Below are 72,089 nucleotides of genomic sequence, written 5' to 3'. Positions count from 1 at the left end.
GCGAAAAAAAAGGATCAGTAAATACCCCTGGACCACTCAGTCTATGTCCTGGCAATCACAAGCACCACACCAGGCACTCTCCTTCAAATAATTCATAACATCTATCTTAAAAGTTATCGATTTATTTATTTAATTATTTATTTTTGCTACAAATACTTCCACTGAAAATCTACTCCAGTCCTTCTGCTCTCAAATAGTAAGAAATCTTCATAATAATCAGAAAAAAATTGTTCTGTTCTTGGGTTTGTTATTCTGTTACTCTTTTATAAAAGTATTACCATACCCTTTTTGTTATTTGACCAATATTATCATCTAGCAGGCACTAGTTCCTACCAGGCACTCCAATACCCTTGGCATGTATTCCAGCAAAGTAATGTTAATTCATTTCCATAGGAAACATTTCTTGTCCATCTGAGCATCCAAAGGTTTTCAGTGGCTTTTCTAGATCCATCTAATATTTCTGGAATATGGGTGATAAGTCTTGAAGCAGTGAGAGAGAGACCAGAGTCCCCAGAATTATGACAAAGGCATCACGGAATGCTGGATTTATCATTAGCATGGGAAAGAGAATTCTGATATTAAAAGGCTGAGAGATGTTCAGAACTAGACAGGTGTGCATACAAGTGGGATACAACAGAGATTGTCTGAAGATGGCAATTAGAAAAAAAAATAAATGGATAAGTTAAGCTATTGTATGACAAGTTTTCAAAAGCTTATCTTCTACATATAGACTTCTTAGCTATCTAAAAAAAAATCCTATGTAAAAAAATAAACATATAATTTTACAGGAGGAATTTGAGGCTGTTAGGATTAGCAAAAGGGCAGAAGTAGTGCAGTGACAGCTATCACTAGAAGCTAACTAAAAGTCCACAGAAAAGCTTGAAAGGATCTGCAACAAAGGACCTCTCTATAATATGCAGGAGCAGGAACAAAAGAGTTTCATGGAGGTGACTGAGGTGGGAAAAAAGAACTAGCAGAGCATGTAGCACAACTGGAGGCAGAGGAGATCAGAACAAAGATAGAGGAAAATGCACAGCACTACGGGATTTGGGGTGACTGAGACATTTTAATTTTGACTAAAATCCTTTGGGAAAAAAAAAAAATCAAGCCATAATCTGTTAGTGATTATATGTGTGGCCTTGGCTGATGGTCCACGGCAGGAGTTACCTGATATATGGTTTTAGTGTGAAAAGTGACATTTTTAGTACGTGTTATCGGCAGTGATCCATCACGGCATAATATGCAAGATTATCCACTGGAACCCAGGCTTTTTGCTTCAGGTGGTTTTATTTATAGCATGTGCAGGTGCAGCTGAGGCAGTGAATCTAGGCTAGCATACGAGGAGTGGAGCAGATGAAGCACCTTCCTTCTGGAGTGTGTGTGGGGACAGAGGGGAGCTGCCAGTTGAGCAGCTCATGTTGAAAGCTGTTGTGGGCTTTAAGGAGCCTCTTAACTCCCAGGCACAGTCTGGCTGTTTGCTCTGGCTTTGGGGAGAATAATAAGGGACGAGGTTTCAAGGGAGGATGGTGTTGTTTGGACAGCATTTATTTTGCTCTTTCTGATCGCTGTTTGAGAAGGGATAGCTTTTAACTCTTAATTGTGTACTTTGCTTTTATCAGAGCACAGACCCGTCCTGTCCTTTCTCACTCACCCCTTTCCTCCTGCAGTCCTCGCTTTACTGCTTTCTTCCTTCTCGCTTTCCTTTCATCTTCCATCCAGACAGTAAACAGTCTGGAGCTGAATCCAGAGAGTAGAAAAGCCTCTGGTTCCCTCCCCACCCAATAAGAATCCCAATAAAACTTTAAAGTGACATCCAGACCTTTGCTGTGTGGTAGAGGGTCTGTCTCTGCAGTAGAAGAAAGTGGCACATCATGATTTGTCAAGGAGGACTTTCCTCAAGCAATCTTCCACAAAAAAAAAAAAAAAAAAAAAAAAAAAAAGGAAGAGGTGGAGCCTGTGCAGTGATGAAGATGCTAAGGACAAAGGGCCTTGTTGTATCTTGGTGCACCAGGTATTTATGTCAGTAATTCTCATTAGGTTTAATGTGAATAACAGTCACAAATCCCCTGCGGGCTGAGAAGAGAACAGATTCCGTAATGTTTCCACGAGGGATACTTTGAAACCCTCATAAAACATTCATATTTGATAGAAAGGAAAACCTGCTTTAATAAAACATGTGACTCTACTACACAATGCAGCCATTGGTATGTTATCTATTTGGGTATCATGTATAAGGTACTTGCATACATGCATTGCCAGGATATATCATAAGGCAAAGATCACTTTGCTTCAAAAAATAAACAAAGTGGTTTGTTTATTAACAGGTCATTTTACTGTAGCCTTAAAATGGAGTATTTTAACTAAGCAAGCCAGGATGAACCCAAGTTTTCTTTTTTCTTTTTTTCTTTCCTTAAGATCCTACTTCTGAATGTGGCTTGAAAGACAGACATATGCACCAGAAAACTGCTGAATTTGAAGTGACTTCTTTAGGGTTCATTTTCCTGTATTAACAGAAGGTCATAAGAAGGCTGGGGTCCATTGTGCTGGGCACCAAGTAAAAGGAGCCAGCATCCAGAGGGGCAGCCTGTTGAAGAAAAGGGGGCGTCACTAGACACGAAAACATTTCACCTGTCTGCTTCAGGAGGGCAAAATGCCCTGCAGGCTCCGTGCTTTAGGTGCCATCCCTATGGGGAAGCCTTGAATACACCATGGCATGCAAAACAGAGTGAGATGCCTATATTAAGGTAGCTGAATCCCATCTTCAAAATGTCTGCTGCTTCCAGAATACAACCAGGGACATTTTGCTCGTGACAACACACCCTTAATATCCTTTTACTACAGGATGCCACAGCACGTTCATAAAACAAGGCACACAGCCACCAAAAATACTCAGGGTTGCACATACACAGGTACTGAAATAGATGCGCACAATTCAGAGGAGAGCAAGAAAAGCAAGGTCTGCTCCATAAAAGCCTTCCTACATCCTGGTGCAATTATCTTCATGTCATAATAAAATTCTAAGACAAAGTAATTAGAATCTATAGTTGATGAAATATTACATATCATAGATTATTTTCAATTCATTTTTATACATTTTAGGGGAGAAAAAATGATAAAAGCTGTCCAATGTTCAGTTCAGCCATACCTATATGTGGTCCCCAGTGTTTTATATATATATTTTAATGGTTGCTGGCATTTCAACCATTGCGACACTAAGAGTAGTGCACACTTAAAGCTCACATATCATGAGCAAAATCTGCCACACTTCTTGAGGAAATGTTAAAATGTTCAACATCCGTGTTCTCAACAAGTAAATAACACATTATAGGGCTACATTATGACCAGATTATATCTATTAGTTACTGCTGTGCACCATGTAAATCTCCAGATTCCCTTGGGAAATGAGAAAATCATTTCAGACTTCAATAACTAACAATCAGTTATTGCTCTGGGCAATAATAAAGCTGAATGCAATTACCTAAAGTGAAGTTAGCAGTGTAACAAATGAAATACAGATTTCTTTCTCTCCTAAAATAAATGTAGCATCTCCTCATCACACACTACTGCATGGTATAATAGGGTCTTCTAAGCAGTGTATTGTCTGAACAGCCTATTTTAGATTTGAAATATATGTGATTAAAACTTATAAAAGTTACTTTTTATGACATCACTTGCATGATTAGTGCTGGAAAAAGACTAACGGCTATGAAACTGCAAAAGTAAAGCACTCATTCTAGGAAAATAGATTTCAAAACAAGATTCTCTGCTCCCAGTAGTGCTTCTCTTCACACAGTAAAGACAATTTACCCCAAAAGGGAAAAATTCTGTTCATGAAATGCCTTTGATCAAATTTTTCTCAAAATGGGTTAGAGTTGTAACTGCAGCATTTCAGTCTTCAGACTTATCCTTCCTCCTGTCACATTAATTTATTATTTATTCTGCTAACATGAAAACGTGCAGTCTGTTAAGGAGGCAAAAATATTTTATTTTAAGCTGATTTAGAGAATAAAGTGCTTGAGAACTGAAGTCCCTAGAAGCCAGAACTTTTCTTAACTCAGAACTGGATTGTATAAAATCAAGCAGATACATAAATGTTTGCAGAATGAGGATTTTTGCATATAGCTCTGGAATAAATGATATTTTCAGTAAGAATGAAAAAACTAAATGCTGGATGAAAAAAAAAATAAAAACACACAAAAATGTTCATAACTAAGAATAATATTTTTCAGCTATGATACCTTTTGCCTTGTTATGTAGAGTAAGTATTAATTCTCCATACTGAATTATTGCTAATTAATTATTTGCATGTACTTCCTCTTTGTCACTACAGAATTCAATTATCCTGAAACAGATTTCCCAGTAGAAAGTTAATCCTAATTTCTGATATTTTATGAAACCAATTTTTATTTATAAATACAGGTTGGGCTTGAACCAAGAATGTTCCAGAATAAAAGCAGTTATTTCCAATTTCTTAAGACACGTTTTACACATAACATTGAAGAAAGAGCTTTTCACCTTGTTACTGGGCAGTTTTTCATACCTTATCCTAAAGTGATGTTGACATTTTTAACAGCTCCTTGGAAGCTAATGATCCCCCTTTCAAACCGTGTCCAGTACTTTGTTGTTACTGTGTAGCTCATTAGTGTTACAAGAAGCTCATTTTCAGAAATTTTCAGGCAAAGAGTTGTATATTTACACGGTGCATAGTTCAACATATTAGTATTAGCAGTATTAGTAATAATGTATTTACAAAATGTGACAAAGCAATTGCATTCAGATCTCTGTGCCCTTCATTTTGGGTAAGTGTTTTCCCTGAATAAAGGTGTTGAGTCAGTGAATGCTCTAAACGTGAAAATGAAAATGTGATGCATTTTAGCCATACTAACCAAGAGAGTATCCTTTCTAGGTGATTTTAGCTTCTATTATGATATAAATTTCATTAAAAAAAAATAGAATCCACACAGCCATTAAGGCAGGGCAGTATCAAGAAGAGGCACAACATGCAGTAGCTGAGATAAAACATTAGAGCACCAAGGTGCATCATTTCAATTCAGTATTTCCTCAGTTAAATAGAACATGCTTGGCAATTTTTTGTAAGGTTTGAGGAGTCTCAGCTTGCTACCATTCCCTTCTATTCCCCTCCTGTAAAACAAGGAGGAGAATGAGGTTGCTCTCCACAAATGCCATCCACCATTAAGAGCTTGAGATTTAGGGGCAGGCATCCAGACTCTGGTTGTGATGACATTTAGATACAGATTTCACTGAGGAGAATGAACCTCACAAAGCCTTATCGCAGTCAAGGGGAATTAAGGAACTAATTATCTTATGTATTTGGGCTCATGGCTAGCCAGGAAGTACGAGTTATGTCTGTACTTAAGTGGTTTGAAGTGCTGAGAGAGAAAGTGACCACATTAGCCTTGAATTCAGACTGGGTAAAAAATCCCATCTGCTTTTTCTAGCAGGTGACACCAGGATCTTTCTAGGAAGGATCTGTCTGCCTCATGTTTCCAAAGGGAAAAGGTGTGTGGGGAGGCTGCCCCATCAGACACTTGGCACCACCACCTTCCCTCCAGGCAGCAAAGAAGGACCAGCAGCAAACACAGCCCCGAGAGCAGCCTGGAGGATGCTCCTGCACCTTGAAAGCCCCTAGCCATGAGGCAAACAGCCACTTAGGCTGTCCAGCTAAAAGACCCTCTTTCTAAGGTTTGTTGCTAAGCTAAGGAGGCATTCCATTTGTGTTTGTGGGAAGAAATGGTAAAGCGTGACTTTCCTTTTGGAGCGCACATTAAAGACACAAAGAAAATAGGTGGTGATCCAAAAAAGTAGTTATTACTGAAGGTAGATCGACTTCGACTGAAGTTTTGTAGGGACTGATAGCAGGCTACTCATGCTTTAAGAGTTTTGCCAATGCTCCAGATAGAATAATAATGGAATAAATTAATGTTGATTAAAAATGAGGAGGTCAAAAAGGTTGGCAGGTAGTAAATAACATTGAGGTTGGAATTAATATACAGACTGATAAGAATCACCTTTTTTTTTTTTTTTTTTTATTGAAGCCAAACAAATAATTACAATTGATTCCTACAAAAGTGCCCTTATCCTGAAAAAGAAATTTTTGAAGCTATTATGGCCACTAATTCCAAACAATTCAATGCACTTCGCCAAAACAAAGCACATAACTCAGTTGTTGGATATAAAATCATGTAATAGAGTAATAGTCAGGGTTAAATGACATGCCTTAATTCTGAATTTGTTGTTGATGGGACCATTTTTGGAACAATTCACACACTTCTATCATGCATATTTTAAGAAAGGACTCTGCAAAATCTCATAGACTGCAGCAGATAGCCCTAGAAATTATGTGGGAAAAAAAAATCCTAAAAGTAAGAAATCTCTAGTAGGTGCTGTTGTACAGGTGTCTATGATGAACTACACTTTCTCTGAAACTCATGTGATCTGTCACAGTGAGTGGCAGAGACAGAGACAGGGCTACAGCATTGGTCTGTGGACATCCAGGAGATAGGGCCGAATGCAGGTGTACTCCAAAATTTCTGACCTAGGTCCTAAGTGGCATCCAGATACCCAACGTTTCTTTAATGTGAAAAACTGTTTGCAGTTAGACAAAGGATTCACCCACTTTAACGTCCTTTCTCTGGTGGGGACTGTTACCAAATTCGTAGGAATGGAGTGTAAGAATAGGGCGAGTACAGAGCAGTCCCCAGCAAATGTCCTCGGCTTTTGTCAGTCTGCAGTTTAGGGACCTTCTGACTCACAGGTTGTAGCTATATTTTTTATGTCTTAATAGCCTTTGATAGATTCCTCTTTCCTGAGTGTTTTATGAGCACAAACCAAAGGAAGCTTTGGCAATGGATCCCACTATTTAATTGTGTTCTGTTCAGAAGGGAAGGTCTTTCTATTTGTTTTAAACCTGCTGCCATTATTTTATTTGGCGCCCTCTTATTTTTGATTTTTTGGGAAACAGCAAATAATTGCTCCTTATTTACGCTCTCTCTGCAAGTAATGACTTTGTGTGCCTCTCTCGTGTTTTCTGTTTTCCAGGATGCAGGGTTTTATTTAACCTATTTAATCTTCTCTTGTACAGTAGCCAAATCTGATCATCCCTGTTAACCCACCTCTGTAATGTTTGCTGGTTCTACATATTTTTGCTGAGACAGGGTAATGAGACACAGTATTCAAGATGCAAACACTCTGTCGTTACATACTGTGGTATAATGATGACTTCTGTTTTGCTCTCTGTTCCTTTCTAAGCTAATCTGGCTCAGTCTATTTTGGTATTTTGACCTCTGCCAAGCACCAAACTGATATTTTCAGAGAACTGTTTACAATGACTCTAGGATTTCTCTCTTGGCTGGTAATACCTCACTAAGGCAATGCCTCTAACAGTACAGTGAGCCCTGCCAGAGGCTGATCCTAGGCACTTGCATTTCATCACCTGTGCTACTAAATAGCTACAACAGTCTCCAGTGCAGTACTGGCCTATGCCAGCTAGCTCTCTGCCAAACTATTGCGAAGCGTGGTTCAGGTTTCTTGAAGCACAAGTCATCATCTGCCAGGAATGGTCACTAACAGGTAGTCTGAATGGAGCCACGCTACTTGAGAAGGTTCAAAGAACAATAATATAATGGGCACGTGCCACGACTGCAGTGTGAAAGAACAGTCCTGGGTAGATATAGAATTAACCTAACCTTAACCTTATTAATTAGTGTTTTTTGTTGTTGTTGTTGTTGTTTTTGTTTTTGTGTGTGTGTGTGTGTTTGTTTGTTTGTTTTTAAGAGAAGTAACCTCCCTTTTATGCCATAGTAACTTAGCTGTTCTGACCTTCCAGTTACAATATTTTGATCAGTCACCTCTATCAACATTTTCAGTTGAGTCTTTCAAAGAACTCTAATAGATGCAAAAGGTATGCCCTCAGCTACAAAAATTATGATGTATCTTCCTCTGTGTGTGACATCCATCCAGTTCCATTTGTTATTGTACCTTCAACCATTTTCCCTGGTAGAGAATTCAGATGTGCTGGTCTTTAGTTTCCCAGCTCTTCTCACCTGGTCTTTGTGGCTCAGTTCCCCATCTGTAAAACTGTAGTGCCACTAGCCTGCGATCTTATAGGTCTGCAGTGAAGATTAATTAATTTCTGTTTCCAGATCACTCAAATATGAGTGATATGAATAACTATAAGGCAAATAAACTATTCAGAAAAGAGTTTGTCTCCTAAGTAGTAACTAAAAAAGGCCAAACAATGTAAAGCAACAAATAAAATACTGAACCACCCATTAATTGTAGTGTGCTAAGTAGAGACATAGAATGTAGAGGTGAAAGGGATGATTATCACCCCCAAGTTTGTTCTTTAGCTTCTCCAAAGCTTTGAGGTGTGGTGGTGGTGAGGAGGCTATTCAGTAAAACAGTGAAGAATTCAGTATCATGCTTAGAAAAAGTATGTGTTATTTCTATTTTCACTTTGTCTAGCTTGAATTTGCTAGCTTTGTCTCACTTTGTCTAGCTGTGTACGTACAAAATTGTTGTATTAGAGGGAGAGGGGGGGCCAGAGAGTCCAAACTCCATTGACAGAAGAATATACGGTCTCTATTGTATAGAAAATCTGTTAATATAGCAGAATATATAAAAAAAGTTTATTTTCATTCTAGGTTCCCAAACAAATCATAGATTACCTCTGTCTTGCAATAGAGCCTGTTCAAAGACCTTTGAAGTTTCCAACTGACTCAATAGGCTTTGGATCTGGCCCTGATGTAGTAAAACCTTTGTTGAATGTTTATAGATAACCACTTAGTCAGTGCTGGCTTAAGAAAAGAAAAAGGAAATAAATTAAATGCATCTACCAGTGACATAAGCCTCATGAAGAATTAACTAGGATAAGCACTTATTCTAGTTGGTGCACTGTCGATCTGAACAATACAGACAAAAATAATAATTAAAACATAGCTTCATGCTGAGATGAAACTTTCAAGAGTCTCTACTGTGTTAAGCTTATGATTTTTCTGTTTTTCTATTTACAAGCATAATTACGTCCCAGAGGCAACAGGAGCTAGTGCTTGTCAGTCCCCATTTCCCCCTCCGATAGGAGATTAATTTCTTTACACAGAAATCCAAAAGTTGATGCCAGAGCAATAATAATAATGTAAACAAGTCTCTTATTCTTTTAATCTGGAATGCATAATTTAATGGCATGGCTGTATAAATAATGAAAATACCACATCTACTTTAGACAATTAAGGGTAAACTGAAGGTAACATTTAATGTAGTATTGATTGACTGGATCAACAAAATGACGGCAGACATCTGTATGGATGATAGCAGTTAGGAAAATGCTACCAAGTATATCAATACAGATTAAGCAGGGGAGGGATGGAGTAGACTTGATGGCTCAGAGGACTGGTAATGGAATATGGAGCCTTTCACCTCCAGCACACTGATTCAAGCCGGCCTAGGTCAATCTGTGACTGAAAGTCATTACCATCAGATGGCTCTTCAGTGAAATGAGTTTGTCCTAATGGCAGGCTGTCTGTGTCACAAAATGCACCATCTATCATGACTGACACTGTGTTGAGATTTCCAGCTGGAAGGCTGGAATGAGAGAGGATGGACTCGGCAGTCCCTTCACCTGGGGAGCAGGGATGAGGACCGTTTTCAGGGCTTGCTCTGCTATGGGCTATGTTGCAGATGCTTTAAGAATGTATAATTTTAGGAACCATGGTGCTAAATACTAACCAAGCAAAGAGCACGAAGAAAGTACCTGTGCTAAAGAGATTGCGACTGAAATGTAAGAAAAGACATGAACAAGCAGACAGAAATGGTAAATATGGGATAATTAATTAGGCAGTACCGGTTAGTGTGATAGGAGCAGCTCAGCACACCAACGGCATCAAGCTGCAGTATATTTTCTGCCGTACTTGTGGTTTTGGATGGATCTGAGAGTACTGTTGTTACATGGGAGAAAGCACAACAGGATTTGATAAACAAAATGAATAAAAGCGCAGTGGAATCCAGTATCCTGGGTTAGTCAGTTGTGAGAAGCAAGATATTAAAGCTAAGTGAGGACCAAGACAGGTTGAGAATAAAGGCCTTCAGAATGAAGGCAAAGTGCTTACAGAGACCACGTACAGATAGGAACACTGGAGAGATGCAAGGGGTGGAGTGACATGGACAAAGGAATGAGATAAGGGGATTATTTCTTTCAGCAGCAATTCTGCTTGGATACAAGCAGAGCAAGACTGTATCTGTCAAAGCTGCCCAAAATGACATTGTTGTGAAGTGACAGGAGCATAAAAAGAGTTTTAGGTATGTGGTTGGATGGGCAATACTTTTTATGTACCTTTTATGAGTTCTGGATAAAGGTATTACCTGAAAGATTTAACATTAGCCTGAATATTAACACCAATTAAATAGTTTTGTTGGCAAAATTTGGGTTGAAGTCCTGAGTGGGAGATGGGACAGAACTTTTATTGATAATGATCACAAAATGAATGGACCAAAAAGAATTAATAACATGCTTTTATATCTTTGAGCTTGACCTGGTGGCTAGACATACATGGGGAGATACCAGGTCAGAGTAGACAAAGTTCTTGCATTTTGGGGAGTTAATATTCTGTGTGCTAGTCTACTTTGTGCTGTCAGCTTAGAACAAAGATGTTGAGCATTGTTTTTCAGCCTTTGATCTGCTTAGCCCTGGAAGCTCATGGAATGCTTCTAGGAGCTCTACAAAAGATAAAAAGGAAAAGCAAGCCTATGCTAACAACTTAATTTAACTTAATTCAACTTCTATTCAAAAAATTTTCACAAATCATAAAGTTGAAAACTACTGCATAGAAAGAGAACAAAAAGGAACAGATTTTTGTTAAATTGTCAGAGTAACCTGAAGGAAAAGACAGTCACTGAAAACAACAGCCCATATATTTTCTTTGAAAATTCCTGAGATGAAATGAAACCATGTAGCTTTAAGAAACAGGTTTGGACTTTTAGAGTTATTTGCTAAAGGGATTTGGCAACAAATTGATGGGTGTGGTAACATCAATAGAAGGTAGCACTTATTCCTCCCTGATTGATATGCATTTCAGTTGTAGTTACATATTCAGTAGTTCTATTTCTTGTGTTTTTTATGCCTGTAAGAGACAGATTACATATATTCAGAAACATATTCAGGACAGTGAAATTAAAAATGACGAAAGTTTTTCAGTGCTTGTAGAGATCCTTTTCATGAAATTGTAATTCCTTATGCTTAACTCTTTAAGGATTCTATGTCAAGGTTGCTGGTCATACACAGCTGTGTTGTTTAGGAGAATAACTTGATAGTGAAATGAATACCACGATCAGGAGAAATTATGTGGAACTGAACTAGCACTGAATGCATTTTGCTATGAGGTCTCACAAGGACAAACTCCTCAGCAGTTGTTCAGATAATACAAAACCATGTAACTAGCTATGCTGATTCCGGTATTCCTTCATGTTTATTTATTTTTTGGTTGTGATTACCTAGTCAAAAACCATGCGTAACAGCTATTTGAGTGTGATTGCTGTTTTGCACATGCTACTATATCCAAATATCTGTGAGCATAATCATTAATTGAGTTTAACTGAACCATACTAAAACAATAATGGAAACAAAATATGTAAGTATTTTACATGTATGTGATTCTTGCTAAGAGCTTAAAGAAATACAGTATCATTACAAATTCTGAACACAGAGAAGTTAGAAAGATCAGAGATTGTGCCCACTGTGGGTGCAACACACTCTGTCCCACATGGGGCAGGTACCCTAAGAAGAAAACATAACATGGCCAGTGAGCTGCCTTGTTCCAAGAGCTACATAGTGTTAGCATGAGGCTTCTTGGCAGAAAAGGTACAAAAACGCCTTGTGTCTCATCAGCTGAAGTCAGGGTTGGCTGTATTTCTAAGAAAGCTGTTTTGTTTCAGCCATCCATTAAGCTTGCTACAGAAATGACTGGAGAAAATCCTGCGGTTTGGTACGCGTGCCAGACAGAAACTCTGATGAATCAACTTTTCTTCAGGCTGGTTCTCCGCTCTGTATTCATGTCATCTAGAAAGACGGGAAAAGTTCATCTGGGTAGGGCTTTCACTTCCCAAGTTTCAGAGGTAAACAAATGCAAATATTTCGTTTTGTGTATCTCTACTTCCAGGGGAGTGTTACCCCCGAATATCAAGTGCCATTTTGCAGGGAGCGAGGCGCGCGCTTGCCATACTAATCAGCAAGCCGCTCGAAGGCAGGGGCTGATCGCTCGCACCCAAGTAAATGAATTACGTGGTGCCAGGGGCATCGTCTCGGGATGGTGAAAGGTTACTTGGCAGGGAAGGCAACTTGCCATACGGGTGCTTTTAGGGTCTTAAATGTACGTCCCTATGGGGGCGGGCGGGATCGTGGTGCGTGTGGCCAACATGCTTTGAATTCCGCCTGCTTGGCAGACTCACAGGTGGGTGGTGGGGACTGAACAGGGGATGTGAGGCAGGGCACAGCGCCCGCCCGACCTCCCACCACCCTTCCAGGGCTGCCGGGGCCGTGCAACCCGCAGGTGCCAAGGGCTGGGCCCGGCCCCCCCTCCGCCCCGGCCCCACGTAGGCCGCTGCCCGGCGCTGCGGGCGGGCTGGAGCGGGAGGCGGAGCGGCGGGGGCGCCGGGGCGGGGGGCGGCGGCGAGGCCCGGCGGCACAGGACGCCGCCCCGCCGCCGGAGGAGGGAGCAGGCAGCAGGCAGGAGGCGGAGCTCCGCCGCTCGGCCCCAGGTACCGCGCCGCGTCCCGGGGTGGGCGGCGGGCCGCGGGGCTAGGCCCGGCCGCAGTCACTAGGCCCACGGTTGCCATGGCAACCGCTCCCCCCCTATCTCCCCCGCCCCCCTCCTCGGGGCGCCGGGGGCGCCATTGGCCTGCGGGCAGGGCGCGCCCGCGCCGGCGGCGCTCTCGGCCGGCCCCGCTGCCCGCCGCGGGGCCCCGCCGCCATTGGCCGGGAGGAAGCGCTCGCCTCCGCTATTGGCCGGCGCGGCGCCCGGGTGCCGCCCACGGGACGTGGGCTGAGGGGGGCGGGAGGGGGCAGCGGCTGTGGCCGCCGCGGCCATTTTGGGTGTGGGCAGAAAGGGCTTTCCCCTTTCCCCCGCCTCCCGCTGCCCTGAGGCAATCCTTGGCAGCCCCCTTGCTCCCCTGTGCCCACAGGCAGCCTGTGCCAGGCTGGGTTGCCGGCCAAGGCTGCTTTTGTGGGAAACACATCCCCTGCTGGGGGGCTCTGTGGTCAGGGAGGGGTGTGAGGCATGCGCTGGCCCTGCCAAGGGGCTGCTGAGGGTGGTGGGGCTGACAGGAGGCTTGTAATGGGTCCATGTGAGGCCACCATGGGCTGCAGGATGCGCCCTCAAGAGCACTAAGTCTCATGTGGCACCCACAGAGGCAGCTTGGTTGGGTTCACATGTAGAACACTGACCCCATGTACAGCCCTGTCCCATGTAAAAACCCCATCCCATGTAAAAATCCCATCCCATGTAAAGACCTGCCCGTGGGGTTTCCAGGTGGCTGGGAGTGGGACAACTAGCAGCAGCGTGTTCAGGCTGGTCCCCCACAGACCATGAGTTGGGACCATGGCACACGGAGCCATATGTGGTCAGCAGGCTGCATCAGCCGCCTCTGCACAGGCACTAAATGAGATACAACCCGGATTTGTTGCCTTTGCAGTGTTTACCTTGTGGGTGTTGACCTCTGGGGATGTTGGGCTCCCTTGTGTTTTCCGTGAGTGCATTGATCGTGCTTAGGTTCAGAAGATCCTGGACAGAAATACAGGAACCGCAATGTTTCTAAGTGCAAAGTCAGTAGGTTTTTTTTTGCCAGCATTTTCATATGGTTCTAAAATTGCTGCATGTCTCAACAGCCTACGTAGTGGTGACGATCGAGTATAGTGCCAGAACACCCCTCTAAGAGCGCTTATGGTGTAACTGGGCTGTAGGTATGGCACATGCATTCCCACACGCTAGTTCAATGACATCCTAAGGGGCTCAAGTTCTTTGCTGTTAAGGATCCGGCTCATTCCTAAAATAGAGAGCTATTTACTGATCAGGATGCGAGGATACCTATTAATAAAGACTGGTTCTTCCAGCCTTCGCTACTGATAAGTGACTTCCGTAGTGGGAAACTGTAAAAGGGATGCAGAAGATCTACAGTTATGGCAAAATTTGAATTATTCCTTAAGTATTGCTATTTGGCATGTTTTGCCTTGCTGAATCACTTCACCTCTTGGTACAAAATGGGCTAGGGACAAACTTGGTTGTTCAGAAAATAGCTTGTCTGTTCACAAAGGAAAATCTTGGCAGATGCTTTTGTTGGCATGATTATCTTTGATTGTGAATTAGTACAACTTACCCCTCTAGGACTTGTTTTGTGTGTTTATAGAAGCCCTGAAGATGGAAGTGTACTTCAGGTCAGTACTCTAAGTATGAGCATAGAGAAAACAATGAAGGGTTTACTTTGAAATAAATTAATCACCAGTGTAAAGAGTTGACAATTGTTCACTTTTTTTTTTTTTTCTGCTATTCTTGCTTCAACATATAAATCCTTTTTATAATTTATTGTATAACTCTGTATTTATAATCTGCTAGCTCAATCTGTTTTAGTAGGGATGTTGACTAGGTGACCTCAAGAACTCTGTTCCAACATCAATGATTCTGTTATTCTGTTTATTGATTTAATAAAGAAGAGTTTGCAGTGATATTCTACAGTTGATTTTTTAGTCTAAAATTTTGTAGTATTTTTTTTCTATAGAAAAAAATCAGTTATTTCAACATAGATATGGGGGCTTTTCAAATACCTAGGTTTGAACAGATTATATCCGATCACTAAAATGGAGATTCCTGTTATAATTGGCAAAACTTCTCGTGTAATTAACTTTAAATCTTGTGTCTATATATACACACATATATGTCTATGTATGTGTTTCTATTAAGTTCTGTAAAAACAGGATTATCCCTTCTGCTTCTGATGCAAACAGCTGAGCTCCTGAATTCAATTACTGCATCATATTTAATGTATAGGATTTTTCCACATCTTTCCTTAAAACAGACTTCAGTAAAATATAATATGCAACAATTATTATTTTTTTTCTTTAAAAAATCATGCATAAAGTCAGTGCTTTTATTTGTTTTTCTTTTAAATTTTCATAAACTTGAATTACACAGAATCAGTTTACGGACATTGGAAGATTCCATATGCACTTTTACCTGTTCCTTGACTTTTTCATACCTCTTGCCATCACATTGCAGCTTTTTTTTAAGAAAAGGAAGCCAATTTGTGTGAGTTTTATGGCAGGTATGGGAAAATCCTCTAACCCACTATTGATCACAAAGAGTGAATGAATACCTGGCCATGTAAGCTAATATATTAACCTGCTATGCTGGCCAGTGTATAGCCAGGATCTACTTTGTTCAGATATTTCAGCCATATCTTGCAGCTGAGTCTTAAAGGACTATAGAAACTTGGTGCACTTTATGGCAATACCTCCAGGAAACAACCAGTTTTCATAGGGACTATACAGAAAACAAGACAACTTGTGGTTTTTGTTTGTTTGTTTTGTAGTGCAATGAAGACATTTGCCCTGGATTTGTCTGTGTAAATTGTTCCTTGATACCATGAATTAATTTTTGTTTCTTAAATATTTTTTAAAATCTTTCAGAAGAAACCAGGTGAATATCATCAACATTACTTACAATTCTGATTAATTATAGAATTTCCTTGAGATATTTCTCATAGCTAGGAAGTTCTTGGTTTTGTTTTCCTTTGGGATGTTTCCATATTAATCTGAATTTTCATTAGGCAAGACAAGCTGTGAATTACAGAAGAGGAGAGGTTAGAATACTTCGGAAAGTCTTTACATATCCCTAACGTAGCTAAAAGTCTTTACATATCCCTAACGTAGGCTAATGTTACAAAATGGGGTTACAAGTTAAAAAAACTAAAATGGGTTAACGTCACCTTGGAGAGCCAAGGCACTCCGTTAAGTGCTTATTCTTCTTAAGTAAATTGTTATGTTTGTTATGAAATACATAAAGAGAAGGAAACATAGACATCTCCTTCAATCCTCTGACCCTCTTCCAATACTACCATTATAATACAGTTATTCCTGGGAAGCAGAACTGCAAAAGTTCATATTTCTGATTCCGCTTTATAGTTTTCTGTTGTTTTTTGTAGATTTTTTTCATTTGCTTACAGGTCTACTTTTTCTTGGGGAAAAAATGTAAAGAGCGTGGCGGAATACATACAAGCTGATCATTTTTTAAAATGAAAGATGAAGTGCTTTTCAGTGCAATGGCTATCCTCATTTCAAATGAAGTCTGCAATGATTAAATATTAAAATGATCGATGGTTTAAATTAATATAAAAACTTTTCAGGAGATTATTACAAAGATTAACATTTTTAATGTTTTAATACTTCCATAGTTTATCAATCACAGGCACAGTGAAACTGTTTTTAGTTAGCAAGCTGATGATCTCATACATCATTGCAATATTATGCACAACATAAACATCACGATGTTGTTGGTAGAAGAGATGAAGAATCACAATTTATGTTACAACTCTTTAATAATCAGTTTTGGTCTTGAAGTATTTTTCGACGCTTGGAATAATCAGGTAAGATTTTTTCCACTCTGGAAAGAAGATAAAAAGGAAAAACGGCTCCAGAAAAATTGCAGTGTTTGCCATTTATAGAGGAACTCTGTTTCGTGGAACAACAAAAGTAGATGGCCACTGGTACTGCCACAGAAGAAGAAAAAGCACTTGCATATGCTTTTCCAAGAAGGACTTGCATTAATGCAGCTTTAACATCCCAAAATTGTCTGCAACACCTATGATTCCCAATACATTTTTACTTTTTATTAGACTTATATTTGAAGGTCATGGGAAAATGTCATGGCACCCCAGGCACTTTTGTATCACAGGCTCTGTGTAGTTACCCCTATAATTCAGTGCATTAAGTAAACACTCACTCCAGAAATTCTTGACATGGACAGTGCTAATTCCTTTGTTTTCAATGTCTTCTACTATTATTTATTTTATTTTATTTTATTTTATTTTATTTTATTTTATTTTATTTTATTTTATTTTATTTTATTTTATTTTATTTTACTTTATTTTACAGCAAGGCTAAAAAACAGCTGTAATGTTTTAAAATTTGATTTTGCCTCTCTAACCAGATATTACAATGATACAATGGAGCTTATACAATAGTTTATTGTGTCCCAGGACTTTTTCGAATGTTAATGTGATAATTTATATACCAACAAAATATTGTTTATTCATGTGCTGTGATTGTTCTTGGCGTCATCCTTCATCCAATATGTTTACCATCAAAAACAAGACAGAATTAGAAAGACACAGTGTGATGAATTAGTGAATGTGAGCACAAGAGCACGTGTAAGGAGGGTCAGGAGATGTCGTCAGGAGAGGAATGGTAAAATAAAAAATCCAGAAATAGCTGTTGAGCTGGTGAAGTGAATAAACAGGGAAGGACTGTTCTGACAGCAGAAGCTTACAGTGGAGGAGGCACTTGTGCAAGAAAGGGCAAGTATGAGAGAGGAAAAGAGCAAAGGTTAGCATTAGGTTAATGTTGAGAATAGTATTGGTAAGTTAAAATCCAGAGGGCATGCTGATGCACACCATTTTGTGCACAGGACCAGTTTGTGTTCAGCTACTAATGCTGTTATTTCTATTCTTAAGTAAGACAACAAAATAAAAGCTTAGGTTACATGGCCCGTAGCTGGTTGCCTCTAGCCAGAAAGCCACGTTTATCCTCATGTGTTTCCACTGAAATAAAATAAATAATGAAACAGAATAACCTTTTATGTTATGAACTGTTTTTTGTAGTGGGGAAACAGATTGGTTTGGAAGCATAGCAGCTTTCAAAGTTTCGACTGTTTTCTTTCTGGCTGCACTGTGTGATGTAAATGAAGAAAAGGTTAAGTTTACCCATGGTAATTCATGCTCACATTTACATTATCAATCAGCCTTTGTAGCTTTTTGTGCTTTTGGCTATTGTGTTTTCATTGTAATCTGTGCATATGAAGTTTTCAATTCTACAAACTCTTGCTCTCAGTTTTTTTCACGACTGGCCCTGACAGATGTGCTTGGGAAGCCCTCGATGCGGTGGTTGAAGATGCTGCCAGCTGGTCGCCTTCTCCCCATTCCTCCAGCTCCAGTTGCAGCCCGTAGGGAAGAGTCAGCCCTACCTGCATCTTACTTCCCTCACCTTAACCTGAATCTATTTTTGAATAGCTTGACCTGTTGCATGGGCTGTGAACAGGGCTCCTGGAGCAGAATACACCCCACTTCACTGCCTTTTCTTACAGGCAGGTCACCCCCAGCACAGAGCTGGTGGCAGCAGCATCTTAATCAGAGACTCCCCTGTAGTTTCAGGTGAACACATTTTTAACTTTGTTTTTCAGCTAACCCATGTTTTTCACCTGTTGCTCAACCAAATCAGCACAGGGGACATTTCAGTGCTTGGCTTTACCATATCATCACCTCTTCTTCAACTCTCACCTCCTGGTTTTGTCTGCCTTTAAAAGTGATCATGCCCAAAAGCTCTTCTTAGAGAGCATAAATCCTTCGGTCACGTAGTGAGTATGCCACAGAAATTGTCCAGTAGGCAGTTTTGGTGTTGAACTCATTGTGTGTGGAGCTGATTAAGCTGCCTGCAATTAAGATTACATCACTTTCCTGCAAGACCAGTTTTGTATTACTTATGTCCCTGCCAAAAGGAAACAGTTAACCTGAAGCAATGGATTATTTGTTTTGTTTTTGTGTCTTGGCTGTCAAACTGACAGTACCCTATTCGTATAGCTAACATTTAAATTTGATTAGGTCCTTGATTTACTGTTACTAGATTAAAATTAATTTAAAAATTAGGACTGTACAGTAACAATAAAATGGGTAAAGAGCTGGGTAGCTGCCAGCACTCAGAAGCAATGGCTGGAGGCCACTGTCAGCGGATGAGAGCTTGTGGGGGCTCTCAGCAGAGTTAGTTTCGGGTGTGATGCTTTTCATTGTTTCAGCCAGTTGTCTGGGAGTAAACGTAAAAGGAATGGTGTGACAAACTGGGGTGGTTCAGTGACTGCTGGGCTGATGAAGAAGCCTGGCTTCTTCGTGGTAGCATGGCTGGGATCACCACAGCGTGAGTCTCTTTGTTAGACTGCGATCTGTCTGCAAATGTATTTAGGAAGTAGGAGTGCTGCATATGCAGAACGAATGATCTTATCTGGGTGGAAAGCTGGGGCCATGAGAAACTTCAGGTCTGTAAGGAAGCTCCTGCAGCCAAAGGTGCCTCTGGTGCAGGGCAGAGGCAAAAGGGGCTGGTGCGGCCTAGGATAGGGTGGGGTGGAGGTGGAGAGGCGGTTCAAATCCCTGTGGTAAGACCAGTCCTGGATTGTTGTTTCTAATTGGAATTTCTCAGAAAAGTGTATCCTGAAAAAAATACCAAAAATGGTGAAAACACAGGCTTACTGCTGCTAATGGCAGTGGTGCTTTGGTGGTGGTGCCTGCCTTTGGCACTATGCCTGTGCGAAAGTGGGTTTAAGATTACCATGATATTTCTGACCACACGTCTACCTTACCTCACTCATGCTGGGCTTCAGCAAGATGTTAGACACCCGTCCCTCCTATGTATGTAGTATTAGGTGTCCTAGGTGATCCTGAGAGGCACCCCTGTGATTTTGTCATTTCTTTCCTTTCCACACGATGCAGAAAGCATTGTTTCTTTTTTGATATTTGAGTGCATCATGGAAAGCTTTCTATAATGTGTTTTTTTCAACCTTGGACTTAGGCATGAATAAATATAAGTATGATTTTAGAGGAACCACAAGAAATTTCAGCAGCTGGTAATTTGGGATTTTTTAATCTGTGTTCATAAAATGGTCAAAGCAAGAATGGATGCTTCTTTCTTTAGATTTTTCTGACATATACGATTTAATTTGTGAATGTATCTTTCTGTAATTTGGATTAAAAAGGTTAACAGAGCATTCTTAGATTGCTTTTTAACTTTTTATTCTGAAAGATAGGATAATTTGCAGGTCTGGGTTCTTTCAGAAGCTTTCTGGGTATACAAAGCAGTGGACTAACAAGCTAAGTAGGAAGAGGGTATTCTGGAAAAATGATTATTATAGAGACAAAACCTATTTAAAAAAGCTTCAAACTATTTTCATTTTAAGTACACCAGTGGGGTTAAATAATATTAGTAACTTCTGTTAAAGTAACAGATCATAGTAATTTAAAACAAAAGGTCCCAGTGCACTTGCTAATATCCTTTATGGCTTCAGTAAAATACATCTGAAATGATTTACGAAGCGAAGCTTCTGGATGAATTCTTCCAGTTCTACATGAGAAGAGAGCCTGTTTATCTTCATGTGTGTTTATATATACCCATGGAAATTATGATCTAAATGTGGGTACAGTACTAAAACATAGCCATATATGCAGAGTAGGGAATCCAAAGTACTTGCATTCTGTCATTTACTGCACACAAGTGATGTATATTGTATAGGCTCTGTTCAATTCTGTATCCTGACCATAGAAGGACTCTATAGAATCTGTGCTGTACCTCAAGGAGACCATCAAGGGGAGAGAATGGTATTTGGAAGAAAAAGCTCAGGGAAATGGCTCTCTGACCAAACTTGTCTGGTTTTGAGCATCCTGACCTGCACTGTCAGTTCTGGGAAGAGCGAAGACCTGGAAAGATGGTTGCACTATATTAGACTATATAATAGGCTTTCATTAACTTGCCTTATAAGAAAAAAAAATAGTATCGAAACAACCAGGATGGCCATAAAGCTTACAGGGAGGCTGTAGGAAGGACCTAGGCAGATGTGCCTGAATGATTGCACCAGGCACCTTCAAAAGTTCACATGACCTACCATTATTCCATTTTCTACCATCTGCTGATTTTTCTTTTTGCTGCCTTTTTTTTTTTTTTTTTTTCCAGCTGCACTCCACGCTTGTCCTCTTTGCCTTGAAACAGGGCAACTAAAGAGTTTCACACATTTTCTGATGTCTATCAGAGTTCATTTTTTTCATTTGACTGTTTCCACATATGAAGGTTTTATCCTGCTTTTGATACACTCCTTTAATTCATTTTTTTTTCCTTCAAGATTCGTATTTTGATAGATATCACTGATTTTATGCTCACTTTTTTGCCCAAATAGAATATAAACCTCTTCAAGAGATGGTATCGTGTACACTATTACTTTGTTCTTTGTCTTAAAAATCATTGTGTTTAATGGGCTGTCTAGGTAGGTTTCAGGAGAGCCAAGTCTTGAGCAATTTAGATGTAATCTGCAGAGAGTGTGCTTGGGCTATTGTTTCGAACTACTTTGGAACCTACTGAACCGATGTTATTTAAGCTGTATTAAACTCTGCACCCAATTATGGCCTAATCCTTCAAAGCCAGTAGAGTAGGACTTGGTTTTGAAAATGCTGCTGCTAACATCGATGGGTCTGTTCACTAAGCCGGACTATTAAGCTCATTATTAAGTGCTGTAGGGCTGAACTTTACATTTGCTATGTTAGTGCTAAATCCTGTAGATTCGGGTTTTCTGGCGGTGTTCACCTCAGACAATTTTAAAGAAAAATTGCAAAAATGATGTGGTGCAGTTAGGCTAAGGAAATGCATGGCAGCTTCCTCTTCTGGTCTTTGTGGGGAAGGTTATCAGGTTATTCTGTCTTTAATCAGTTATTGAAAAACAAAAGAAAATGTAGATGCCAAACCCACTGAACTCAAACTCTTTACACTTAGTGGTTCTTTTACATAGTGACTAGAATATGTATGTGTGTGTGTGTGTGTGTGTGTGTGTATTAAGCTTTTAGTTGCTTTCCTGAATCCCTGAAATATCATGGGAGACAACAAAAGGGGCATACAACTGTTTTTCTTCATTTATAGATGAGGCTATTTAATACTTATCGAGCTGCAGTAGTTTCAGAGGAAAAAACAAAAACCAACCAACAACAAAAAAACACATTTATTCTGAACATTAAGTCCTTTTGAATACTGGGTTTTGCAATGGAGCTAATAATTCAGTTTTGCTGAAGTGTTACAATTAGGTCTACGTGAGCTGAAGTGTTATTTGCTGCTACCATTTGTAGCCTGCTTTCAACAGTTGCGTGCTTGCTCAAGGTAAGAAGTGAGACAATTGTTAGACTAAAAGCGTGGTGGCCAGTTTTAGCAATTATTACGGCTTGAAGTCATATGTGATGGGACATTGTATTACACTGCAGCGAGATATGGACTAGAAGGACACACTTGTCTGCCTCTCAGCTTTTTGCCTGTGTGGCTGATTTGTGGCTATTCTCTTTTCTTCTTCTGGTTTCGATTTATTAGGCTGATCGGCAGGTTGGGGTGGACTATTTGGTGAGAGCTGTATTTCACCATGAATGATAGACAAAGTTCAATGAAAATGAAGTCGAAGTAGTTGGAATATCAGTAATAGAAGTAATGGGAAAAAAATAAGCTGAAACTTAGCCTAATGCACTTTAAAATGTAACTTTTGAAAAATGGGATGAGAGGCAAGGAAGAACTCCATCAGTTTCAAAATGTCTTTTGATGTATTTCTTCGAATAATTCTAATTTTTAAATAATTCACCCAGAAATTATGTATTTCTAATGGTATAACACAAGCAAAAAAAAAAAAAAAAAGAAAAGGCACAATGGAAACAAAATAATATATTAATATGCATTTATTTATTGTGAATAACTTCAAAAAGTCACTGAAGGTTGTGTCCCGTTTTGCAACATTGAAAATGTCAAAAATCAGACATTCGGTCCTCTGGGTGGTTGTGACCTCCAGTTTAAGGTGAACGTGCTGAAGGGAAGTATAATTACTCCCTAAATATTTCTTCTAATTTAAGGAGGAAATAGGAATTTCATTTCCATCAAAGATGAGCCTAAGCTTAAGATCTTCAAATGAGGAATTAGAAAGTGTGTATAATTAAAGCACCCAGCAAGCTATGACTTGTGGCAAATCCAGGAAAGCAGTAACATCTGGAAAAAATCGGGTTTTTGTCACTTCCCAAAACCAATGCGACAAAGAATAAAGGGAGTATTTTCTAATTCAAAGAAGGGAAGGAAGAAATTGCTGTTCCCGTACAGTGCCATCCAGCAGGGCAAAGCAAAGTTTCTGAGGTCTGGGGATAGGAGCTCAGTGAAGCCACGTGGTGCTCTACTAAATGCAAGAGTTGTAACTTCATAACATATTAAAAGTGAAGTGCTTAGACAGACTTAGCTGATTTTTAAATTTAAGGTCTCTGACCCCTTGCTTTATACCTGTTATTTAAATTATCCCCTACTTCATCAAAGGAAATGAGTGCTGAAGGTGTGCGTGCTGGCGATCAAAGCGGGAATAAAGCTGCCTGTATTTAACTGAGCCACAAAACCTTTGCTGTGGCTGCCTCATGTGCTGAGGCAGAACAAGTAATTGCTTGCCATGGTTGCTCTGGACTTGATGAAGTTTTAACTCGGGTGGCAGAGAGCGCAGGGTGGGCTGGGTGCCCGCCTGAGCCTCTTTCCACCAATTTACCCCTGAGTTGTACCATAACCCCCTAAAATGTTTAAACAGATTATGGTATTTTGAAGAATGTTAGTTCTGAAATACCGCATATGGTGTCATTTATTGTATAATTTTCCCTTTAGCAGTGATTTCCCCTTTAGCTCTTTCCTCTGGGAAATACTACACGTTGAACTGTCTGGCGAGGCAGAAGTGAACCACATGGATGCTTTTCTCCTTCATGAACTTCAAGGGTATTTTCTTGACGCACCAATGCCGTCATATATTCTTACAAAAAAACTTCCAGCTTTGAAAGTTTGCAATTTTAAATTTGGTTGGACGAAGATCTGTCTTCAAATTAAAAAGTATATATGTTCCACAGATGGTATAGCTCTGTTCAACTCTGAAATCCGTAGGGAATTTGGTTCTAGAGACAAATAACAAATCCTAATAATGAAAAGTAAATGTAAGGTGCATATAATCCCTAAAATAGCAACACACATCTGCAAAATGCCATGCTTTTTATAAGTTGTACTATAAAACCAATTACTGTACAGTTTGTTGTGTATGTTCTGTCTAAGTTTTCTAAGTAATGTTTTTGTAAGTGAGTTTTGGCCAAATATATTTTGGTTTTTCTTCCTGTAGAAGCTGTGACAAACTTTGCTGGGCATAGGAGGAACCACTGACAATTTTAAAAGTCTCTTTTTGCTTTAAACAAAAACAAATTTACATCACTGTGAAGTCTTTCAAAAGATCTTTATTTTTGCAGTCTAGGAGCATAGTCTCCCAGAGACAGAACTCCTAGAGGTGATTTGGCTTTGGTTTGGCTTTGATTTCTTTACAATTGCATCTCTTCTTTCACTGCAAAGGCAGCTGAGGTGGCCTTTCTGCAGAATTTAGGTGTCTCACATTCCTGGAATTAGGTGGAACTAATCTGGGTTGTTGTTGGAATTTATTTTTTGTAATTGGTTTTGATGAATGCTCAGGAGTTTGAAGTGGCCCAGAGAATATACTAAGTGTTCATATGGAATATTATTACTGGTGTACTGCTTTTGAACATAAATTTGGAGCTAATTTCATGGGTTTCGTAGGTGTTGTGTAACTAAGAGCAGAGCAGCACCTTTCCCCGAAGCACAAAGTTTTCCTGGAAGTAGCAATGGGAGTTCTGTGCCTGCTGCTTACATGGAGCTACCAAATGGCCTGATGCATGGCAGAATAAAAGTTTTAATTCCTAGATGGATGTAACCTTGGGTTATTTGAGCAACGTTTTTTCCACCTGACTTTATACATTTTGTGCTTTTTTTGTTTAATTTTTCCAAATTTAACTGAATTTAAAGTGATCTCCACTACTTCCAAGATCAAATTAAATTAAAAATATGTAAAATTCCTTTTATTTAAAAAAAAAAAAAAAGAAATAAAAAGAAATAAAAAGTCCCCAAGGAAAGCAGAGCTAGATTCTACCAGAAGCACTACGGGCAAGTGTTTTTTCCTTTGAAAAAGCATGCTCATCCTTTGAGAAAAAGTTTCCAGAGGAATGGTGAAGACTGCTGTAAGACTTATGAATAAGACATGTTTAGGTCAGCCAGTGAATGTTTTTTAAGTACTAGTAAAGCTTTTTAAATTCTTATTCCTGACCAAAGTGTGAATAAAATATTCAGCTGCATTATTCCTGCAGTTTTGGCTGCTGGTTGCTTGCATTAAATTCCTTCCATTGCTATTCACAGAATACAGTTACTGTAATTAGGTGGTACACAAAAAAGCCAATTAAAATAACAGCAATAATGTCCAAAATATATATTTGCAGACATGTTCTCACTTTAAATGCAGAGATACCTAGTCTTTGATGACCACAGAGAATCCAGTGCCTTCCTTGGATTTTACCTGAGGAGGCTAAAAGGCTATTTTTATCTCTTGTATCTTGTAAGAGCCATAATACCTGTTATTTATTAAACTGTAGACTATGGAAGTGACTGATGAAAAACAGTTCTTTCACTGACAGTAGGCTTTGAATCATATTCAAAAACGGTTTGGGTTATGAGTTGAAATTATTAACCCGCATTGCATCCAACAAAAAGACAACAAAAAAAGGAATTTTAAGTTTGATATCCATTTGTAATTAAAGATAAGGTGTTCCTTAATAAACACAGATATTCATTGTGCATTCACCTGCATTTTCAATTACAACTCGTCACAGTACTTTTCTGTTCTGCGGTGTTTTTTTTTTAGTGTTTCTTTAAACTGACTAGTTATATTTCAGCAACAAAAACAGTCATCCCATACATTATTTTTATTGTTTTAAGGTGTCCTCTGCTAATATTGAGGCAGCTTATTGTTGAAGAATTCAGACATAGGAGACTGTCAAATATCACTGCTAAGGTAGTTTGTACATATGCACATATGTAGGTCTTTGTGTGTTCTCTGATAGACACTCCAAGCTTTATTACTATTATTAATCATCTGTATTGCACCATGAATGCATAAAGTGCAGTCTTTGTGCTATATAGTCCCTGCACTTATTTTTTATTATTATTTTTGAAGTCAATCACAGCGTATTTCTGTTTCATTAACATAATGGATTTACTTTTTTTTTTTTTTTTTTTGGTCAAGAATCGTGCATTGGGATTTAAACACTCTTGTGGTCAGCCCTTGAATGGACTTTCAGAACTGTTTTATAACACAAAATGCTATTGACTGTTGGAGGTGATAATAGGCAATTTATTGTGTGCATTAATTATTATCAGTCACTGCTAATGAATAGAACAGGAGGAGAAGAAAAATCATCTGTTCTTCTGAGGGTGTAAGCCTTCAGAAGTGAATTACTAGGCGGGAAGGGAAAGACGGTGAGAAAACAATTAAGGAAACCACAAAAACAAAGAAATCCCTTTGACCTTGTAGAGTCTGTGAAATAGCAATAAACAAATAATCATTCCAGTCAACCTCCCTGCATTTTCTTAAAACCCTCTTTTGAAGAAGCTCAGAAGTTGAGAGCTCACGTTGACTTCCAGTGATCTGAAATCTCTCTTGCAGTCCGTTTAGTAGCCTGTGAAAGGAGCAGCTCCTTTGCATCTTTTTGGGTGGTAGCAAAATCATTGACATGCCAGGGACCCAACGGCTGCCGCATGTTGCTCCTTGTGGTCCCTCTTCTGCAGAGACATGGAGAAGAGGCCAGGTCCTCCACCCGCTGCTGTCAGAAGGGATGGGCTGAAAAAGACAAATTTCCTGCAGGAAATTTAACATGACCAGTTACTGCGGGATGACTGCTGCTATTTTAAATAGGGGAATGGCTCTTTTCAGATGGTTTCAGGAGTCATAAAGGATCCTGGCTTCTCCTTTACGGAAATCTGATCAGAAAGTTGCGTTTGAAGCCATTCCTACAGCGAGATTCATACATAATAAATACTATCTCTTATTAATCCATATTTCAGTTTAACTCTGGCTCGTAGCAAGTTACTTCCTCGGGGAATGGAGGATTCTTCGCAAGAGAAGGTGATGAGCCATGGTCCCCGGGGAATTACATTGTGAAAACAAGCTTGGTTTTGTACATGCTAATATAGATCTGCTATTCCCCTTCCACATCTATCACAACACATTTTAAATTGTGGCTGATCTTTTATGCAAATAGCTGTCTTATTAGACGTTGCGGCTGTATGTGCTAATGTCTCCGTGGGCTTCCCGGGCGTTTGCTATCTAACCATCAAAGTGGTGGAAATGCAGGATGATGGCGGCGTGGCTTTGAAGAACAAAGGAGAGCCGCAGCCTTTTCAGGTTCTAGATGCCAGGGTCCGTGGTGCCCAGCCACGCGGGCAGAGGCTCTGCTAAAGTAGGCCAGCCGTGTTCCCAAATAACGGGAAATAATTAATTTTTTTTTGTCTGCCTTCTCTTGTGTTTTGTTGGCACTGCTAAGACTGCAAACATCTTTCACAGCTGACATTTTGTTACAAAACATTTGTAGGCTATTGAAATTGCAAAAGGCAAGTCAAAACACTTTCTTGCAGTGGCATAAAACAAGCCAAGAACTAGTTCTGCAGCACAAAAAAATATCTGTTATCTCCTCAACTAGCTGGAAGTTGGAGTGTTACCTTTATTTTCCACTCTTGTTATTACAACGTGAATGCTATGCAAGAGTATCAGTCGAGAGAATATCTGGGAAGCATAATAGAGGGGGAAAAACGCCGATGGATTACAGCTTCCTGCTTATGCATTTTAGATAAAATGAGAATATTCTCTGAATTAAACCACAGTGATGTGTGGAAACATTAGAGCACTTTGAGTTTTCAATTCAGATTAAAAAAAAAAAAAAAGTATTCTTTTATATCTTGTTATTGCATTAGCAATGTTGCTGATTTTTGAGCACCAAAGTTCATTTTACATCCCGTATCCCACTCTTTGAATTAAGGAGCCTGTTTCAGTCTCTGTTTGTGGCAGTTTTGTCATTTGACATTAAATTGTAATAAATCTTATAAAAGAGATAAGTACAAAAAAAGAGATTGTATGGTTTTAAATGCACAAATCACTGATGGGATCATCTGCTTCGAACCTTGTTTGAAGTTAAGAATGAAATGCCGTGGCTGTTGAAGGCTGTGACACCAACCGTAACCCATTCAGTAGAGACTTGGCATGTGTTTCTGCACATGGTTTGGCATGGCAGTGCCTTCAAGGGCTACACTCCCCAGACAACGTGCCTTGGCAGAACCGGGGCGCGCTCCTCTTGCAGATGGTGGTGCCTAACATGAAACTTGTCCATACTTCAAGGCCATATGTGCACAATGTGCAGACGGTTTGTGGTGACGCAGAGTTTGCCCTTGGCACTGTCCTCATCAAGGTCCATTGGGAAATGGCAAATACTTAATTTTGTGGCATATCTTGGCCAACTGTTGTGCTTGCTGGAGTTGATCTGCGCTTGAGATGGTAAATCTCAGGCACTTCTGGAGAACATCAGTCCTATGGTGTGTGCAGGGCTTGATGGTAGGACATTTGTGGCATACGGATGGTCAAGTGTGGGATGAAGGATGTCTTCACATGGTGGGATTTATCATCACTGTGACGAAGGTTGTCTCCAGCCTAGCTGAAAAGTTTCAAAACCAGTGTTTAGAGCAATGACTGTGACTTGCTAGGTATTTTTTGATTATGGAAAAAAGGATGAAACGAGCATTCTTCTAGATTCTTATGGTATCTCTTGAGACATTTGTAGCAACCCTGTGAGGGTATGAATGATGGCCCGTAAGGCATTGCACGTTACATGGGGGGTTGCTAGACTGCTGCTCAGTGATGCTTGTTCACAGAAGAGTTCACAGCTTTCACCTTCCATCTCCACGTTCTTTCAATTTGTGGATCTCTAAGGACCATGGCAGGAAGGTAGGAGAGTGGGAGATTGCTGTTTTTTAGGTATTTTCTTATCTTATCTTCTGCTCAAGGTGGCCTGAGGAGAAATCCCTCAGGTTTTTTGACTAGGTACACCTGTGGGTGCACACACCCTGCCTAGTCCTGCCTCAGACTTCTGCACAGATGTGTGTACCAGGATAGGAGAAGCTCACAATGCTGCATTCACTCTGTGGTTTACTAATTATATATATCTATATATATACATGGAATGAAATTCAGTAGTAGTACTGAAAGCTAAATTACAGAACAATCAGTTTAAAATATATATTTTTTTTTTTTTAAACTCAAGGTAACAAGCATTTGGTAATGTTAATAACCTATGCAGTGGGGGAAAAAAGTATGGTTAGAATTTATCTAATGGTTTTTAGAATGGTGATGATTAACTTCAGTGTCTCGGTGTCTCTGGGTAGGCTTCCATCTTTAATAGATGTAATATAGTAAATGCTGAAATGCTGTTTGTTACAGTTTCTGTTGGTGTTACAAATCATTGATTTCCTTAGTAAGTTATTTAGGAATAATGTCTTTTTTTTTTTTTTTTTTTTTTCTTCTGGTACTGACAGTGATTTTCAAATTGAAAACAATGGGTAGAAAAGATGCCTCTACAGCAAGGACTCCTGTTGACCAATACAGGAAACAAATAGGTAAGAGATCTGAAGAAAACTTTGTGTGCTTAAAAAAACCTCTGTTTTGTGCAGGTAGACTAGTTGGTTTAACAAAATGTATTATTTTTCCTCAAAAGCGTTGTGTTGCTTAAAATAAGTGATGCAAAATAATGGACACTCCAAGAAAACATATGTTGTATGCTGTTGACTAATTCATTCAGCAAAACCTTTTATACAGACTCTGTTTTGTGTAACTTAAAAAATCCACTTTCTGTATTTAGGAATGGTAGTGAAAGGCTGCAGTTAGGTGGCTACGTGATGTTTTTGAACTGTTCAAACTTTCATTATTTTCCTGTTTGTCTCCAGTTTGAAATATGGAAATTTGTAAAAGAAATACTGTTTACAATTTTTGATATGCTGAATGATACATGTACAGACCTTTACATGGTATAAATACATTTATTTTCACATTTATGGAATACTTTTAACATTTGAATAAGTTCTTTACTTTTTTTTTTCTTGTTACTGCCCATTGTAAATATAGGTACCTGTATGCAAAGTATTCATGCACAAACACATACACTCGCACAGATACACACAGAGCAGACACAAATCCCTATTTCATAGCTTATATGCGAAGGTAAGTGACTAATTTTTGCAATCCATATATAAGGAGTCTGTCTCTCTAGGTGTAAAATATTATTATAAAACAGATACAATGTTTTAAAAGTACATATATAAAGTGAAGTAATTTAATCTATACTTAGTTATTTAAGTAAATGATTTTGTTTCACAGTTGCTAAGCACCCACATCTGTGTTTAAATATGCGGAAAAACAGCAAGTGTCTGGGAAGAAAAGGCTGTTTATAATGCACATTCTCATGGTGAGAGAGAGAGCTAAGGTTATGTGAACAATTGTAATTTTAGTGTGCCTTAATTTTTTTAGTGCTACCTTAAAATTTTAATATAATTGTTTTAATGGGCTTTTCTGCGTTTAAAGTTGAAAGTAAGGGACTATTTTAATTTTTTTTTAAAACTAGCTACAGAATGCTCTGTGTTTCCTAATCCTGGGCAGTTAGTGTGGCAGACCTCCTTGGTTAGCTCTCTGAGATAGTTAGAAATATGGTTGAAAATCTCCAAGTACACTTACAGATGGGAAGCAAATATACTGAAAATGTTCAGATGGTCTCTGTGCTTTCGTGCAATTTAGAAAACCCTGTAAGGAAACTATTGCCTAGGAGAAGATGACACCTCAAATGCTTCACCAGAGTGGGTTAGGTAAGAAGTAGAAACCCCTCAGCATATCTTCAAGACAATACCTCCCATGGGACTGGGTGTCTAGAGAGGCTTATTGCATCAGCTTTCTGACATCATCTCTGCATGGTTTTTGTTGTGATCAGTGCTTTACCAGCTACCTCTTTCAGGTCTGCTTTTCTTCCTTTTGTGAACACCTTCAAGTGACTATTGGAGTTGTGTTTTTTGAAGTCCTCTGCATGGTAGGGATCTTGAGAGGGCTTCTCAGCATGGCAGGGCTCTGGTTCGTGAAGTTTCTTTCCTTTCAGCAGGAAATTCTTCTGCCCAGGCTCTGCCTTCAGCAGGATCCTCCTGGGACCAGGCTGGACCACTGGAGGACCAGTGAGAAGGTAAAGCTGCCACTAAGTATGGGACTTGCAAAATGACCTCACACTTCAAAGCTTTAGCTATTTCTTGCACGCTAACGCCACTCAGCACCGTGGTTGCATGTCTCACACCTGTGTGCCAGGACTGATCCGCAGTGACTTGAGCAGGGAAGAGGACGCTGTGTTGTAGCAAGGAGACAAGAGAATGTACACAGGGGCCCATCTTTCAGAGGGATGCTGTTATGTAGCTGGCTCTCCTGTTTCGGGCTAGGTTTGTACAGCATGTTGTCTGAACAATTTGGCACCTTCCCTGTTATACGATGCAGCACCGTGATCTATTGGGTACTGCAAAGTGCAGTGTCTGAGGGGTCTCATAATAAGCTCATTTTCCTTAGAAGTGACGCATTGCTCTTAGCTTGGCAAAGGCAAGTGTTAAAAATTATTGTAGGGAAGAATCTCACACTGGCAGGCAAATAAACTATATAATGTATGAGGTGTTTTTCTGTCTCCAGTTTCTGTGATTGTATTATTCCTTAGAGGACAGAGAGCAAGAACTGAAATAGACTATCCATTGCCTTTTGCTCTGATTGTATTTTTTTCAGCTCCCACTCTGGTTGTTCACTAATACAACCGCAGAGTTTGCCAATGGAAATTAGCTTGCTGCTCTCACCACTGAACTTAATGAATGTAACAGGGGGGAGCTGAAAATTTATGGGTAGGGTTTTATACTTTAATGTTGCCAGTGTGTTTGAGTTTTACATATAGGCAGTTTAGGATAGCTTCAGGCCTGGTAACTGAACTTAGTGGAGCTATCCCTTTATTCTCCTTGTGCTCCCAAGGTCTATTAGTACAATAAATACTAACCTGGTCCAATAAACAGATTTTCTGACCATGATGAGTATGGAAGACTGGTTTGTTTGTTGTTTGTTTTGTTTTTTTACTACATGATTTATTTATTTATTTTTTCTATACAAGTGATGATAACTCATCTGTTAGTCACAAAATCACAGAATGTTTGAGGTTTGCAGAGGCCTCTGGTGGTCACCTGGTTTAACCCCCTTCTCAAGCAGGGCCACCCAGAGCAGATTGCCATGTCCAGGTGGCTTTTGAGTATCTGCAGGAATGGGGACTCCACAATCTGTCTGAGCTACCTGTTCCTGAGTTCGACTATTCTTAATGTAAAGAGTGTTTTTCTTATATTTGAATAAAACTTCCTGTGTTCCAGTTTGTGTCCACTGCCTCTTGTCCTGTCACTGCATAGCACTGAAAAGAGCCTGGTTCTGTCCTCATTGCACCCTCCCTTTAGGTATTTGTATACACTAATGAGATCCCACTGAGCCTTCTCTTCTGTAGGCTGAACAGTCCCAGCTCTCTCAGCCTTTCCTGGTAGGAGAGGTGCTCCAGTCTCTTAATTTTAATTCTGTTTAATCTGTTTCTTCATGACCTGATTTCATTGAGATACTTATTAAAAATCATAAAAGAAGAATTTCAATTTTCTCTTAAAATCTAGTCTTCATATAATCCTAGATTTGGCAGCTTAGATACCTTTGCAGGGATGCATTAGTGTGAGGCAGATTAGTAGAAGACCCTTCAGCTCACCAAACACTGTCACTCTCCAGGACTGTAGCTTCTGGGAGGTCGTTCTTGTCTGTGGGAAAAGAGAGACAGAAGGATCGTGTTTTGGAGATGGATTGCCTTTCCCAGATAGGTTATAATCTAGAAGCAGTGGGCAAGGGGATGCTGCATGGGGCCTGTCTCTAAAAACTTAATTTATCAAGTCCCTTTACAGTTCTAAAGCCATGTGTGAATGATCGCTATTCTTTGTCTCCAGGTGTTCAGCATGTATGGGTTCTTGAAAATATTGTGATGTCTGCTGGCTGAACAGCTATCTTTTGCTGACTAATGGCATGGTGTTATTTTTTAGCTCATGATTTACTGTTCCCTAGCCATGCTGAATAGAAGGTAGCCAGATTGAAACATTCTTAGTACCTTTTTTTGGATGGAAAATGCAGTCTTCAAAGAACAACATGTCACAAAGTCATGTCAACTTCAACACAATTTTCAATTAGGTTTTTAGTGGAGTAATTTGAACTAAAAGCAGATTTTTAATTTCATTTTGTTCCAAGCTTTCTGTTTTGTTCTGAGTTTCCATACGGCACACCACATGCTTGCCCTATGCCATGGTTTAAGTTCATGTTGATCGCTTCAGTTCATTCTTCTTTTTCTCTCCTTCACAAGTGAGGGATCGCTTGTGTTTTGTTTGCTGCTGTGCCATTAGCAGTTGCTTTTTGCTTTTAGAGGGTTCCCCCAGAATAAAGACTGATATTGCTTTTCTGTGTCAGCTGGCTTCCAGCCACCTCTCTGCCACCAGCCAAACTTTGTCTGTAGTGCTTGCAAGTGCACCAGTATCCGACAGCGGCACTGCCTTTCCTGCAGGGAGTAAAGGGAAGTTTTTGCTTATCAGACCAAACTAGCACTGGCTGCTTGAAGACTGTCCCCAAGTGAGGCAGAGGACGGCAGCAGCAGCCTTTTCAAACTGACTTGGACAGTGCCTGGAGAAGGAGGAGAGGAAGAAGGACAACGCCATGGGAGTTTATCTGTGCTCAATCCCCTCCAGCAGCCCACACTGTAAGGGAAGCATGAGGAAGAGTGATTTTATTCAGCTGTCTTTCCCATACACAAATTTATACCTGAGCATGCACAACGTACACCCCCACAATGCAGCAGCAGACAAGGCGCTCCTCTGCGTAGCATTTATTTATCACTGCTCCTGTTTGTGCTGCTGTGCTTAATTTGCTGGGATCAGAGGAGAGGTGTGAGAAAGCATGCATCTTTCCGCATCTACGTAGCTTTGCTTCACAAATGCTGTGAAAATAGCAACAGGTTTTGCACCATATTTGCTTTGTTTACTGTTATGTGCGTTTTAAGTTCCCAGAACAATTCCACATGTATATTTTCCATCCCTCTTCATCTGGTGTGTCACTTGCTCAGCATAGGAGCCGCAGGATTTGTGGGTAGTGTTCATGACTCGTGTGATTGCGGGATCCTAAGCAGGCATACTGAGAGGATTATAGTATAACTAAAACCTGGTCTACAAATCAGGAATAGACATACTTTTGGCTCACATTACTATTGTGTTGCTGTAACATAATTTTTCATGAGGAGAGGTTGTTTGCCAATCATTCAACTTCCAAGTTGTAGACTCAAAGGTCTGCTTATTGTCTGCTCTGAGTCCTTGGACTCGCTGGCTTGATCCTGCATGTCTGTAACATGTGTAGGCACAGCTCTGGGGTAAGCCAGGCCCTGTGCGGCCCCTGGGGAGGAGTGAAAGTTATGAATGAAAATAAATTCTCTTTTTGTCTCGGAAAGCACAAGGTGCTAGACCAAGCGTGATGGCTCGGTGGTGGTGGTGCTCACTGGTGTAACACAGTGGGAGTAACACAGAGTGGGAGTCCTGGAGACCCTGGTGTGGAGAGAGGGCTGTCAGCCTGAACAACTACAGCTCTGTGGGTGAAGTGGCCCCTTTTCTACGACTCCTGAGTGTGGGGAGCTGGAGAATTGTCCAAAATAAGGCACCTCCTCCTAGTGTCAGAGGTTACGTTCCTGATGAGATGGAGAAGAGCTTGTGGAGAAGAGCATGAGCTCCTTGGTCAGGGCTGGGCTCAGTGGCCTCCCGGCCTCCAGCACAGAGTACCTCAGCTGGGTGACCACAATGGGGACCAGCCTCCCCAGCCAGTAGTGCTTTGTGCACTGATATCTGCACTGACGATATCACAGAATCACAGAATTTCTAGGTTGGAAGAGACCTCAAGGTCATCGAGTCCAACCTCCAACCTAACGCTAACAGCCCTCCACTAAACCATATCCCTAAGCTCTACATCTAAACGTCTTTTGAAGACTTCCAGGGATGGTGACTCCACCACTTCCCTGGGCAGCCTGTTCCATTGTCTAACAACCCTTTCAGTGAAGAAGTTCTTCCTAACATCTAACCTAAAACTCCCCTGGCTCAACTTAAGCCCATTCCCCCTCGTCCTGTCACCAGGCACGTGGGAGAACAGGCCAACCCCCACCTCGCTACAGCCTCCCTTGAGGTACCTAAAAAGAGCGATAAGGATATGAAGTAATAGGTCATGGAGAGAGGGATGAGCAGAATGTGACTAGCAGCAGCATGGACGTCTCCAGAGTTCCCACCTCCAGCCACCAGCTCAGTCCTGAGCATGGACCTGTTGCCTCCTTGTCTCCAGAGGGAAGCCCTTCTCATGGCAGTGTGCCATATCCAATTGCCCTGCAGTTAAAAACAACCCCTTTACTGTCTACCACCTCACCTGTTTTGTTGTTTTCCATTATTGTTCATTTTCTTTTTTTTTTTTTTTGTAGAGTTAATGTTCCTCTGCTTTTCTTATCCTGAATGGTGCCATACGTACTCAAATTTAATTGTCTTTATTTTCAGCTCAGAAAAACTGTTATGTTTTGATATTTTTTTCTGAAATACATTACGTACTTTGAAGTGAAATGTGATTTTTTTTTTTGTTTTGTTTTGGATCAGGATATGTTTGTTGTCAGCATCAAAATTTTAGATTTCATTTCTGAAACAACACCAACAGCAGCAAAAAATATGTTTGGACTGAATTTGTACTGAAAATTTCGAAATCACACCATTTATCGCAAAACAGTAATTCCTGTATCTTTTGTCTGCTAAGAGAAGGCACAGCACCAGAAGGCAGTATTTTCATCATTGAGATTGCTGTCCCTTGTGACAAGCAAATATTTACCAGGACTGATGTCAATGGAGTGAAATTCTCCAACCTACTTTTTTTAATAATCTTTTTTTTTTTCTCCCATATTTGGTATCAGTCAACTATTTATTAGGGGAAAGAGGGGAAGGGGAAAAGTACTGAAACAAATACCTGCTGTTCTGACTAATTTTAAGTCAAGATAAAAAAAAGAAGGGACCTCTCCTAGTATTTATTTTGGGGCAGAAAAACAAACCAATAAATAGATAGGACTTTTTTATACAGATGTAACTCTAATCTCTTGAATTTTTAAATAAAAAGATACTATTAAGCACATAATAAAGAGAAGTGGAGGGGAAGAAAAAAGACCACTCTTTTTGCTATTACATGAGAGTGTCATCAAGTTTTGCAATCTTCTCCTATGCTGAGTTTCATACTTTATGCTGATGTGCCATGCATACCACGTGTAGTCGTTCTTTTGTCTGGGAGATGGTGCCATGGAGAATGAATTTCTTTGTCACAAAAACTGAACTATATCTTTTGGCCAGTGATTGCTGCTTTAATTTCAATTTTATGCCAGTGGCATCACTTCTTGGAAACTAAAGAGCAGCTGAGGGAAACAGTGCTATGAAGTGAAACCTAGACTAGCTGTCCTAATGCAATCCTCATTTTTCATCAATTGGGATGTTTTTAAATGCGTTCTGTGAAGACTGATGATGGATTTTAAGCACGTATGGTATGCGCTCACTTATTTTTTTAAGTCCAAAGCAGTAAAGCTGTATTTTATTGCCTTGGCTGAGAGCGTAGAAGGTGATGGTAGGTCTGGATATGTACTTGTGTTTGTATGGATATTACTGAGCAGGGACAGGAGGGGAATCTGCAGCATGCCATGTGCTGTGGAGAATGATGGTAAGGAGGAAGGTGGGGAATCACAGAATGATTTGGGTTGGAAGCGACCTTAAAGCCCACCCAGTCCCAGCCCCTGCCATGGGCAGGGTCACCTCCTACAAGCCCAGGTTGCCCAAAGCCCCATCCAGCCTGGCCTTGAGCACCTCCAGGGATGGGGCCTCCACAGCTTCTCTGGGCAGCCTGTGCCAGGGCCTCACCACCCTCTGAGTGAAGAATTTCTTCCCTATATCTAACCTAAATCTCCCCTCTTTTAGTTTAAAGCCATTCCCCCTTGCCCTATCCCTATGCACCCTGACAAAGAGTCCCTCCCCAGCTTTCCTGCAGGCTCCCTTTAGGTACTGGAAGGCTGCTGTAAGGTCTGCCTCTCTTCTCCAGGCTGAACAACCCCAGCTCCCTCAGCCTGTCTTCATAGGAGAATCCAACTCCCTTGGCTTCCATCCCTTCTCCACAGTAAATCCCTGTTGTTTCTTTGAACTTGTTTGATTATGCTACTTCTACTATACGTTTATACTACACATGTTTAGTACTTTTATACAGATGGAGGCTCATAGTCTGCTCTTATTTTAAGCTCATCAACAACATCACCATTTCACTGAGTGGTGTCGCTATGAATTTTTTTATAGGTGTAAATGACAGTGAAATTTGGCTCACTGTTTCCAATTGCTGAGCTGCGTTTCAGTATGGTGTTATTTCAAGCACTTGCAGTTCCTGTAAGGTAGTTGGTGTCTACAGGGTTCTTGCAATGATACATATTTGTGCTTGTGCTTTCTCTGAGCTGCCTGATCCATTCTTCAGTGGATTCATTTTTGCAGTCAAAAATCATCCTAAAACAACCTCTTTGCATCTTATCCAAAATACATAAAAATTTTGCTGTAGACACATAAGCATGTATATATTACATTTAGAGGCAGAGCAGTTTAACAATTTTAGAAATTCTTGTATCAGCCTTTGAAAATCTTATCTCATATGCATGAAGGGTAGACTTCAAAGTACTCACATCTGAATGTGAATCTGTAAATCTAACTTCAGACACATTTCTTAAAAAAATCTCAGACATCATTTTTCTATGTATACAGTATTTATATTTATTCATTCGCTTGTGTTCCATGTGCTTATACTTGTAAGTAATAATATTTCAATATAAATGCAAGGAGACTTGAGCAGCGAATTACATATCTGATTTCCTCTTTTTTTTTTTTTTTTTTTATCATCAGACAGCAATGCAGAAGGTATAAAAATGAAATGGTCAGTGCATACTTCCACAGATGCTCTTGCTTTATGCTTAAGATGAACATAATGCATATCTGTAACCACATGTCTTCAGTTACAATGCTACAAGATGTTGAGCTATTTATTTGGTGTTGTTAGGTTTTGCCCAGCCATTGTCCCCCAGTGGAGTGTGGCACTCCATTAAATCTGTGCTGCTCCCTCAGTGTCTGGGCTAGCAGAAATGAAGGCAGCAAGGAGGCTGGTGAGCTTTGCAGGGGCCACTAAGCAAAAGGAAACACATACAATCCCCTTGGTTCAATTCTCTTCATTTTGAGAGGTTTAACTGGAGGGGCTTTTGTATTTCATACTTCAGGACATGACCAGTTCAGCAGGAATCACACCTATTTATGGCCATAAAAAAATGTGTTAGGTGTCTGTGTTCTGGGTAAGCATGACCACAGAACAGCCATCTGGCTTCTGCAGGATGAATTTGTAATGGATTTTTACATATTGGTGATGGTTGTCATGTGGTCCATTAATTGCATGTTGACAGGGATTTCTGTAACTTATTTGCATTGAAATATTTTTTTTCAGTGGAGGCTTTTTCTTCTATAATATCTTATTTTGGAAGAAGTTAGGAACTGGCTTCATTGTGGTTTACAAGGTCTTGAACTATTTATGGGATTGCCTGCTGAGTCTTAAATATAACTTTCAGGCTTTGGGTGTTGGATGGGAAGTGAAATAGCAGGAGAAGCATCTTGGTGAGCTCAAAATGCTAGAATGAAAATATAAAAAGTCAATTGCTTAATTTGAATTGGAATTACAGAAATTGCAAGCATGATTCGACTGACATTTGCTTTTACTTGATGGTTAAGGCTGATCAAAACTATGCAATATTGAAAATATTCACATAGGCGGGGTTATTTTGAGATGTTTCAGTTGTGTAGCTGTTGGATCAGTACAGCACAGCACCATGAAGGGAACAAAAGAGCTATACAATGTGAAGTGGAATGTAGGTTCTATACCAGTACTCTGCTCTGATTGAGTGCTCTGATTGCAGTTAATAAATTTACAGATAATATAAGGCAAGTCACTGATCTATCATTTAGTATCTGAAATATTTTACTTCAAGTCTTTTTCTTGTAATCACCTCAGCTATTTAACATTGGACTGACTGAGCGGATTTTGCTCTGCAAAGCTATTGTTCTAAAATAACTTATATATTAAATAATAATATCCTCAAGAGTTTTGACTGCCTGTTAAATATGAAGGGTAGAAAAAGGCTACCTTTGCCTTAGTTTACGTTCTGTGAATGTCTTATCTTTTGTACCATGTCTGCATTGATGCTATAAGATTTGTAGCAGTACTGATAACCTGAATCAGGACTTCTGATTTTTCAGTAACAAAATAACATTGAATTTAGAATACATGTTTAATTGTTTTGAATTAATTTTCCTGTGGTATTTTAACCAAATACCTGTGAATATGTTTCTTGTTTGTTAGAACTGGGGTTTGAATGATCTAGGATGTAATAGGTAACGGGATGTGACACAGCTCATCACTAAATCACTTGCTCAGGTTCAGCCTAGGTGATAGTCATGGGAAGATGGTAACTGCCTGGCAGATGTTGGGTGGCATTTATGATGCAATGTTTGTGCATTCAGTTCCTAGCGGAGAAGTGTTGAAAAACATCATTATTTGTTGGCAGTCAAAACAGCGAGGAGCTGGATAATGAACTAGCATATGGAAGGAAACAGTGTCTCAGCATTAGACATGGTCCCTTCAGCTCAAGGTTATGGCATACTGATGAGAGTGGCCCAGATTCACTGAAGCTGTTGCAAGACTGAATTCAGAGGGTGTGTTAAATCCTTCAGCTTTGGGCCCCTTGAGCATTGTGCACGTGCTGACCTGCCTCGTAGCAGCGCTAATCGTGCAGAGAAGAGCAATGCAGCTGGTGAAAGGACTGGAAAACAAGAGTTATGTGGAGCGGCTGTGGGAGCTGGAGTTGTTTAGCTGGGAGAAGAGGAAGCTGAGGGGACACCTCATCCCTCTCTGCAACTGCACGGATTGAGGTCGCAGCAAGGAAGGTGAGGGTCTCTTTTCTCAGGTGACAGGATGTGAGAAAGCAGTCTCAAGTTGCACCAGGGGAGGCTTAGGTTGGACATTTGAAAGGATTTCTTCATGGAGAGGGTGGTCAGGTATGGGAACAGGCTGCCAGGGAAGTGGTGGAGTCCTCATCCCTGGAGGTATTTAAGAGACATGGACATGGCACTGAGGGACAAGGGTTAGAGATGGGACTTGGCAGGTCTGGATGATGGTTGGAATTAATGATCGTGAAGGTCTTTTCCAACCTAGATGATTCTGTGATTCTAATTAACTCGGCCATGATGCCGCGCAGTATGGCACTGCATCACCTAGCTTAAAAATGGCTTCTACCTAGCCAATTCAGAGCATGGGCTGGATGAGTGTGCATTTGTGTAGGCCTTGCCTGAGGGACTTTCAGTCAATGTCACTGAAGAGCTGGAAGGAATTAAGGTAGAATCTAAGTAGGAGTTTTGGAGGTATTGAGTGAAGAGGTATAAGAATAATCTCTGTAGGTTTTTATTCTAACAGGTGAAAAGTCTGAATTTGGGCTGATGTTTTCTGTCTGCACGTGAAAGTTAAGCCTGGGACTGCTTTCTGGCACAGAGGCTAACTACCATCAAACGCCCCTGACCATACTGTTAAACTCTTTATCCCTAAAACAGAGTGGCTGCATGCAGACTGCTTCCTGGAAGTTGCTCCAGGCCCATATTAACTCTTGAACCATGTGTGGGAATTGCCTGGCAGCTGCTTACCTTGGGCACAAACTGCATCAGGGACTGTGCTAGCTACTGGATAGTGCAGAGAGTTCAATCCCAGTTCCTAGTGGCATTGTATAATATGCACTACACCTGCAAACAGATAGCCGGAGGGTGCAGTTTGACATTACAAAGTGACCTTTAGCAACACCCACCTAAGGCACTTGAATCTTGCTACTTGCTCCTGTCCCCATATCACAGTGTACACTACACCATCATTTGTGATGGCACAGCTGTTTGTGTGCTGTTTTGACCCAGCTTGAAGAAAAAGATGTGCTGGGCAGTTGAATCAATTCCCTCATCAGCTTCATCATCTGGCTGCGTGCAGCTGAGCTCATATGTATTGAAGAGCAGGATGGCACGCTGCAGGGACTGAGACACGTGCCAGAACCCAGGCCAACAAGTGCCATAAGCTGGTATTGCTGTTGAAGGTATTGTAAAGCCAAACTACATCTCGAGTCAGTCTATAGAGAGCCTTTATTGCATCTAACACGCAGATTGGACAGATTAGGAGGCAGTGTGAAAAGGATTAGCTTCCTATGTAGGTACTTGATGTCCTTGGAATCACTTTTGATTTCAGTTGGGTGATGTCTGTGGGTCAGATCTTGATGAATTATATTGTGAATAACAAATACCATCATTTAAGTCCATCTATTTTGGGAGATATTTTGTACTCTCTGCAGAGAACAATGACATAGTCTTTCATATGTGTGGAAGGCACAACCAAACCTAAATGCATTTCTTTTTTGGCACAGCCTTTTTCATTATGGTCAAGTATAGTACTGTGTATTGTGCCTACCAAAGATTAGAAAGAAACAGAATGAAATGATTAGTGAGATTATCTCTGAAGAAATACTTCAGAGAAGAAATACTTCCAGAAAAGCTAGACTGCAGTCCTCTGTGTCTTTTCTGGAAAAGATGGGAACAGTGCAAACTAGAATGAAGTGTACAGGGAGAAACATTGAATAAATTGCAAATCAAATAGAACTGAAGGTACAATCCTTAGCATACTTCACAGTGTGAAGTGTCTCAGAAAATCAGCCTGTTAAGTACAATACCAGATGGAAATGATTGGTAGAGGTACAAGAAAATCAGACTCCTGTCTGCAGCACAGGAGGCTCTGTGTATCTTGATAGGGAGCTTGGAAAACCACAGACCCTGTAGCATATATTCTGTGGAAGATTTTCTGCCCAAATGGCTTAATGGAAAAAGCAAATATGATCTGTTGTGTTTGTGGAGAGAAAACCATTAAATTCTAATGAGTAATCGTCATGAAAGGGACAGAGAGGGAAGTGCTTTTACATACTCTTCAGAGAGGGAGAATAAAATGTTTCACTGTGAACTAAAGCAAAAAAAAAATAGTTCATGAAGGATCATTTTCCCCATCTTTGTCATTCCCCCTGTGCAAAAAGAGAAATTGAAACGCATAGTTCAGTGTTAACTTTTTTGCTTTATATATCTACGTTTTAGGCAATTTTTAGTCTAAATAGAAGCACTTCCAACAGTCAAGAGGCTGTGGCTGGAAGGTTGGATTTTACTCTGGTGGAGGTTTGGAACAGGTATTGAACTACTGAACTGAGCAAAGTTATTTCAGAAGCTCATCCTTTTAACCAGGAGCAAAATCCAATCCATAAGTGCGAAGATAAAAAATGAATAACTCTTATACACTGGAAGGGCTTCTGTTGCTTTAGGATTTTATTGTCTCTTGTCAAAATAGTATCAAAGAACTGTGTGCGTTGCTAAGTGGGTAACAATTCTGGAAAAGTTTCACTATAAAGGAGGCTAAACACTGGTAGGGGTTGCCTGGAGAAGTGGAATTTCCGTCTTTGGAGACTTTTTGGCACATATGAAGACCTAATCCACATGATCTAACTTTGAGGTTAGCCTGGCTTTGAACAGTGGGCTGCAGCAGGTAGCCTCCGGAGGTCCCTTCCAGCCTGAATTATTCTGACCTACTCTCTGATTATTTGCTTCTGAAATGCAGGGTGTATTTACTTAGAATGGTACTGGCATAATGATTAGGATAGGATAGGATAGGATAGGATAGGATAGGATAGGATAGGATAGGATAGGATAGGATAGGATAGGATAGGGTAGGGTAGGGTAGGGTAGGGTAGGGTAGGAGCCTTTGTTTCCAATGATCACCCAAAATATAGTAATGAAACTGTGTGTTTTATCATTGTGTGTATTGAATGTAGAGATAAGAAATATTACAGCTATTGAATAAAGTGATGGTGCATATGAAGTACTGATTACTGTTTTGCTCTTCAGTGAATTGAAAGAGAGATGCTGAAAGAACTATTAGTATGACCAAGAAAATAAAAACAATTTTGAAGTTAACTTGTTTAGGCCAGCCAAACACAAGCTAAGACAAATGTGTTTGCTCTTAGTGAATGTTTTAGGAGTGAACACTAGGGAAAAACAGCAGTCCATATGCACCCAGTCTGTAACTGTATTTAAATTGTCCATAAAGAGACCCATTTGGAAAACAGACGGTGATTTCTTACCAATAGGAGACTAAGGTTCTTGAGTGATGTCCTGCCTGTAGTTTAGAGAAGAGAAAAGCTCTAGATTGCTTTCCAACTGATAGTTTCCTATGATCAGTTTTGAACCAAACTGAATGATATGGGTGCCTTCACTAACAGAATACTGGATTTCAGTAGTTCACAAAGTCCTTTCTAGTCATATGTTCCATATGGACAAAGTTTCACTGTGAAGTGGAGCAGCTTTCCAAGATATTTATAGCTAGAAAATGCATTTGGAAGGATTACCATAACTTTCTGCCTGTAGTTTTACTTGTGGAAAAATTAATACTGGGTGTTTTCACCAAAATCAAAATTTAAGGAGAACTGAAAAGATCATGTTGAATTTCACACGCTTTTTTCTTCTTGTTGAAGTGAAGATGAAATTCATACTGAAAGTCTGGGATGGAAGGAGAGAGATATAAGAAAAAGGGTACATATCTGTAGTCGTGTTACATTTTGTTTTTCAGTGCTTGTACTCTCAACGTGGTATGGTAAAACTTTCAAAGCATTTCCGTAGCATCATCTCTCCTGGTTTTTGTTTGGTTGTTCTTGTTTTGTTTTGATAAGCTGCTAGGTACATTTGATATTGTTGCTTTTGTTTATATTTTATTTTATACAAGGACAGTACTGAGGAAGAGAGAGAGAGAGAGAGAGTGAGAGTCTATTAGTAATTAGAGTATATGATTTCTTGGGGAATCCCAAGATACGTCTTTGATGAGACTTTTCTGTTATCCCTTGGCCTTAGCTGTTGTGGGATGTCCTGCTGGCAGGAATAGGATTTGACTCAGGCATTCTCGTCATAAAAAATGTCAATGGGAAACAAAACAAAAGGTTTATACCAAATACTTCTAGTAAATACTTCATCTCCAAGGGGACAGAAAAGAGAAGCACACAGCATTTGTAGGTTTTTAAGGAACCTAGGAACATATTTCGTTCAGTAAGTAAATAGGAAGAGTTTGGATAGAGTTTATAGCAGGTGCCAAAGGTTATAGAATAAGGGCATGGTAATATGGGTGGTCTGCACTGCATACATCACATAATATATGTGTGTGATAATACACATAATATATGTGTGTGGTAATAATCACATCATAAAGTGTTTTTTTTTAGGTAGAGTTCTTCAGAAGTAAAACCATCTATTTATGTATTGAACAGTATATGCAAAATCAGTTGTTTCCCAAGAACAATTTTAGCTTAGCACATTTTAAATTAAATTTATGTGGATATGTAGCACTAAACATTGCTGAAATCTTCAGCATAAAAGTGCTGTGATCGTGGAACTGGACACTATGATGGGGGAGATTGCAAGAGCTTCATTCCCAGAGTATCTTGCAGTAGGTGGCTATATTGACTGAAGTGGGTTATATTTAGGGAAATCCCTGGACTAGAAAATGATCAAGGTACATGCATTTATTTGGACTGTTGGTCAGTAACGTATCAGCTAGGGCTCCTATGTGATGGTGGTGAGGGATGCTGCCCTGGAAGAATGAGGACATTGCTCTATGTTTAACCTCGTAAAATCCCAACACTTTTACTACCAAAAAAAGAAGGAAGACTAATCTAGGACTTGAAAGTCTTGTCCAAGGTCATACATAAAACGTGGCTGAGAGAGGAAGAGAGATTTTGGTCCTTGTCTATTATCCTCACCAAAAATGCATTTGTTATCTTCCTCTGGTCCCTTGTCTCACTTGTTACGTACCATACTCCTTGATCAATGAATCTTATCATCCTTATTTACTTCTCTATGGAGAAGGGGCCTCTGAACATTATTGTAAAATTGAGTTCTTCATTCAGCTATAGATTAGGAACAGACAACTTTATGTTAATTCCTTGACTTTTCAGTGCCTGCCTTCATACCTGTTAGTATGTGTATCTGCATTAAAAATACAGGTAGGTGGGTATCTCGGGAATTTTATGTGTTATTTTGAGGGTGGAGGACCAATAGAAAATAAAGCACTGCCACACCACTGAGTGAACTCTCAGTGAGTTCTTTTGCCACACTCTGTAGCCTTTTTATCATAAGAAGAAAAAAAAAAAAAACTGGTTAGAACTTGAACATTAAATTAGCATTGTATTTCTGACACTCCTTTGGATTTTGCATCAAAAGAACTACAAGGCAACTTGATGGAAATCTTCATTTTATGCACTTTTCACTCAAATGTTAGTTGCACTAGTTTTGCTTTAATAATTTAGTGGTCCCTATTGTGCATATACAAAATCCCTTTGCCCAGTTCTTAGAACTTAGCTTAATCAAATCCACAGGCTTTTTCCTGGATCTGTGAAAAATATATTTGTCATAAGGACTGCATTGTTGCTGGAAGTGCAGTCGTGTCTCTTTTCTTCTGAGGAACTGAACTGTTCAAAAACAGGCCATAGGGAGGGTGTGTGGCTTTGTTTTGTTCTGTGTTTCTGTATCAATCTATCTATGAAACAAGACATTCACAAAAGCAATTCACTCTGAGTATGAGACAAACCTCTAGGTTGCGAGGGACTGAAAAATGACTGAAAAAGAAATGCATTGATTGTTTTTTCACTCTGCATGCTATGTATAATAAATATGTCCGTCCTGGTATGTTTAAAGAATCAATCAGAGAGAGGAATGTTAATAGAGAACTGTTCTGGGAGTTTACAAATAACCTCTTTTGTCTGTCTTGAGCAATGCCTGTCCTTTCTGTTGAGAGCACCCTGCCACGGGAAGCGGTGGAGTCTCTGCTGGTGCTCCACATTTGGACTAACCCCCAGCAGATGCACCTCATCTAGGACCGAATTGCTGGGCTGCACATAACAGTGCGTGGGTGAAATTCTGCGTCCTATATCGCCCATTAGTCCATACTTTGTGTCTTTACATGAAGAGGTTTCTTCAGCAGAGAAAAAGAGAGGGGGGACGTTACTTAGGACCTTTGTGATCAAACCAATGTCAACAGTAAGTTTGTGAGGAAGCAGGCATAGCTAAAAGTTAATTTTCTGTTTAATTTAGAGCATTTGTGTATGCTTTTAATTCCAGAAACTGAAATTGCTTTGTGCATGGGTTTATAAATATTTAACATGCATTTTTAATGAATAAGAAATTGACTTTAAGGGTCACTAGCAGATTCGGTTACTTTTTCAGGTACTTTTTAATTGTTTCTCATTATATTTGTAAATGTAATTTTAAAATATTAAAAAATAAATTAATATAGGCCAATAGAGAATCATCTCAAATAGATAACGCTCATGAGTGTTTTTCACTTCTATTACACCATTACACCAGGATCTCAGAGTTTTCGATGAGTACCAAAGTCTTGTGAGGAAAGGAGATTTCCCAGGGTTATACAATAATTTTGTGGCAGATTGAGGAATAAAAAGCAGATCCATGTTTTATCTGCTCTAATAGAATAGTTTCCCAGACTCTAGGCTGTTTTCCTCAGCAGTCACTCCAGCTTTTATGTGTCCTACAAGAGGCAACATACTTAGAAGGTCATCCTATGGAATTAAGTTTTGGAAAAAAAATATGCTGGGAACAGTCCTTTCTTCTTTGAGTAAACTGCCTAAATAATGAAATGATGCCTTTCATTATTTAAATTGTTTATAATGAAGTCAGGTTCAAAATAAAACCATTACTGAAACGGACTGACTTGATTCATAAAAACATCAACAGAGGGCTGATTCTGGAGATAATGAAATAAAATCAAAAGGTCTCAGATAAAGCCATTGCCATCGCTCTGATGGCAATGTGATTGGAAAAAATATGGTGTTTTAGTTAATTGACAAATATATATGCCTAAAGAGGAGGTGTAAAGCCAAGTCTAGCTATTCTTGTTTCTATATTGATGAGTACAGTGAATGGATATGAGACATTCTCCTCTAAGGTATCAAGTCCAGTCCTGAAGTCTGGATTAAGATGATGTTATTTTACATGTTCTAATATGCTACATACACACATGGAGTTCTTCTTCCGTGAGCCTTCAAAAAGGGGAGAGAAAGATGGAATAGTAAGTCTGGAAAAGTAAAGATAAACGTAAAGGCCAGACAGGCTTCTCTATCTTTTCTTTCTGTAGCAGCAAGCTTTAGTATCTTAATACAAACACAGATCTCATCACTGGCTACAGCCCAGTTTGGCTTTTGAAGGTAAAATTGTGCCTTCTGATGTGCCTTGAAGACATTATTACACCTTTAGTTCTGAGGTCCATAAGCCATTACTCTGGGAGCTCATAAATATGCATTGCCTTTACACTATAAGTAAGCTGCTATTGCTGTCATTCACTTTTAGTTAAGACCTGTCAGGTGATGTTTCTGTTGAAGGAAAGAAGTTTAAATTATGGGTGAACTGAAGATATGTAGTTCTTAGGAGTGCTAAAATTATGAGTGAGTTGGAGAGATTATTCCTCACAAGTAATTTTAGGATCTCAAGGGATAATGGTGATGTGTACAAGAGATGTTCCCTTCTCCGCTAATTCCATTAAAAGCCTCTGATTTCTGCATTGCTGGAGTGAGACTCCAGAAACCTGCTTTTCCAACTTACATAATCACTTCCACAGTATCCTGTAACATCCACCTCTGCTAAGGCTGTCAGTGCATTGACTCCTGGAGTGACAGTGATATATAGGTCTGACAAAGCATCCTTTGCAATATGCTTCATTGAAGTGAGAACTGCAAATGCTGACAGTATTACTGCAAACCTTTTACTTAGGCAGAATTAATAAATTACAACTTGTATTTTGGGATGGTCTTGTAACATACAGCTGGTCCAGAATGATATGACTTACTAGTAAGGAATTACTGCATCTTGGCAGACAGCATCCAATTTATTTTCAATTCTGAGAAAAGCATTATCCACTGGATAAGACAGTGGATCAGGAGTTAAGACATTCAGGATCACAGTTGTGCCATTCTTCTGGTGCCTGACCTCATGCAAGTCCCTTCACCCAGACGTCTTTAGTTCCTTCCCCCACTCTGTCCCTTTTTAGATCAAGTGTTGTCCTCAAGTGTTTTTCCTGGCTGTGAGTGTTCGTAGGGTGTCTCTCTCAGGGCTTGCAGCTTCTCCTTTCCTAGGCAAAATCCACGAATCTCATGCTTGGACTAAATCTCTACATTTAATCCTTTACACACAAGTTCTAGCTCCAATTCAGGTATGATTTGGTTCAGAGTTGGAGAGCTTTTCTTTGGCAAGTTGTGACCACCAGTGATTAATTACCAGCGCATTAATCTGAAGCAAAGAATGTTTTTAGTCTTGGTGGCAAAGACACAGGCTAATGTTAAAAAATGTTTTCATCAAGCAGGCATTAGAAGGAAGTCAGCCTCGCCTCTCCTTAGCTGCACTGTCTCCAAGTCTCTGCCCCTGGCTCATAATGTGACTCTATCAAAGTTCTTTGTTTGCTTCAAGTCTATTTTGATTCTCCTAAATTCAGATATAGAATTTAATGACAGCTAATGTATTAATACTGGACAAATTCATACTGGCAGGGCCATGGGTGAAGGGGTGATTACAGATCCACGTGGTGCCACTGTCTCCCCGTGATTCTCCGCAGCGACAGGGTGCAATCATTATTTTTGGACACATCAGGTAGCGAGGGGTTAACTGTAGCAGAGGGGGAGAGAAGCTCTGCTGACCTCCTGGAGCACCACCGACCCTTTATCCAGAAGGTTTAATATTACAGTGCGTGGTGCTATTGCGGTGCTTATTCAGCAACCACTGTCGTGAGTGATTCAGTGATGTTGTCTGGCACCAGCATGATATACATCAGAGTAATTGGGAATAAATTTTGCATTACTGGTATTGAAAATGTTTTTTTAGGCAGTGGTTACTTTGGTCCAGTCATGCGCTCAGAGGTTAAACTGATTGCCAGAGGCATTGTCTGGAAGGGTTTCTTTCTGGTTCAGAGGGTTGAACGGGTTTTCTTCAGTGGAGAAAGAGGAGAGGGGGTATTGGTTTTCTTTGGATCGTGGTCTTAGAGTCATTTGCATGTGTGTTGGTTTTTTTGGGGGGGAAAAAAATCACTGGCAGGGGATCTTTAACTTCTGCTGTGACCTCAGTCACTCATATTCTGTGTAAGGTCAAAAAAATGTTACTTTATCTAAGAAAGTGGGAGAAATTTCTGCCTCTAGTTTTGGGGGTGAGAAGAACAGGGAAGATGTTTTGTGGAGCATCTGTTACATAGGTATATTTTATTGTGGGCAGCTGAATTTGGGTGACCTGGTCGTCAGTCTCCACATTTTCCTTTATCCTCTTTAAATACTCTCCGTGGAGAACTGTTCGTAGTCATTTTCTGCCCTCCTGTGTAAGGACGAGCTCACTCGTACTGGAGCTAACCTCTAGTAATTACACAGCCAACATCACAATAACAATCCAACAGATGGGACATATAATATTCATAAATGATCGAACGCAGCTCCCTCATCTTTCACACCCTTCAGGACAGGGACACACGGTGTCTTGTAAGAATCTACAGCGCAACCAGGAGGTAAGTAGCACCCAATGTGATTTGTCAATCCAATCTGATTTTCTTCCGTGACAGAGTAGCAAATCTTAAGGATGGAGAAAAAGAAGAGGTGCTATATGCCTTGACTTTATCAAGGCATTTTGACAGTGTATTCTGATAAAAAAAAAAAGAGACGTGTGAATATGAAGCTACTCCAAGATAGGTACCAAATTGTTATGAAAACTCTACTTGGTGGTTATTAATGGCTTAGTGTCTGTTTGTAAAAGTGTAATGAGGGGTCCATAGCGGTCTGTTCTGGACCCAGTATTTTAATTGCAAATGGGATGATGAATTTAGTTTGCAAATTCAGTATGGGAGAAAGTAAAGAGGTAGGAGTAAAAGATTACCATATATAAAAAAGCAGATAATAAGTCAACTGTCCTCCAAGTTTATGATAGAGTAATGTTCTAAAAGTTCAGTAAGGAAGATCTAAGTTAGATATTGAACATGAGGAAAACTTCATGATAATGTTTGTGAAGAACTAGGGGAAAACTAGTGAGACTGTGCAGTTGCCCTTTTTAAGGGCTGTTAGGAGCTGTGTAGACAAACATCCATCCAAACTTCATCTTCCTCTGGGGCGAGGACACAAACAAGGTAACTTCTAAAAATCCCTTCCAGACCTGTTTTTCTGTGATTCTGCAGTTACTGTGTTTGCGCTGAACATGGTTGTTGGAAGGTCCTCCAGATACTGTGAGTGTCGGTGACTATGACGATGACACTCATTTTCTCTTGACTTTGCTGCGTAGCTTCTATTTGGTAGATCTCCTCCTGTTTGGCTTTTTTACCTATTAGGTAAGGCTATGAGTGTGCCCTTGAAAAAAATATATTAAAGAAAGTCTGAGGCTGCAAAGACAGAGATTGCAAAGAACGAAGGAGCACTCGCAGACCTTGCATGGCTCTGGAAGGATTGTGCTGCATGCTGTGTCTGTCTTCCTAGAAAGCTTTGACTGTAAGTCTGTAACTCTGTTTCCACTTATTACAAGGTATATCACATTTTCCTCTATTTGCAGCCAGCAAAGTTAATAAAATCGGTGTAAGCCAAGTTGGAGCTGGGCTCAGCCTGTCTCAAAAAAGCAGAAAGCGTCTTTGTGTGCTATGTGGCCCTTACCACACATTGTGCTGTCTTTTTCACACCTCTGATTGTCAAAGAAACCATTGGATAGTTTCCCTTCTCTCCCCCAAATCTAATCAAATGTTTGATAAAAGCATGTTTGTACTCATGTCAATGTTGGTACTTTGCTCCTAAGCAGTCACATTTTTGTTTTGCTTTCCTCAGTTTCAGAATTTATACTAAAACGTGGTTGTGTATATGAGAGTGCAAATGCTGGTAGTTGTTCCATAGCAAAGTAATAAAAATGTGCTCAAAACTACATACACACATTAATGCATGTATATATTATGTAAGCGGAGAAGAAAAGAAGTGAAACACTCACCCAGTGACCTGTTTTGAATTAATTATGTTAATTTATTTTTAAGAAAGGTATTTAACGTTTTCATAGTTGTCTGAATGAAAAATGATTGTTGGAGAGGTTAATTGAAGAGCTGTCATCATGGGTGTTCAAGATACTCCTTGCTACATGGAGCTATTACTTTTTAATAGCTGTCAGCACACACCTGTTGAGCTTAAGCAAAAGGTTTAAAAAGATTATTTAATTTTGAATGTATGAAAAAATATGCCCATCAAACTCTGTCTAGTAAACATCAATATTTTTGCTGCTGTTCTTCATAACCTTTGTTATGGTCTTACAATTAATTGAAAATATTCTGCAGGTGTTGAAAATAATGAAATTTCATGACTGAATTAACTGATTTAAAGTACTGATTTTTTTTTCTACATTATTGATAACCAGCTTTCTGAAATGTATTTTCTTAAACTTTTATGTATATTTTTGAAAGAGTCCTTATAAAAGTATTTGAATTAGCACCTTTCTATACTTCTTAAGTGCCCGTTGTAGTCAATCTATCCCTGGTTGAGATTTTAAATGTAAAGCATTTCATTAATACTGCTTTTCATGGCAACTCGGAGCAAATTCAGAGGGATTTTCTGAGGGATTTTGTTTTCAGTCAGAATATTATATTTAACAAATATTACTAGACTTGCGTTTTGGAATCAGAGAAAGATATCAATAATTAAATGGGTATATTTTGATATATTTAAGGATGCTTTATATTTTGATTTTATTTTAATATTTTTTTTTAATCTTGCAGACAGCATACAAGGAACTTATTCATTTTAATGCATCCTTCTTGTTGGCTTAGAGCTGAAATATAGTTGCTTGAAAATTAATTTACCCCTCATGAATGACTGGTTGGATTATCTTTGTAGCATTAAATGTCAACCCTGAGCTCAGAGCACATTGTGTCTACGGTAAAAAGTTGTCCCTGAGCACTTAATGTTGTGTTAAATGATGATGTGTCCTTTGCAAATGTATTATTAGTGTCAAGCTGTTCTGTCTCTCAAGATTGAAAAATGGTCAGTGATTTGAGCTGCCATTAAACCTGAATAAAAAAGAGAGAGGCTGTGGGGGGTTTTCATGCTTTTTCTGAATACACATGTATTCTTGAGTATGTGTAAGACATAACAAAGTGTTTCTGTTAACCTGAGACTCCAAAAACTCTGTAATCGCAGCAATTAAAAACAAGAAAACCTCTTTTCTGTTTCTCTGGAAAAGAGTGGTACTTGAATAGCCTGCGTGACATTGAGACCACAAAAAACTATACTAAATACTTGAGGGCTTGGTCCTGTTTTCAAGCATATGAACAAGAGTTCTGGCACCAGTTCTCAAAGGTAGATTATAACACCCTAAATGCACCCTTACTGGTAAGTGATTTGCTTCTGATTTTAACTGAGCTTAGGACAGAATTTTCTTTGGAATTTTGCTTTTTTTTGAGGTTCCCAGACCAATAGTTATTTCCAAATTTGAAGTTGTAGAGTTATAGGTGATGTGTGCGTATTTAAGACATAGATGTCAGTTATGATTAGAGTTTCACAGAGTTTCACTGGATTCAAATTCTGTTACTCATTGAATGCACAGTGACTAGTTTAAGTTCTCTGAAAATCATTTAAGCATATACTTCTGTACGCACATCTTAGATGATAGTTGCATTCATACCTCTGTGGATCTGGATGATTTTACAGAGCACTTGAGAAAACACTTCCTTCCCCATACCAGACACCTAACTTGTTGGCATTAATAAAGGCACTTAAAGAAAAACTCTGCTACTGAGACAGTCCATTTGCAGGAGTTTCAGGGCATATAGGAAAAAAATAAACTTTATTCCATCCCATTAAAAAATAAACTACTGTAAAATTATGGAATTGTTGAAAGTACAAACTGACTTGAACTTTTGAGTCAGTTAACTTGCTGTGTTTGCAAGCTATTGAATTCACAGAATCACAGGACAGTTTGGGTTGGAAGATCATCTAATTCCAACACCCCTGCCATGGGCAGGGATACCTCCCACCAGATCGGGCTGCCCAAAGCCCCATCCAACCTGGCCATATTGAGCTGCTCTTCAACCACCACCCCCAGGTCCTTCTCCTCAACCTGTTCTCCACCCGGCCTGTATTTGTGCTTGGGATTGCCCAAGACCGGATGCAGGACCTCCCACTTGGTATTGTTGAGCCTCATGAGGCTCACACAGGCCCACCTCTCAGGCCTGTCCAGGTCCCTCAGGATGGCAGCCCTTTCCTTCCAGCACCACACAGCTTGGTGTCATCAGCAAACTTGCTGAGGGTGCACTCAATTTCACTGCCCATGTCACCAACAAAGGTGTTAAATAGTGCCGGTCCCAATACCAACCTCTGAGGAACATCGCTTGTTACAGATCTCCACCTGGACATTTAGCCATTGACCACAACTCTTTGAGTGTGACCATCCAGCCAACTCCTTACCCACCAAGTGGTCCATCTGTCAAACCCATTTCTCTCCAGTTTAGGGGCAAGAATATCATGGGGTACAGTGTCAAATGCTTTGCACAAGTCCAGTTGCTCTTCCCCTATTCACCCATACTGTAGCCCTCTTGTAGAAGGCCATCATATTTGTCAGGCACAATCTGCCCTTAGTGAAACCATGTTGGCAATTCCTTTGGTGCACATCAGTTACATTACTGATTCACAGAATTTCACAGAATGGTTGAGGTTGGAAGGGACCTCTAGACATCATCTAGTCCAACCCCCTGCACAAGCAGAGCCAGCTAGTGCTGATTGCCCAGGGCTATGTCAAGGTGACTTTTGAAGATCTCCAAGCAAAGAGACTGCAAACTTTCTGAGCAACCTGTGCCAGTGCTCCGTCACCCACACAGTAAAGAAGTGCTTCCTGACATTGAGATGGAACCTCCTGTGTTTCAGTTTGTGCCTGTTGCCTCTAGTCCTGCCACTGGGCACGACTGTAAAACGCCTGATGGCCCTCATTGTACCCTCCATTCAGGTATTTACAGACAGTGATGAGATTCATCCTCTTCTCCAGGCTGAGCAGTCCCAGCTCTCTAGGCGTCTCCTTGTAGGAGAGCTGCTCCAGGCTCTTCATCATCTTTGTGGCCCTTTGCTACCCCTGTTACAGTGAGGAAATCAAGGAGCTCCTCAAAGGCAGACTGCGGAAACCCTAAAAAGTCCAGAGGACCATTTTCTTCTGTCCTTGTTCAGTAGGATTTCACGGGAGGGTTCCTGCAACCTTCACTAATTCAAACCAATAATAATGACAATGATTCCTGCTTAACTAGGTGTGCTGTTTCACACTTCCAGTTTGACAGTAAAGCTTACCCCAATCTATCTCTAGTTTCTAATTATCTATGTATACATTTTAGTCTGGGTGTCAGCATCAGTTACATTAATGTATTTTAATTAAACTACTACCAGTAACTAAAATTTACACAGTAGCTATAGTGTTGTTATGCTTCAAACAATACTTTAGCATATGAAATGTATTGCTACTATGTAGAAAAAAATCTTACTAATGTTTTGATTATGACTGTAATACCGGCACAGAAAGATTCAGGACAGCAGTTTGTTGGTTGCTACAAATTATACTGAAAGTGTTGAAAGGAATTTTAAATCTGTAATGTTGATTAGCAAATTTTACTATCTGTCAGGTTTTTTGGCATGCTGTAAATAACTCATCTTCAAATAATTCGTCTGAGTAATTAAATTTAGATTGCACATTTCTCATTTCAAATATTTTGACTCTTATCTATTTGCTTTTCCATTGTGGCTTAATTGGTGTGGTCTATATAAACGGACAATAAATTTATATACCTTTGTTATAAAGATCAGTCAGTGAATAGAACTTGGTATTCATCCCAGACAGAATTATGATTGAATGTATTTGCAAGATTAAAGCACTGAATTTACTTTTTTCTAATTAAAGGCAATTAAAGATTTGCAGACACAAATAAAAGACAATGAATTGAGGAATAAGTGTAGGAGCAAGTCCATTTGCAGGTGAAAAGAAGTGCCTTTGAAGCAGAACCAGCTGTATTTTCATTGAAAGAATAACAGTTTAGGAAGCTTTTCTGCATGTGCTCGCTTGATAGCATAATGTACTCATAAGCAGCTTACGCAGTACAGTATTCAGAAAATAGCAGTGCATTAATTTTTAAAGTAGCAAATGCAGGCAAAGAGCAGTGCTGCCACATGATGATAATGAAGGTGGATATTGTAAAGTCTACTGAGAGAAAAGAAAGCAGGGAGCTCCTGAAATGTGAACATTTATAAAACAATAACTAGATATTCATATGATAATAAGCTTGGACAGCAGTATCAACAAAGGCCAAAGATGCAGTCCTGTTTCTGCTTAAGCCTGATGAATTGAGAAGCAGAGAGGCAGTCTTTAGTCAGTTATTCAATTCCAGTAATGAGCTATTGTTGGAATGAAAGAGTAAACATCTAGAAGGATCGGGAATCCAATATTTTTTTAAGAAGTTATTATATAGGTTCAGGTTGTATGGTAAATGGCAGCATCTTTACAAAATCTTAGGTGTAGTCCATTTTCTTAACATATAGCGCTCAGCGTGCTGCATTCTCAGTTACATGTGTTACAGAGTTTGTTATCTATGCAAAAATATTTATGCATAGTACCTCGTAATGTCACAGGATTTCTGCAGAGTTAAAAAAAAAAAAAAGGTCACTCAGAACTTAATGAACTTATCTAGCTCATAAGTGTTATTTAACTTAAGTTTTGCATTAATTGTGGTGTTTAGTTAAAGAGAATACTGAATATACCAGATCAGGTCTTCTCTAATCTATTATTAAAATTATTGAATAGGAGATATTTGGGATCTTGTTCTCTAGTGTGAATAGAGAAAAATCACAACATTTCTTGTGAAATCCATAGCATTTTAATCCTAGTTACGTGAGGAGAAACAACTTTATGCTGCATATTGTATGAATACCTAACATTTGCTCTGAGGGAAACACTTTGGCATTTTTCACAATACAGCTGTGTTTAGTAGCTGAAAAACTCCCCCATCTTTCTGTTATCTTTATGCTTTTCTAAGTCTACAGCCAATAGAAGAGTCCATTTCCACTCCTGGAAAGTTTCAAAAAAGGATTTTTAGATGGGCACAACTCTGTTCAGCTGCTACTGAGGTCCTTTTGCCACCCAAGGAGCAGGAAAAAAAATGGGCAGACAAGGACAGGATAAAAGGGGTGGGATGAAGGGTGAGCACTGGAGAGTTTCTGAAGACAACTTCAAGCACTGAAATGGAAAGGTGGATGGTCTTTGCAGCTGTTCTTGGGAGGGACTGGCAAGGCGCAATAGAAGCAGGGAATAGATGGCTGTAGTCAGTAAGAAAAATTTCCTTATCATGGACTAGTTCTTTGGCCTTAAAAACTGAAATAAAGTGATGGATGGACTTCAGAAAAGTTGTAAAGAAAGAAGTTGTGAGTTTATTAAATAAATTTAAAAAAAAAAAAAAAAAGGTAAGGTAGGTGGTTTTGTTTGTTTGTTTAAAAAAAAAAAAAAAAAAAAAAAAGGAAAGCCAGCACTGGAGTTTGAGAGAAGAAATGAAAAATTGATAATAATGATAATGTGAAGAAGTACAAGAGGAAAGGATTTTGCTTAGGTAATACAGAAAGTAGGATTTGGTCTGGAAATTTTCCAAATCTATGTTTTTGGCTTCTTTTCTGGCCCTCCTATGTTCCCTCAGGAAAACTCTCTGTCTGTCTTGAATAGACATTGGGTAAAGCAGACAAATGAGGCTTTGTCTGATGAGTCCATCTTAACTGGCTTTGACGGTCACTTCCTGGGAAGAAGAAACAGCTTTAGCTGATGACTCTGACAGATAAATGTACAAGACAGCTTGCAGGATGAGGTAGATAAAACTAGAAGAAATCGGGAGTGTGAATATACGTGTTCCAACTGGTTGAAATTGCAGACTCAAAAGAACATAGGGAGCTATTATTATTTATTCCTGCTTGTTTTCCAGGTGGTAATGATCAGCATTCATGTGGTAGGGGCTTTGCATTTCATAGTTCTTTATAGTCCTGTAGTGCAGATGTCTTTCCCAAGGCCTCAGAAAGTTCAGATGTTTTAAGAGTCTTTTAGTACAATAGCTAAATCTGGTTTTCATTACAAAGGACTTCACAGATGCCCTTTTTAAACTTTTGCACTTCGTGGACTCAGACTGTTTCCCTACCATATATATTTTTTTCCTTTGGCTTTCACGTTTAGCAAGGAGAATGGTAAATTAATGACAGGTGCATAGATTTGGAGAACTACCAGCTCTAGAGTCATTATTAAAATAGCCTATTTGTTATATAGGGAGGTTTAGTTGTTCATATCAGATTTAATATAAATCTGGACATATTCTATGGATAAGCTGAATACAGTCTTAGCCATACTGACAGTACTGGATTAAACAGTACCAGAATGTTTGAAACTGAGTGAAGGAACACCGATAATCTTTCCCTTTTCTAGGAATAGACTGTGTAATATTTACCATTGCTCTAGTCACCTTCACAGTTGGTCCTTGGAGAGGAGGAGGGAGAATGGGCAATGTGAGGAAGAGGAGGTGGGGATCAGTATCTGACTTTTTTCTCATTCCTAATGGGCCTTACAAAGCTTTCTAGTTTTTGTTATCTAACTCTGTTGCATCACAGGATGGGAAACCTCTGTCTGTCCTGCTTTATTTACCCCAGATGGGAGAACAGCAAATCTGAATTACGAGAACTGAAATTGAACCTAGTCCTTGTCAGTTTTATACTTCTAAACAAAAGTATTTGTTGTGCTTAAAACATATCAGATGGATAAATTTCTATAGTTTGTTCATGAGTAAGTAAGAACAGCTGCATCACTTTATTGAAAGTTGGCTCCAAACAAACAAACAAAAAAATTCAAGACTGGGGTATACCTATGCCAAATTTCACCCTGGAGTGAATTTTTATGAGTTATAAACTCCTGCCATTTATAATGGAAATTCTGACAGCTCTTTAACTATTTCATTGCAAAGGTACGACTGCAGTACTTCAGGAGGAAGAAACACGTTGTCTTCCAGGCTGGTTTCATCTCATGACTTAACCATTTGGGTTGTTCCTGCATTTCTTTCTGTAACTGTACAGAATATTACAGCACTCCACGTTGTTGCATCCTGCTTTCAGATATCATTGACTTCTGAAGAATAGTGCTGCAGTCATCCTGTCCTGTAAATGTGATATGTTGACTGGATGAATATGTTGGAACATCAGACATAAATAGTCGTGTTGTCATCTTTACTCCATCCTCTAAGACGACTCCTTGGATATATGTGGTTTTTTTCACTTGGTTTAGGTTATTTTTCCTTTTGTCACTGAGTATTTTCTAAGTTATTTCAGTTCTTTTATGAATAATACCTGACCAGAGGATAATACAGAGACCTTCACTATATATAATCCCCAGGGCTGAGGAGAGATTATACCATGAGAGCAAATTCGTAATGCAAGTTCAGCATCCACAATATTCTACACAGGGAAGAGCTCTGCATTGAATATGAGCAGAGAGATGAAACAGAAAAGGTGGACAAAGGTAGAAGTGTGTTTCCATGAATTCAGGGTATTGCTGGAGAAGATCATTCTTTTTTAATTCATGTTTCAGAATTTCTCCACTGTGCTTTAATATCCCAATTTTGAAGATGACAATGAAATGAGAAGATTGCACTATTGATTGTGAACATAAGGCCCCATCTGGTAGATTAAATGGGAGTGTTGCGTGCACAAAACTACTGAGAACTCTTTTAGAGGGAAGGTTAAGTTATCTGAATGTAACAACGATGAAACCTAGATGTAAAACTAGTGGTAAAAAAAAAAAAGAAAGATTTCTGCTTTAAGCATTGCAGCTCAGCTTTGTAAATAGGCAAAAAGGACAAAATGCATGTATGCATGGGGCAGGTGGGGGGTGGAGGAAAGGACTTTTTTGAAAAGACAAAGCGGTTTCACTGGGATTCTACCCCTCTGAGCATTTTCTTTGAGGATTCTTCTTTTCCTTCTCCTCCTTTGCTGACTGTATCAGTACCTTGACTTCTGTGGACTTAAAGAGGCTGTGGTTAATAGTATACAGTACAACAGTAGTGGAGCCTTTAAGTCTGAAAAATATACCTGAGAGATATCAAGTATTTTATGCTTTATTATTAAGTTGAGATAAAAGATTTATGACATTTCTAAGTACTTTCATGTCTTCCTCTGAACTCGGTTCATATAGACTCACAGTAATGAAACACTTGGCTGCACTACTTAGTGGCTGCAAGAGGTAGTCCCCATATTTTTCAAAAAAGTCCATCTAAGACAGTTCTAGAGGATTCTGTGTAACGTGTTTCTATAAACAGATAGTGTGAAGCAGTGGTTTTATTAATGCTTACTTGGACTGACCTGCATGTCTCCGAGTTCTGCTACTCACAAATAATGTTCCAGTTTGGAATGTTGAAACATTTACATTCACCAGAATGTCACGTATTACACATTTATAAGTGCATTAGAGATGACTAACCAACAAAAATGGTAACGAAAATTTTGTTTTGATTGAAAAGTGAGGGAAAAAAACGTCATCCGTCTTTAATCTACTTATTTGCTGTCTGATGCTTACAGAACAATTTAGTAAACATTGTACTAGTGGGTGGCTGTCAGGATGTGTATTTGGATGTCTCTTCGGAGTAATAAGTTCTGCACTGATTTATCAACTCTCGCTTGTTGCTATCATCACCTGTGCTGAGGACCGTTGTTGCACTGGTTGGGCCCCTGGCTTATAAAGCAGCTTCTGTTTAAAGTGCTGAACTGGGGGACGTTTTCAAAATGTTAGATCTGACTTTCAAACTGAAATAATTGCTAACATTCTTTATCTTTTTTTATATATATTTTTGGCAACATTTTCAATAAATGTGTTTTTCTGCTCTAGGAAAACAAGATTATAAGAAAACCAGGCCTATGTTAAGAGCAACAAGATTAAAAGCAGAGGCCAAGAAAACTGCACTAGGCGTGAAGGTAGAGTTCTCTTTGATAGCTTATACCACCTTTGTGTATTTCTTGTTTCTTTTCCCCATAGATGTACTGCGTGAATATTGATTTCTGAGAGATATTGTTTATGACACTTCAAAATCTAAGTGGAATGCCAGAATCTAAAATATTTATGATGGATTGCTTTTACTTAACCCTAAGATAACTAGAATAGATGAAATACTAAAGGGTTTTAAGTAGTCCATGTTCTTGTTATGATGCATACTTTAATGTCAATAAAATATTGTATACTTAGAAAACTGATCTTTCCTGTGAGCCACTCTGTGCACAAAACAAATGCTTTAATGATTTTATATTGTTACAAAAGTGACAATACACAAACATCTCCCTTCTTCCTCTTCCTGTCCTATACCCATTTCTAAGAACTCGGCATTCTAGAATAAGTTTCTTGTGTCATTTAAAGACAGTGTTTGTTAAATATTGTAAATTCACAGCATTATTATCTCAGTCTACATTCTTGTGTGCTACCTCTGACTTGGAAAACAGTAGGCTTAACTAACAGCAAAATACTTGGAAAGGGACTGAAATCTGTTTTGGAAATGTCCCTGTTCCAGGCTGGTATGAAGTATAGTAATGGCTGGCTGATCATGACTGTGAATATGAAGAAGGAAGACAATCAGGAATATTATGTTCTATCCAGTGTCATCAGAATGGAGTTTGTCTGAATGTACATTGTTTATTTAGGTGGCATCCAATATTTTTCCATCACACTTATTTTTGAATCAAAGTGATATACAATTAGCTTAGCAGGAAGGTTAAAAAATGTTGTGTGTTTGTTTGTTTTGTTTTTAAAAGATCAGACACCTGAGTATTCTAGTGAAAGGAACTTTAGAAATGTTAAAAGGAGAACATTTTCTTGTTTCTGGCAGATGAGAAATCAATTTTTTCAAGTTATAGCTTATAGCAAATGCCAAGGTATTACTACCAAGCTGTAACAGCTGTTGAGCTGCCAGATGATGTATTTGGTTGTCTTCCAGAATTTGCTATTATAATCACGAAACAGTGCTTTCTTTTTGCTCCTGATTGCTGATCTCGATCAAGCATTACCGTGCGATGCAGTATGTTTTCACAACATAATCTCCTCAGTTAGTGCTGTGTGTCAGGTTTTAATGAGAAAAAGTAGATTGCCTTTTTTGTTTAAAGGATAGATTATTAACCTTTTGAGTTCGATGTTTTTTCCTTCCCTTCTTATTAAATTTTACTTTTTCTTTTCATTTTACTTTCAATGACGTGACCTTTTAAAAGTGATGTTCTACCTGGAGACTTTTGCTGTACAGCCTAGTTCTTTAGAAACGTACAAGTTTTACGCGTATCTCTTACAAGTGAGGAAAATATGTCCTTCAAACCATGTTTTGTTTCATTTTTATCTTGAGTAATTATTACTTTAAAATGATGGAGAATAGAAAAGCATATGTGTAATCACATGTATAATGAATACCAAATATTAGTGAATAAGGAGAACAAGAATAATTTATCCTGTACAAATGTGTTCCTACATATTTTTGTAGAATGCCAGCTTTTTTGCAGCTTGGAATGACTTTTGCCATCAAAGTGCACACATGTTCTCCAGGTCATGGGGTGTTGTGTTCCCTGGGGATCTGCTGGTTGCAATGTTTTAGGTGTCTGAGGTTTGCAATTCTGCCTCTGCCTTTTGAACAAACAAACAAAACAAAACAAAACAACAATAACAACAAAAACTTTCAAATATTGTCTTCTGGCTGTTACATTTCTTGCACACATGGGCCATAAAATCTGATTCTGATTGCCCCCAAACAGATCTCAGTCATTTTCCTTGCTTCCTAATTGCTGACAAAAGCTGTCAGAGCTTAAGCAAAAGGGAAGGGAAGGTGGTTACTTCTCCCTACAGGGATGTGCTTGTGGGGCAAGGAGGACAAGGCCTTTGTATACAGCCTTCTCGCTGAGCTTATATAACCCATCAGGTTATGTACAGTTCTGAAACTATTTTGAGGTTAAATGCACATAATTGTTTGTTTCCTAATATTCAGAGCTTTGCGTGTGCCTGAGCTCTTCATTTGGGAAGGTATTGTCACAGCTGTCACTTCATATTAGCAAAGTTTTCTGATGCTGATAAACAACATGGTTCACCTTCCAGGGTGAGGTTTCAGTGTTTTTATACGATGCAGGCTCCAATTCTGTGCAGTGACAGTTGACTAACTTCAGTTTGTGTTGAAAGAAAAGCGGTGTAATTACAGTGCAATGCAATAAGTAGGCAGCACTTTAAATAGAAATGGCCAAGGCTCTTGTTAAATGTTTGAGAAAAAACATACATATGTATACTCTCCATTTATTTGTTTTTCCAGGTTTCAGTACACGATATGGTATGCAGCACTTCAAAGTATATTAACGTTTTCCTATAAAAGCTAAGTTGCAGATAATAAAAATACTGTAGAGGAGATATAACCGTATCATACTTATAGAGGTACAACCTCTCAAGGAAAGAGGAAAATTTTTTACATCTATGAAAATGCCATTTAAAACAATAGCTTTTTTTTAGTACTCATTGATACCTCTAGCCTGGGGTCCAATCCATGGGAAGAACAACCACTAGATATAAACTAAAGTATTTAGGGAAAATGAAGGATTGAAAAACAGAGAGGGGATGTAGTCCTCAATATCTATGAAGATAATGAAATTCCACTGTTGTGTATTTCACTGTAAGAGCTGACAACATTTGCTTTAAAAAAAAAAAGCCTTATAAATGACATAAAACTTTCGAGAACTGATCCCCTGGAGATCCTTCACATTTCATCGCTGGCATACTAATTAGCTTGTCTTGTCAAACTTTGATTGCCTTGTCATTTTAATGCAAGGTTTAAAGTAACAAAGTTTCTTTCAGTCACTGCCATTTAGTACTTTTTAATTTCCCCAATGAGAGATTTTATCCATGTTGATAATGTCAGAGAAGTAGCTAAGCACTAATAACTATCAAAAGTTAGTTCAAGCAGGGTGACCATGCTAGTATTCAGTGTAATATTTGCTCTTTAAACATGCTTAAAAATTAAATATTGAAAAAGAGCTATTGTGCTGGCTCTGTTTGTATACATGACACCAATGCAGACAGTGCCAAAACACATGGTGTGCCTTGGACAAGCAGGACCCCTGTCTCAAGAAATAACATGGAGAGAAAGCAGTATGTTGGAAGTCTCTCAGTTTTTGGGTAAGACAAGATTCTTTATAGCAGTACCAAAAAGGAAGCCTCTGAATTTTCTCTTTGTGGTTGTTTTGTTGCCTGCAGATGGAAGTACACCTGGAGGTGACAACCAGGTGGAGTAGCAAGGGCTCTAAGCTGTTGGTGCTGTCTCAGCTCTTAGAGGTGCCAGTGGGAGGGTGGCAAGGGGAAAATGGTTTGAGGAGTGTTCAAGTTCAGCCCCCGATAGCTGGATTTTTCTATGCAGAGGCCAAAAGTAATGGGAATTCTTGAGGAGATATTTTTTTTCACAGGCTACAAGAATGAATCTGTGGTCCGTGTGATAGATGATGACGTTTTCTCTCTTGTTGAAAAGCAGACACAGATCTGAACAGTAGCATTTTACACCCACTTGCAAAGATGTAATCAGCTGCAGAATACCACTCCATAGAGAATTATTAGCAGCATAGTACATTGATTGAGCTAAGAAATAAATGTTTCTTAGAGAAGTGGAAGCTCACTGTCTGTCATTCTTCTGCATATCTGCCTAATCTATTGTTTAGCTAGCTAGCTCTCTATTAAGAGTTTATCTCATCTGGAACAAGTTATGTATGAAGAGATAACAAAACATTCCTAGTGTATTTTGGCAAAGGGTGTTCTCTGATTTCATGCTGCTCATAAGCTGCTAAGTTAGTGGACTCTGTTTGCCAAGATATGTTGGGAATACAGTTTCATAGCTTTGCAGAAATTAAGGCCACAAGGGACTATTAGATCATTTGATCTGGCCTCCTATATACTACAGATCATAAAATTTCATCCAGATACCTTCTAGGAAATCCAAGCACTTTTGTAGGCCCAAAGTACTGGGTCTTCAAACCAGTTTATGTGCCTCACAAAAAGAGCAGGGCACCTTAATGTACCACCAATGAACAGTGTGATATAAATCTGACTTCCAGCAGTCAGATTTTTATCCCTGACCTTGAAATGGAAGGGAGAGGGGGAAAAAAGTGTACAAAGTGAACAACAAAATCAGATTGCTCCCATCTGACCCTGGCCTGACCTGTACACTTAAGCACAGTAATTTTGGTGACTTTCAGCATGTGAACAAGATGCACCAGGCAGAAGCTTAGGAGGATTTTCTGTACCATCTCGGAGCAGAAGTCCATCTTCCTCAGGCTTTAGTCTCTGGCTATGACCCACTCCAAAGGACAGTTGAAAGAAAAGGAGTCCAACAATAAAACATCATATCCCGGTAACGGAATCAATATAATTGAAGGGAAATTTATTGGAAAGGAAGGAAACTCTTACTCTGATCCTATATAGAAAAGTCTGAAGCACAGAAGCATGAACTGTCATTATTTTTGACAATCTAGTACTCCAGGGATTCAGAATATAGCACTGACCATGCAAGCAATTCTAGTCTTCCCAGGCTCTGAAGGAAGGGAGCAGTCTGGAGGCTTTTGTTCACCAAATCTAGCTAGCAGCCAGGGCCTCCTTTCACAAATGCCCAAGTTGAAGAATTCTTCCCAATGGCTGAATAAGTTATTTGTTTATTTATATGTTTATTTATTTAGTTGAGAAATCTTGCCATAAAAGACTCATGGCCATGGAAGTCTGTATTCTCCCTAAGAGGTTACTTGAATGTTCATTCATTCTTGTTCTTAGGAAATTACATCTTATTTCAAGACTGAGTTTATCTAACCTCGGCAGGACCTCAAGAGGTTCTTATAAACGAGGTAGAAAGACCCCACACTGTGAAGCATCTTACTTAAATACAGGTATATGGCATATAGTTATATGCTGTAACCAAACTACCTCTCATTCTTCTCTATGATAAAATAAATAACAGTCATCTCCTTACTGGAAATCCCCCCTTCCACATGTAGGGATCGTGCTGAGGAAGTGGTTACTTCTTAAATCAAAAGACCTTTTTAGAGTCACAGGCTTTCAAGGCAGAGTTTTCCACTTTGTAAGTACTGCCTTTGTAAGTGCTACAATATTATCTAGTAGCATCTTTGTAGTACTACAGTATTACAATTATAACAACTATATTATCTTGCATTTAGCTATGTTAAAATGAATCCTGCTTTGTGATCATATAGCCAGATGTTTTAGATGACTTTGTAGTAGTTCCTTGTTTTCCTTATTTAAGGCCATAATTGTTTTTGTGCTATCTGAAAATTTTAATGGTTAAAATTTATAACATAAAAATTACTGATAAAAGTTAATAAATTACTTTTGTTGCCTTGCATTAGATGTTAAATGTTTTGTTAACAAGCAAACATTCATTTTTAATTCTTATTTTTTGAAATTCTAAAAAATGGTCACAGTGAATGCCCAGCCAAAGTCTTCCACTTAGAAATTATATGGGATAAGAAGATTTATTTTTAAGTCCATGTAAGTTTTATTTCTAAAAAGACAAATATCCTTGGTCCATGTGATTTTCTTTTTATCCCTTTTCAAAAATATCTAGGAATAGTTTACAATTTCAGAGACAGAAATCTGTGGTACACTTTAACCTACTTTTAAGATAGTGTTTGATAAAAAAGAAAAAGATATACTAAATATATGCTTCTATTTGGAGGACAATAAACAAATAATTTAACATGTAAAAAAAATAAAATTTCCTGAGTGTGGTATTACGTTATATGTGTGGTATATGATACTGTCATAAACAGTGTCTAAATCTGTGCAACTATATTCAACATTTTTCCTCATCTAGTCCCCCATTTTTTGTTTTTGTTGTTGTTTTTTTGTTGATGTTGTTGTTTTTTTATATCCTGTTTAATCTCATTTAGATCCCAACTCTGCAACTTATTCCATCAGGAATCTGAGGACGTTATTGGAGTATTTTGGCATGGAGAGACATAAAACTGACAAAAATGATAGGAGAATTGAATCTACATTATTCTGCAATGGCATGTGTTTCCTTTATGGAGAAGTTCCTGAAAAACTTAACTAAGCTGCAATCAATAGATTTCTGCAGAAATTGTTCTAAATTTAAGAGAATATAGTAGAAAATTGTGTTCCTTTTTAAAGCTTTCTTGACTGTACTTTGGAATTTGAGAGCAGGGATTTTATTTCCTAGTGTTCTGTACCATGTTATAAAAGAAAAAAGAAAAAAGGAGAAAAAGCCCTGTGATCGTGTTAAGTTTATTTCTATAAGACTTCTTCTTATTGGTTAATTATTCATGGCGAAATCCTCTGAGTAAATGGATTTCGCAGAGGGATGATAGGGATGATCCATAAAGTGCAAGAGAAAGGGAGCTATATATGCCAAGCGGGGAGTATTTTAACATTTCATTTCTATGCATGGCTTAAAATACAAATAGCAAAGCCTGATAAGTATAAAACAAATTAGAATGACAATATGTACGGTTGTTGCAAAGGCAGTGTAGTGGTGTAGCATCTCATTTGCTACTTACATTGCAAAATTTATGTTTATAAAAGTTCATAAACTGGATACAATTCTTAAGAGGCTGCATATCCCTAGCTAAGAGCCAGGCATCCTTTGTTAGACCATTTATTTTAGATTTTTTTTACTCAGCCTTCTTCAGTAACTCAGAATTAAGGTGTTCGCATAAGTCACAAACTTGGAATTTCAATAAGGCTTGTCATTCCCAGGGTTAATAAATACTGATCCATTCACCTACTTCCTAATGCCTGCGTAAGGAAAGTAATGTTATCTTGGTGTTATTTGCTGTAAAACGTAGGCAGAGAGAAATTAAAGAACTGCTCCCAAGCAGTTATTGGGCAGCCTGAGAATAAAATCAAGATTTTCCCAGTTTCGCATCCCAGAAAACAAATCTTTAATGCAAACGTTCCCCCCAGTTTTGCTGCTGCTACCACAGTATTTCACAAGGGAGTCTGGGGAGAAGGGAGAGGGAAGGTGGCCTGATTGTAGAGCAGAAAACATGGCAAGTGTGACATCTGAACAAGGGAAAAAACTTTTAATACTGGAATGAATTTGCTGTCTGTGTCAAGTGTGAACGGTGCCTGCATTGTACGGTTTTGTTGTCCACTCTCCTGAGCAGATGGAGCTTGCAGTTGTATGTCACTTGTTTATTACATCCTCTTAAGATTAGTAGCTGTGTGGCCAGATGGGTCTGGGAGCACAGCTGTGGATACAAGGAAATAAATGAAACCTGTCTGATGCTGCCATGCCCTTTTGTGAGATACTGACGTGTTGTAACTGCAACAAAGCAAAAATCACTTTCCTTTAATATATTAGTGAATTAGATGTATTTTTTTTTTAATCAAATCATATAAAAACAGGAGGGTGAGGCTCAGAGAAAGGGATAACACTAAGAGGAAAATGTAGCTGAAATCCTTAGCAAACAGCCTCAGCAAATTCAAAGGAACGATTTTAATGTAAAATAAATTTAAAGTGCATATCAATTAATCATCCATATAAAATGTAAAGCAAAGGTTTCTATAGAACAAAGGCTCCTATAAAGCATACACCAACTAGGCAGTAGTATTTCAAAGTTTATTAGATGGCATATGTTGAATTATTGATCCAACATTCTGATAAACTATATAATGCATTCATGTAAATGCAAATGAAATGCTGTTCTATAGAAGAATGCCAGATTATGGGCTAGACTTTAAAAAGTCTAACACACTTTTAACTCCTTCATGGCAGTGGACATGCAAAGTCAGCCACAAAGCTACCACGAATCTGGAGATCCCAGATGGGACTTGTCCTGCAGTGTAGGTCTCTACACCTGACCCATCATCTACACTTCCTTCATAGTCTAAGGGGAGAAATAGGCATTTTTAGAGAATGTCCCTGTGACGTCGTTTAGATATCTTGTTTAGGACAGAAGGAATCTTACACTGAAGAGGGTCAGATCCTCTCCTTCACCTGAAAAGGTTGTCTGATTGTCTAGGTGAGATGTAGGCATCTCTTTTCCATCCCAGTGGCAAAGTAAGTATGATGTTGTATCTTCTGTACCAATTCAGATTAGTTGCTATAAATTTATTAAACTATTTCTCTCCTTTGAAGTATATGGGTAGGTTGCTCTGAAGCAGACGATTTGTAGGTTAACGTGAAACTGAGATTCTGAGGGGAGATTATTGCTTCTTTTTGTAGAGGGTAGGCAGTTTGTGGGGGTGGGCAAACTGACCTGTTCCTTGTGAGTACCCCCATACATGATTTCAAAAATCCTTCTTGATGATAGGTAATGAAGCAACGTGTGCTGTTAGCTGTGGAAGTGGTACTTACTATGAGCTGGAGGAACATAATTACATAAAATACATAAAATACATAATTTGTATTTCTTTTATTGTCTAACAAAATGAGAGTCAACAGTAAAGGGAGTATGCTGTGCTTTCATAGAAAAAAGAAAAAAAAAAAACTTAAAAATCAGAAACACTGCAACTTTGCAAGAAGTAATGTTATAATGATAACACTCTGATTTGTTATATCCAAGATGTAAAGCTGGAGCTTAACAGAGTCCAGCCTTAAGATAGAATACGATGATAGGCAGTCACATAGTGAATATGACGTTTAGTAGAAAAACATTTTTTCTGATTCTGAAAGCTGCTATAAATCATGTATACTTTGGAAGACTCTTTTATGTTAATTAAGGAAGATGCAGCAAGTTGCAGTATTTTATGGGAAGAGAGGCAAGTGCAAGTGTGAATTGTTGTGCTTTTTGCCTTATTGAAGAAGGGAAAGAAGAAAAGTTTCATCCAATTCTGAAGGATTTTGTAGATCCATATTGTAATGCATGCCAGGAGGTTGGGAGGTAGAGGTAGCAATTTTCATTGACTTCCACCATACTGTGTTTGCTTCATTAAAAAATTACAAATTTGTTGGCAAAAAGCAGTAACATATTGCTAGAAAACATCAAAATTCACAGTGTAAATTCATAACTTAAATTTGTGTTCAAAACTGTGGTTCATGAATTCTGTTTTCTTTTAAAAAGGAAGGGATGGAATAATAAAAGGACATAAAGCTCCTATTTCTAGGTCAGACCAAAGATCTTTAAGCCAAGTGTCTTATTTCTGGCAGTGTATCAAACTCACCAAAATCTTTATTAAGTGAATGGATTTTATAACACTCTAAATTGGTAATCAAAAAGAATAAATCATTAAAGTATTGATATATTACGCAGAGTCTACGTCTGGTGTTATTTTGATGTGCGTTATAGAAGGGAAGTGACATTTATTTCTTATTTATCTTAAATTATGATAGTGTTTCTAACAGTTTTTGTTTTACTTTTTTTTTTTTTTTTTTTTCCTACAGGAAGTTGCCCTTGTCCTTGCAGCTATATTGGTATTTTTGTTGGCTTTCTATGCTTTCTTTTATCTTAACATTTCCAATGAAGTTGACCTTGATCTGGATCCAGATGAAAACTAGCACATGCAATGAATCTATCATCACGATTTCTTCAGCTTGAACAAGACTACGTAGGAACACACAGTCTCTTCACTGTGAGACAGTAAACAATGCCATTTCTTGCAGTCCAAATTAGTAAGTTTTGCAATACATCAGTTACTTCTACATTCCAGATCTCCAAAATAAAGGAAGAACACTCACGCCCGGCAAGTATATTTGGTTAACACCGAAGCCAGGAGCTGCAGTACAACACATGAAGTTTATTGTTTACATTATTTTTTCTCAGGCAGAGAACTTTGATGTCGAAAGACAGGTGCTATTATTACCATGGGTATTGATGCTGACTTCACAGGAGAAGAATCTGCCTTGAGTAAATTTAGGAATCAAAGCTTCCTAATAGCCAAATTAAGTTCCTTTCCCTTTCCCAAGAGGAAGCAGAAATACCAAATAAAATAATCTTTTATTGTTTTATATTTAAAGTATATCAAAAAACCCTCGGTCTTCCTCTCCCTTTTTATCTTTCTTGTAAATGTGTGCGCACACATGCACACACAAAGATGGAAGACATTGTAGGAAAAAATTATCTTTTTAGAAGCAGTCTGTCACCTCCTATATGGACTTAATTTTATGTCATCCCAGATTCTGTGTGCCCATATATCTACAGTAATCTTTTTCATTCTTTTGCCAACTGTTCAGCACACATGTGTTCTGTCAGAAATGGCACCTGGATGACAGAAGCTCTAGCATTCGCATATGCCTCTGAAACACAGTTCTTTGCCTCCTGTGCTGTCTGAACTAGTGTAAATAGAAAGTTCAGTCGATGTTGGGTTTAATTAGTGTATTGCTCTATTATTAATATAAAGTCACAATTATATTTTAATTATAGTCTTCCTGTTGTTTGTGGTATCAACTGGCTCTACCTGTGAGGGGGATGTTGTAAAAAAATTCTTTGTAGTTATACAATCGTTTTTATCATCAAACTAATGTCTGAAGTTGTAAGTATTAAGAGGCTTTTTTTTTTTTATGTACACTTCTAATAATTGGGAAAATCTTGGCTTTATGTCATCCTTTAATTTTCACAAAGTCTCTTTCAGAATATGCAGTGTAGATAACATTTCTGATGCCTTTGATAACCACAAGCAACTTGAAGAAGTTGATATGTCAAAGCAGCTGCAGGGAGCTGTTAAATTCTGCCTTTACACTGTTCTGCTTCAGCTTCAGCATATTACTGAGCTTATGGTTGTAAAGGTTTTGGTTTGATCCTTTAAATTTGTGGTCAGTCTTTCTCTAGTTTGGTTTCGTTTTGAAACCAAGAAGAGCATGGAGCCATTAGTGCTGAATGTGCAAATGAGTTAGGCAGATTAACTTCCATAAAAGCTGCTATAATTCTGAAATTTTGTTAGCAAACTAGCTTGGTTGTATCTTTGATACTGGCTTGTGGGTTGAAGGCTAGGTTTAATTGTAAATGAGACATTTACTGACTTGTTCCAGAAATGCCTGAGTAAGATTCCATACACTGATTTTGAAGACAAAGGCATACCAAATCCTAGCAACTATTATAACGGAGAATATATTTATTTTAAATTGACACAGTCCCATTATCACCTCTTAAGGAACTTAGATTAATGCAGTTAATTTTTAAACCATACAGTAACTATGACCATATACGTTATGTCTCCCTAAGGACACACTTCTTATCTCTCGTACTCCTCATTCACTTTATGCAATGCAAAACAACTCCTCTAGAAATTCAGAGTACAACTGTCTTCCAAGAATATGAAAGGGAAAAACATATACATGCAAATACGTCTCATTTTCTAATTATGACTGTTACAGACACAAAAACTTAACATTTATACATTCATATGACTTATAGGCGGCTAATACTCTTATACATGACCGAACGCTTACTGACATGTTGAATTTATGGTGAAGCATTTTCTGACACATGGCCCGCCTTTCAGTGTGGAGAAAAGCATATCACAATCTGTCTTCTTGGATGTGACATGCCGTTCATTTCACCAGTGCCACACCACATGTCACAGAACCTACAGACCTCTCCTTTTACTTTGCATGAGCAATTTTCTTGTTCCATAAAATGCTGGAAGGATTGCTTTCTTAATGTGTATATGTAGCTCCCTGGGTGGTATGTGGTCTCAGAATGATGTGTGGTTATCCCCATCATGCAAGTTGTCTCATAACTTGCTTTCTGAATTGGTTACATTAAAAAGTATGCTATTCCTACTGTCAAATTTATGAAGTTCTTAGAACATGAAGATCTCATTTCCCATAATTATG

At 39.0% G+C, this 72,089-nt stretch overlaps 1 protein-coding gene across 1 annotated transcript; it reads left to right on the top strand.

Moving 5' to 3' along the window:
• The first annotated feature begins 12,684 nt into the window (after nucleotides 1-12,684).
• Nucleotides 12,685-70,022, top strand: TRIQK (triple QxxK/R motif containing). The gene is made up of 4 exons (XM_084281218.1): nucleotides 12,685-12,768; nucleotides 29,483-29,563; nucleotides 60,179-60,264; nucleotides 69,699-70,022. The coding sequence occupies exons 2-4, from the start codon at nucleotides 29,503-29,505 to the stop codon at nucleotides 69,810-69,812; spliced, it is 261 nt and encodes an 86-aa protein (XP_084137344.1). The 5' UTR covers nucleotides 12,685-12,768; nucleotides 29,483-29,502; the 3' UTR covers nucleotides 69,813-70,022.
• Nucleotides 70,023-72,089: the final 2,067 nt, after the last annotated feature.

The sequence above is a fragment of the Netta rufina genome (assembly GCF_964035555.1).
Source record: "Netta rufina genome assembly, chromosome: 2".
Classification (NCBI taxonomy): Eukaryota; Metazoa; Chordata; class Aves; order Anseriformes; family Anatidae; genus Netta; species Netta rufina.
The sequence above is the reverse complement of the archived record's forward strand: the minus strand, read 5'-3'. Positions and strand labels throughout refer to the sequence as shown.

Excerpts from the sequence above, each read along its gene's own strand:
- TRIQK (XM_084281218.1), top strand. The coding sequence starts at position 29,503 with ATGGGTAGAAAAGATGCCTCTACAGCAAGGACTCCTGTTGACCAATAC. Across the intron at positions 29,564-60,178 it reads CCAATACAGGAAACAAATAG|GAAAACAAGATTATAAGAAA; the intron begins GTAAGAGATCTG and ends TTTCTGCTCTAG. Across the intron at positions 60,265-69,698 it reads AAACTGCACTAGGCGTGAAG|GAAGTTGCCCTTGTCCTTGC; the intron begins GTAGAGTTCTCT and ends TTTTTCCTACAG.